Source organism: Calonectris borealis, chromosome 1 (assembly GCF_964195595.1).
Source record: "Calonectris borealis chromosome 1, bCalBor7.hap1.2, whole genome shotgun sequence".
In the NCBI taxonomy this organism is placed as follows: Eukaryota; Metazoa; Chordata; class Aves; order Procellariiformes; family Procellariidae; genus Calonectris; species Calonectris borealis.
Window position 1 is genome coordinate 217463355 of NC_134312.1, and position 71173 is coordinate 217534527.

At 45.0% G+C, this 71173-nt stretch overlaps 1 protein-coding gene and 1 long non-coding RNA gene across 14 annotated transcripts; one reads left to right on the forward strand and one right to left on the reverse strand.

Moving 5' to 3' along the window:
* Positions 1-1473: 1473 nt before the first annotated feature.
* LOC142077943 (uncharacterized) lies at positions 1474-5888 on the reverse strand. Its single transcript, XR_012672088.1, has 3 exons — positions 5531-5888; positions 4823-4932; positions 1474-4053 (listed from the first exon to the last, which is right to left on the reverse strand). It is a non-coding gene; the product is annotated as an uncharacterized LOC142077943 (long non-coding RNA).
* On the forward strand, positions 5258-41564 carry THAP12 (THAP domain containing 12). Of its 13 annotated transcripts, XR_012672084.1 has the most exons (15): positions 5258-5565; positions 12946-13066; positions 14644-14751; positions 15756-15792; positions 16063-18552; positions 20583-20660; positions 21571-23687; positions 23786-24153; positions 24445-24580; positions 26202-28770; positions 29391-29500; positions 29665-30381; positions 37990-39051; positions 39512-40724; positions 40847-41564. XR_012672084.1 is itself a non-coding variant. In XM_075140348.1 (5 exons), exons 1-5 carry the CDS (start codon positions 5477-5479, stop codon positions 18009-18011), a joined length of 2304 nt encoding a protein of 767 aa, XP_074996449.1. In that variant the 5' UTR covers positions 5258-5476; the 3' UTR covers positions 18012-18934. The 13 variants fall into 13 exon arrangements, 1 of the variants encoding a protein (XP_074996449.1); XR_012672078.1 differs by lacking the exons at positions 37990-39051; positions 39512-40724; positions 40847-41564 and adding an exon at positions 31441-31568 and having other exon boundaries at positions 29665-30147; positions 30233-30381; XR_012672079.1 differs by lacking the exons at positions 37990-39051; positions 39512-40724; positions 40847-41564 and adding an exon at positions 31441-31568 and having other exon boundaries at positions 26202-27205; positions 27626-28770.
* Positions 41565-71173: the final 29609 nt, after the last annotated feature.

A 71173-nucleotide genomic window follows, 5' to 3' on the forward strand; every position in this document is an offset into this window, starting at 1 on the left:
CAGCTTGGTCCCTGATAAGAAGCAGGCACAGCTACTGCAGCTGGCTCTTTTCTGCCATAAACGGTGAATTTTCCAAGAGTCTTACGTTGGTAATTTCAAAAGTAAAATTGGAAAATCAAGGAAAAAAAAAATTATTTCTATCGGCCTGCCAGCAATTGAGAAAAGAAGTAAGGAATTCATTACGCTTTTATACTAAGATGAATGCAACATCGCAGGTAATTTAAATTTTTAGGGAATTTAAAGATGGTTTAAAGTATCTTCCGTGTCTTGCATTAGAGAGAAATAGCATAAATTCTAACAGAAGCTAAATTCTCTCTTGATCTTTTTTTGTTTCCGAGTTAAATGGCCTAACCAACAGTTTCCACTTCTCTTAAGAGGTTATTCAGTGACTCGATACGCTTTCCTGACATAAGCACCTCTATTTTAATTTCATTCTATCTCCCTCAGACCGCTCCTAAACTCTCTCTTCCTCCTCAGACGCTTTCCCGTCACATTTTTTCTCCTGGTTAAGAGAAGAGCAGAAGCCTCAGCAACGTTGAGGCGCTGGCAGCTTGCCAGAGGAGCCTTTTATATATACAGCCTCATCAGATACAGTGATTGTCACCCAGGACTATTTGTATTTAAATCCAGAAAGATATCTCAGCTGCTTTCACTGACAATAGCTTTGTGTTGTCAGTTAATAGAGATTTTTTTTCCCCTATTATAAGTAATGCTTACTATATTCAACATATATATTTGTTTTACAAATCGTGAGAGCTTCAGTGCTGAAAGTACCTAAATTCAGCAAGGCTTAAATCCATCAAAACGCCACCGTGCATCGAGCTGAGCACCTATTTAAGCACTTCGCTGCGCTGAGGCAAAAACTTGATTACATAACCTCAGATAATGGGGAAAAAAAAAAAACAACCTTCATTGTGTCATTCTGCGGCATATCAAAGAGCGAATTGAAGTCGGTACCTTCTGCAATCTCGGGAGGCAGATGCAAACCCCCATCCTCTTTGTAGCGTGCCGTATTGGTGAAGAATGTATAAACTTGCTGGGAAGAAAGCAAAGGCGCTTCTCAGAATAGAAAGCGTGGGAATAAGGCAAAGTATTAAAGTTATCGCTACGCCGTGCAAGTTGTGTCCTTATCTATGGTCACATATGCGTATTACAAACCATCGGTAACTCTAGCGTACTTCTGCAGTTCAAAAAACGTATCCCAGATCAGCATTGAGCAGAATTCAGCCGCACTAGGACCTGATTTGTGCTGTATTTTAGGGGAGCTCGCACGCTCTCCCTCGAGTTGCGCTGTTAACCCACGAACAGACTGTGTCGCTTCGCAGTTCAAGACAACTCATCAGTGAATTATCTGCTCCTGATTTTGACTATTTTTACAAGGCTGGATGGGCTATATAAATGCTGGGGAAGCAGGTGAACGTACCAACTGTAAGGGATGTATTCGACCCCTCTAGGCAGACCGGACAACAAAGGCAGCTCCATAGACAACAGGATAAACAGTTAACGATCATGATTACCTAATGGCAAATGAAACTCTGCATTTGCTTATCTGGACAATCACCGACCTTGTTTTTCCTAGCAATATGATCATTTATAAACTCTTTATGCCCAACTATTTTTGAAGGATCCCATTCATTTGCTGTGCCCTGAATTCAAGAAATATTGATCCTGGAACACCTTGCAAATGAAGGTTTACTTAAACATACAGGATTGTTGCAGGGTGAAAACAGCAACGGAAAAGGAAAGTGAGTTGGTGCTGAGTTTGCAAACCACAATCGGTAACATCTCTGTCGCTACGCAGTCTTCACTGGAACTTTGGGAAAAGTTCATGTACTTTTTAAGAGGTTGGTTAACACCGGTGGTTAGCAAGGCTTGTGCAGACGAATAAAGACAACCTGTCACTCCTGGGTTGGGGCAAGCAAATAGGGAAAATAAAAAGATGACTCAGATTCCCTCACTTCCACTCCTTCATGGTGATATAAATGTCTGATTTCCCCTTAGCGTGCGCTGCCCACAGAGCAGCACGGTAGGCTGTGATCATCTGCTTGGGCTGGCTGAACGCTTCAGAAGCTGCAGCAGCTCAGGTGGAAGCGAGGACTGGACTCGGAGCAGTTTCTTGTAATTTAGAAGGCTGCTTTCCTGTGCAGGGAAGGAAATAAGTAGCTGTAGGCCAGAATACAGACCGCTATGAGTAAATCGTGTAGTACAGGTCATTTGGAAAGTTACGCCTATGCACAAAACCACATCATTTGGGCAGACCTGGACACAAACAACACCCTCGCGTGAAAGTACAGTGCTGCAAAGCCAACGAGCCTCTGGATTTCCTCAGATTGAAGACCTGATACCAAGCTTATGAAAATCAGCATTCTTTGAATCCGAATCATAAAAAAAAGCAAAAAAGATCCCAGTGAAATAGGGTAAAATGCAATGGGAATTGGGTCTGATAACCCTTGAATATCATCATAGACATTGCTAACTTTCATTTGCAAAAAGCTAACCACGAGGGAGGAGCCAGGACACTGCATTACTCCGACTTAGGGTTGGAGTTAAGTTGCATATTGGTCACTAGTATTGCATACTCGACGTGCACTCACATCATCTCAGGGTCCTCTCTCATACAGTGTGAAAGACTTAGTTATTCCCCACCTTTGCCTTCCCGTTCTCCAGAACCGTAGGCAAAGCCTGGACGTAAGCAACTTGTTTTTCATCCTGTCATTGCGAATTTCAGCATGTCTCAAAGGGAGCGTGGATACAGATACACAAAAATACCTCTACAGGATTAATCTGATGTCCTTTTAGTTCTTACAGACAGGTTAACCCAACAACAATGCAGCTATAAGACTTGCAAGAGAATATACGAGTCATGAAAGCATTGCAGACTTCAAATATTCTCTTGCAAATAAACTTTTAATATCAGGAAACCTGCAGGAGTACACAATCGTACCTAAACAGTACAATCAGAAAATAAAGGCATACTGACTTCCACCCTGGGAAAGAGATATGCAGTTCATTTCCAGAAGTACATTAAGGAGGTTATTTTACAACCATTATTACGTGATAGAGAAACCTAGATTTAAGATACAGCTGACCTTAAAGACACAGCAGGGGAAAAAAGCAATTAAAAAATCCACACAAAATTCCTTTAAGAATAATTTATCCAGAGAATACAGATCATATGTACAACACTACTAATACAGCATATAATCCCCGTTCAATGTCAATAGACAATAGACAGACACACTTGGAAATATACTGTGAACAATACTTGAATAATCTGGACAATTACTTAAGACACAAAATCACCAGCATCCAAATTATATATGTACACTTCAAAGGCTACTCTGCAGGAAAAAAAAGGTTTCGGTGATTTCTGTACTCTACAACAGAAGCTAATTCTTGGAATTTCAAACTAAGTAGTACTAAGAACTAATTTTCTTTAAAAATAATGGGCTTCTAGTAATAATGTTGGGTTTTGAAAACAATTAAGTTAATTTTCTTTCCATTATATAGCAATCGCTTAAGAATTAGTCTCCGCATAAAAAACATCATCCAGCAGACTTCAGTAAGTTAACTTTATGCAAAGTCATTGCATTCATTTCATTAGGAAAGCTCATATGCAAATATATACACATTTAGAAGATAACAGCCATAACATGCTTGTATAGTGATTCAAATGATGCAATATGAACAGAAGCTTCGGTCAGAGGTAGCCATTTAGAAGTGTGTGCCATGGTTAATTTATTTCTAATACCGCCATTGTAATGTCTGGTTTTGCTTGTTCAGAACCCCAAGAAGGAGTTTCAGCATGCACGCGCTTTTGTTTGGTGAATCAGTTTGGAGGGGAAAAGGCCCTTCAATCTTGAGCAAAAGATAGTAACAATTATTTAAGGGTGAAGAAGTATTTCTTCATACTGAAATGCGTTTTAAAAGTGTTTGAAAATTAAGGTGCTTCACATTAACATTATACAGTCATGCCTCTAAACTATTACTGCAATTGAAGATGATCCTGCTCTCCTCTGCATTCCCTTGCATCAGCATGGACATTTACGCAACCTGCACAGCAAATCAGATGGCAGTTACCTGAATTGAATCTAACTTAAAGGTAAATGACTGTATTTAAAAAAGGTTACTTATCTGATTAACTCCCTTACACAGTTCACTGTATACGAATGTTTGTGATTGCCCAGTGAAGTGAAAGCAGCCAGGTACAGCTAAACGTATCTTTAGCATTGGCTTAAATGGCTACTCAAAACTACTTAAAAGGAATGAACTCAGCTACATGCCCGAGTTAGAACTCTGGCAAAGAATTAACACCAAATAAATTGATTTTATGGAAATTAGTCCAATGAAATATGCTTTGAGAGTCCTATTTTGAAGGGCACTTGATGACAAGGCTTCCTCATGTAAAAGAGCTTTTGTTCTACTCATACTAAACAAAAAAGTTTACAAGTTTTGAAGCCAGCCAAAAGGAATCAAATGAGGGTTTTTTTTGTTTGTTTTTCCCTTTATGCACTTTTTTGAAAAAACACATACTTTAGCTATTTCATGTATTTGGATTATGCTTCCTAAAGCCCAACAAATCTCTATGTCAGGACGCTTTTCACGTGATTTTAAAGATATGTACGAGATGTATCAAAGCTGAATTCTTACACCATAGCACGATGACACCTGAAACAATTATCACTTGCCATTTATACCTTTCACAGCTGCTATACCTACTTCCTCCAACTCCCAGCAGGCCACACTGGGTGAATTTTTCTTCTCCCAACTACCCAGTTTTCTGTTTCCTGTTTCTTTTTCCTAAGCCTTGTTTCTTTTTTACCTATGGCAAAGTGATCACACTAGGCATACTCCCTGTTTGATTACTTTATTTCTTAAAACACTCATGGTTTCTCTCGTTATCCATCCACACTGCCGAGTAACGACGTCTTCCTAAAAAGCAAAACAGAAGAAAATTGACAAGAGGAAAGGATTACGACCTGCATCTCAAGCTCAATTTTAAGGTAAACGTACTCAATGTAGCGCACACACAGACGCTGCTCTCCGCCCCGCACCGACCCAGCGCAAGACAGGCCGGCCCGGCCCAGCACCCAGCGCCTCTACGCATGCGCGGCGCCGCCGGCGGCCGCTCCCCATGCGCAGGCGCGCCCTCGGCCCGCGCGCTCGGCGGGGCGGGGCGGCGCCGGGGACGCATGCGCACCGCTCATCCGGGCCCCCGGCGGCCCGGCGCGGCGCATGGGCACTCTCCCGCGGGCGGCCGGGCGCGGTGCGTTGTGGGAAGGAGGCGGCTCTTGTCCCGGCGGAGGGCGGCGGTGAATCCTCCCGGCCGCTCACAGCAGTGTAGAGCCGCTTCCCCCCCCTACCCCCCCTCCTCCCTCCCTCCCCCCCGTCCTCCTCCTCCACCCCACATACACACACCCCCCGCCTCCCTCCGGCCCGCGGATTTAAAGGGGCAGCGGCGCCAATCCCGGGGACCATGCCGAACTTCTGTGCGGCCCCCAACTGCACCCGCAAGAGCACCCAGTCCGACCTGGCCTTCTTCCGCTTCCCCCGGGACCCGGTCAGGTGAGACCCCAGCCGGGCAGTGCCGGCGCCGCCTCAGGAAGGCAGACCGCGCTGCAGAGGGGCGGGCTGGGGCGGGGGGCGCGCTCGCCTCTCCCCTCAGGCCCCGCCGGCCCGCAGCCCTCCGCTCCGCGGAGACACCGCGGCGGGGAGGCGCCTCCCTCCCTCCCCCTTCCCCCGCGACCCCTCTCCGCGCCTCCTCACCTAGGCGGGCGGGGGGGCCGCCGCGGTACGGGACAGGGAGTGGGGGGTGTGAGGGGCCGGCGGCCGCCCGGAGCTGCCGCCTCTCCTGGCGGAGGCCGCGCGCGCTGTGGCGCCGGGGGGGCGGGGCTCGGCGGGACCCTCCGGCCTGCGGCGTGGAGGCGGGCGAGCAGCTGCGCATGCGCCGGCGCGGCCACCGCCCCCCCCCCCCCCCCCCCCCCCCGGGGAGGGGGGCTCGAGGGAGTGATGGTGGCAGACGGCGGTGCAGCTCCGGGGGGTGGCGAGTGAGGGGCTGCCTGGCTGTGAGGGGAGAGGGGGGGGCTGAGGGAGTGAGAGAGTGCCCGGCTGTGAGGGGAGTGAGGGGCTGCCCGGCTGCGAGGGGCTGAGGGAGTGAGGGGCAGCCTGGCTGTGAGGGGAGTGGGGGGCTGAGGGAGTGAGGGGCTGCCTGGCTGTGAGGGGAATGGGGGGCTGAGGGAGTGAGGGGCTGCCTGGCTGTGAGGGGAGTGGGGGACTGAGGGAGTGAGGGGCTGCCTGGCTGTGAGGGGAGTGGGGGGCTGGGGGAGTGAAGGGCTGCATGACTGTGAGGGGCTGAGGGAGTGAGGGGCAGCCTGGCTGTGAGGGGGGGGGTGGGGGGTGGGGGGCTGAGGGAGTGAGGGGCAGCCTGGCTGTGAGGGGAGTGGGGGGCTGAGGGTATGAGGGGCTGCCTGGCTGTGAGGGGAGTTGGAGGCTGAGGGTGTGAGGGGCTGCCTGGCTGTGAGGGGAGTAGGGGGCTGAGGAAGTGCGGGGCTGCCCCGCTGTGAGGGGAGTGGGGGGCTGCCCCGCTGTGAGGGGAGTGGGGGGCTGCCTGGCTGTGAGGGGAGTGGGGGGCTGAGCAAGTGAGGGGCTGAGGGGAGTTGGGGGCTGAGAGTGTCAGGGGCTGCCTGGCTGTGAGGGGTGTGAAGGAGTGCCTCGCTATGAGGGGCTGCCTGGCTGTGAGGGGTGTGAGGGATGCCTTGGTGTGAGGGGGTGCACCCGTGTTATGGGTGTGGACAGCGATGGGAGGTATGGCTATTAGAGATGTGGGCAGCTGGAGGGGTGGAGAAGCAACGGGATGAGGCAAGGGAGCCCGTGCATTGTGGGGAGCCCGCACAGGGTCAGCACTGGCTCAGGTGATGGAAGTCTGTCAGTCCTACTGTGTGTACTGAGGTGATGTGGCGCTGGACGACGAGGGGGATGTGTGACAAATAGGACACCGGTGTGACAGGCAGCTGTCACAGGATTGCAAGGATGATGGTTGGTGTCGAAGCGTCATGAGCAATAGCAGAAGTGAGGAGATATTCAAGTTCCCAACGGGTGAAAGGCAGGGATGGTACACTGGTAGAGCAAGAAGTGTGCGAGTGAGAGGCCACGGAGAATGCCACGAAAAATAAATCGTGCACTTAGACGTAGAAACCCCCATGTAGAAGTTCACTTCTAAATCTGGTTAATGCTGTTAAAATCGTTTGTATTAACTTGCTCCTCATAATTTTGGAAGGTGCATAGGCGCTAGAGCAATACTAGTTCTCTCTCTCCTAACAGGAGGCAATTAAGGCTGCAATTTTTGACAATTTGTACATGATAGTCGCTTCCTTCTTTCCTGGAAGCTGCTTGACCTGATTTTTTTAAAATTTAAAAACCCATAGGAATTGTGGGTATATAGTTTTTTCTAAGAAAACAGTCCTCTGTAAGTGATTTCAAAAGAAGATACAAAAAGCTCATATAGGTAGTAGCTGCTGCTTAAAGCTGTGTTTTCGGATATGTCATCAAGCTCTCCGGGGTAACTGCAATGCCTCGCGTTAAAGCTAGGATAACCACACCTTTTTCTGATGCCCATACATGCAAAGTTTTCTAGTATGATCCTTATTACATGTGTTTATGCTTTTATTAAAAACTGAAGTCAAAATTGACTGCCTACAAATTGACTGCAAAGTTGATTGCCTACTCTTAACCTTTCGTTTGTGTGGTTCACTCCCAACGTTGTCTCTTTCCACCCTCTGTCCTGTGAGATCTGCAGGTTCTTCCGCAGTCAAAAGAATGACTGCAGTTTGTGTGGAACTGAAGAGATTTGGTGCTGGCTGAACTTCAGTCTTAATTAAGAAGGAGTCCATGCTGTAAAATCCAAGTCATGTCAAGTTGTGCAAAATTGGTCAATACGTGACAGTTTATTGTATGAACGAAATACCCCCTTCAGTTTGTAATTTTTCTATTTAAAGACATTTTGAATGAATGTTTTCCATGGTAGTAATAGAGAGATGTGTCAAAAAATGTGCAGTTAATTAAACAATACTCTAATTTTAAAGAAATTTTTTTTTAAAAACCTGTATTTCAGAATTGGAATACTGCTACTTTTAACCACCATTTGTGGAAGTTTAGAAATGAAAACCTTTTGAAAAAAACAATGTGTGTCAGCTACAATGAGTTGGAATAATATAGATTTACGAATGTTTCTTTTGCAAACGTTGAAGTGGATCGCAGACATGGTTTTAGGAAGCATGTACTGGCTTACATTTCTACAGTGTGTGGATAAGCATGCTTTCTGAGTTCATGACTACTTCATAATCCCTCTGAAGTAGTTCAGGCTAATACGATTAACGTTCCTGTAACAGAACAGTAGAAAATAGAGTTAAAATTGACCCTGAAGGATCATCTATACCTTCCCCCTCTCCAAAGGAAGGATAAACTATACCTAACTGTTTCTAGCATCTTTGTCGTGCTCTTAAAAACATGCAGTGACAAAGATGACACTCTCTTTAAGTTCTCTACAAGATTTTTCCACCCCCTAATATCTTTCACCTTTCTCATTTAAACCTATGTTAAAATGTCCAAGTTGATCATGTATTCTATTTTAACAACAGCGTTTAAAGATCGATAAATCCATGTAACCTTCTGGCTTTGTAGACTGGAGGATGTTAGTGGTTTATTCTCCGGTGTGAACTGCAGCAGTCACCTGCAGTTGTAAATGACAATGTGTTGCTTGTACTGCTTGCTGTCATAGAAACCTCTTACCGTTATAGGTCAAACTGGTCTGGCGAGCAAAGTACTTTATGCCAAAAATGTGTTGTTTGCACTTGGCATCTTACAGTAAGAAAGTTGAGTATAACAGCATCAGAATACATCTTTTAAAAATGAATTTTAATTTTTAAAAAAATCGTTGATGAGAAATACATAGTCCCAGGTAAATTGTCTCTACTACCTTACTGCCCTCAGTTTTTCCACAATAACTGAATATTTGCCTTTATGTTTTCCCAGTTCATTGCTAAGCAGTTCCAGTTAGACATTCCAAGTTGGATCTTTCGAGCATTAGCAGGTCTGTGAGAGCTAACCAGTTAGTTAAGACTAGCTTCTTTTATTGTCACTACCTGAGAAAATGAGAAGGGGTGCACAGATTAGGCTTTGAAAAAGAACCAGCTGCATTTAATGGATGGTACATAGTCTTTTCATATCAAACGTTAATGTAAATAGCCTCTGTTACCCCAATAAGGATGCATATTTTATAGTTTTATACAGTCTAGGCAGTGATCCCCACAGTAAGATCTGTCCATTTAACCCTCATCTGTGTTTCTGACCCTGTTCGTCATGGTGGTTTGAGTTAAGGTGAGGTGTAAGTATTTCGAACAAAATACTTCTTAAGCAAAGGGATGCTCTTCTACTGCAGTTGACCAATATCGAGGTAACATAAATAGGTTACGCTCTATCCACACCGCCATTTGAACTTCTATGAGATGTCAGCAGATCTCTGAAAATGTAAGGTTTGTGACTGAAGAAAACCTTCTTAAAAGCTAATGGGCGATACCTAAGCAGTGGTGTAATATATTGCATTGATATGGCTTTTAATTTGTGCCAAATGTTTTGCAACTAACGCACTTGTGCAACAGTATAGAGTGTGCGTTAGTTGAATACTAAAAAACTGGAGAAATTTTTATACGTAATTTTATTCTAAAATCTTTTTAGTTGCTGCTTGGATAATACCATGCAGAGCTCTGTTAGGTGATTTCGGGGGTCTGACCTCCTTTTTCTTTGTTCTTCCATTCCTCGATCCTCGGAGGGCATTCCTTTTGGAGCCAAACTCGTAGCAAGACTGAAGGGCTGAATTCAGACTCAGATGGAGTTTGCATGTTTGAGTCCAGTTGCATAATCGCCACCATCTCCCTCTAGTCCTGTAGCTACCTGAGAAAATGTCAACGCTCCAGCCTTTGCCCGTAGCGTTTCCTAGATGAATAGAGCTCCGGTTTCCCATCTGCTGCTCCGATGGGGTGAGGAGCTTGGCGCCTGTGTCTGATCAGGATCCGCAAACTGGGGCTCTGCGTGACAAGGGCTTCTTTCGGATCATTGCTCAGACAGCATTGACTTCGGCACAAAAGGCAGTGGCCACAGCCACTTTTATGTAACTGTAGAAGAAGTTGGGAAGGGAGAGGAATATTGGGTGGCTAATTTAATCTTAGTGAGACTCATTTCATGAGTAAGACCCCTCTGAAGAGCTCATGGTATCTTTTGCCATCACTCATTAGTCTGATCTGGTCCCTAGCTATTACTAGTATCTACTTAACTTGTTCTCTGGTTAGCAGCAACATCAGAGGTGAAGGGATTCAGGTCGATTTTTGTCTGTCCTTGACAGCTATGTGCCAGTTCTGGTACCTGTGCTAGATGCGCCATCACTGCCACCGATTTGTCTTTACGTGGTTGCCAGGGGGTGATTCAGAGGAGTTACCATAACGTGAGGAGCTCTGACTTCGCTCCCTGGCAGCCTTCCTCAGCTTCCTTGAATCACTGAGAGAGGCAGGTAAGACCACTAGGGTCAGGCTCTTCCTCTGGATACCCCTCTGCTCTGAAACCCTCCCCACTAACTATAGGGAGGCTCATCAGCCTTTGTGACAGCCCGATGCCATCACCTTTAACGAGTTATCTAGTAATCAGCACCCACTCAGAAAGTATGAGAGCCAGTCTCAATATAATCTGCATGCTGAAGGTCTCCCATGTAAAAGACTCTGTTTATATCATCTGGTTAAATGAAGAATGCTCTCCTGTTCTCTTGTTGGCGTGATTGCACTGTCCAGGCAAGAGTACAAGATCTGTGGTTCCAAAAGACTGAGCAAGAAATGATATTTTTTTCTTATTATCGTTTTAAGTCATTATTAGGAATAGTATGGCTAGATCTATGAGAGCAGTATTAGAAGTGATTCGTGTTTTACGGCACTTGCTGCCACTGTAATTTTGATATTTTGCATGAATGAAAAATTAAGATGCACAAACGGTTCAGCCAGCAGAGATCAGAATCCAAGATTCCTCCCTTTGATCTTCACAGTTGCCCTTTATTGCACTCGGTTAAAGTAGAGGTGATGGTGAATCCACTCAGAGCTGTGGATTTCTTCATTTGGGCTGCCCACCAAAACATCTGGCGAGACAGCCTTCATTCCTAAATTGTTGAATAATCGCTAATTATTTTTCTCCCTCCTTGCTCCTATGAGCAATAATTCTGTGTTTGCAGTAAAAAATAATAATAAAATTGCTTTCTCATAACTTCTAGCTGTTTCTTGGGTCGGGACCCATCTTCTTTTTAATTTAGCAATAAAAAAGAAGATTTAAAGCCTTTTGGTTTTAAATGGACTGAGTAATTTTTTCACTTTCGTGAATTTCAGCAATGATTGGGTTGTGGGGAGATCTCCCCCACTTTGCCCTACTGAAATAGTGGACTCTTCATGTAACTTCTCTGTGTAGGTTCCTGGAACTTTGTGGACATTGCCAACATGTACCAATTAAAAAAAAAAACAAACCCCAACACTTTAAAATATGACTCCATGTTGAAAAGTATGTAGCAAAGTGATGGATTATAAAGTAAAATAAGTCACTGAGACTGTAGTGGAAGTTCCTTCTCCTTTTTGCTGTAGAATTATTGTGATATTACCGTAATTCTTTATAATGTAGTTGTCTCTGGTGTTCTTGAGTTTGTCTGGGAAAGGTTTTACCCTAGGAGGAATGGGAGCGTGTGTAACCACAGTTAGAATAATGAACAAGTCATCAGTCATGTTCATGTGAAGGTTTTTAGTCACTTGTATGTTTTCAACTCTCTGTTTACTTATGTGCTGTTGTAAATTGGTGGCTCTGTGATGCTACGATGTGTAAGCAAGTGCATTAAAATAATGCTGCTTCAGAGGATTATTTTTGCAGGAAGGAAATGTTTTGGGTTTTTTTTTTTTTTGAAACTTTTAAATACAGAGATATCAATAGCCGCTGGAGTCTTGTTAATGAATATATATATATTTTTACTGTACAAATAAAATAGCAGATGAGTTTTACTGGAGTAGCTGTGCAGAATCAGTCTATGCATGTTGTTGCTCAAAAATCCATAGCAGGAAAGTGATTGCATAGACCCCATTGGGGGAAATACAAGCTGACTAATGCATTTGCATTAATTACTGCAAGTGATTTACTCACTAGAGGAAACAGTATCTTGCATATCTAAAAGGAGCCCTTTAGATATGGGGAAATGTTTCTTTAGCTTTGTGTTGTATCTCAGAGAACTAATCCAAAGCAGAAGTAAACGTTGTAAAAATATGCATCTAATGAAAACTTATTTCAGGCATGGGAACGCTGTCTGTAGAATGATTGCTTTTTTATTTTTATTATTTCACTTTTCAAAAAACTACTCTAAACTCCCCAATGACCACAACAAATAAGAAAAATGCTGTATTTTAGCGGGAGGCAGAGAAGATAACTATTTTAATAGCTGCCTTCAAAACTTTATGACTTTAGTATACAAGCACATCTCTTTCTTTTTTAACTTTTCTTTTTAAGATTAAATTCTTAAGAATTAAATGGTCAGGTTTCATGAGCAACTGTGTCACAATCTGTTGCGTGCGTAAGACAAAGGCAAGAATGTATAAATTAAGGGAAAATCCTGATTTTGCTGGGGTGGTGTTAAGCAAGAATATATAAATTAAGGGAGAAGATTCCTGAGTTAGCTGGGGCGGTGTTAAGTGGTGAGCAAAAGGAGAAAAACAAATTTTTAAAAAGGTTTGATGGTACGTTACAACGGAAGGTGTACAGAACTTTCCTTAGCCTTGCATAAAGGGCAGGGTTCACTGCACTCCAGTTCTGAGTACCGTTTGAAATTGCAGGGGATTTTGTTTTATCTTAAAACTAGCTAATTCTTTTGCTTACACGCAGATGTCAAAGATGGGTAGAGAACTGTCGAAGGGCAGATTTAGAAGATAAAACTCCAGATCAACTCAACAAGCATTACAGATTGTGTGCTAAACATTTTGAGACTTCTATGATATGTAGAAGTGTAAGTAAAACCAAGTATTTGTTTATTGCGTCTTGCAAAATGTGACTAATGTTTTTCATCAGAATGCTGCATTTTAATCTTTGATCTCCTGGATAACTGGTCCCTGCGAAAATTAATCTCTTAGTCTTAATTGAGATCATTGTCATGTGCCAGGGCACCGCACAGACTCGCAGATGTTGGCACAAAGGATGAGGTGGAAATGAGCAGTTGAGGAAGAGAAAAGCAGAGCTGCTCCTGATGATTTAATGTGTTCGTGGAGCCCTGGTCTTCACTGCAGTTCTTTACTCATGCAAAGCAATGCTCATTTTGTTTATTGTCACTAGATGTTACAACATTATATAAATTTATTGGGTGTAAGTATGTAATTTTGCATACCTCTAATTATTTAAAGTCATTAATGTGCTGTTGCTGAAGTGTGTACATGGTGTGATTCAGTTAAATTACACTCTGTTGTGGCCAAGAGATTTAAACATTCTTTGCATCTGTCAAGTTTTTGGTTCTTGTTATATTTTATCCAGCTAAAATCACGGCACTGTTTTCTGTTAATGAAAGTTCATTGTTCTTCTTGTTAACACAATAACGCTGATTTTAACAGCTTACATAACAGTAGGAAGTAGTGGATTTGGGGCTTTGTATCGAGTTTTAATTTCCAGGCTGAATTTTACATCGATACATAGGCAAAATCAGTCCTTTAGTTACGAAGGATAATTAAAATATGCAGGTCAGAGTTTGAGCTCCTGGTGGTATTACACGACAGGGTCTCTGATTAGCCAGCATCCCAGAAACAAACGAACAAATGAACGTTGGAAGTAATTCTGAATCTGAAATGAAGCTTTATGAACCTCAGTTTGCTTAAAATGTGTTTCAATCTAATGATAGGTATAAACATAATCAGTTAAAATCCTGTACTTCCTGGAAATTAGCCAGTTTAGACGACATAAGTTTACAATATATCCAAATATAAAATTTTACTTAAAATATTTTTCTTTAACTGCTAGAAACATTTACATGACCATCTAGAAGTCTTTTCTTCCTCCTGCTCATTTGACAGATACATTTTCCGTCAATACGATCTTTCACGATAGTGTTTTGTGGAATTCCTAAGTCTACATAAAGAAGCAGTTGAACATTTTAGTTGTGAAAATGGTTATGTTTCTAGAATTGTGAAATAAGTGATAAAAAGCAAAGCTCAACAGTAACAAAGGGTTTCCTTTCTGATGCATAGATGTCTTTTTATCCAGAAAAAATATATAATCATAATATTACAGTATTAATTATTGCATCTGGGGTCTTTGATGTGAAGTTAACGGGGAAGAAAAAGTGTTTGCGGCTTGGGTTGGGGTGGTGGGGGTTTTTTAAATATCTCTCTTCTAATTTTCAATGTTCTCTTGATACCTCAAAATGTGAATTGCATAGCATAGCTTTCTCTTTGTTTTGAAACATTAGAAAGTGAAAATACTTTTTAAAAAAAGGAAGAAAAGGAAAACAAGGCAGGGCACGGCATCTGAAATTCTGGGGGCTTTTTGTGCACGCACATCCCAAAGATGTCCCTGATCTAGACGTCTTTCTTCTTACAGAGCCCTTACAGAACGGTTTTACGGGATAATGCTGTGCCAACTATATTTGATCTTACAAGTCACTTGAACAATCCCCACAGTAGGCATAGGAAAAGGATAAAAGAGCTGGTAAGTTTTTAATGTAATTTTTTTTTTAATATTAAAACAATAAAGGCAAGTAAGTTCATGTGAAATTTTTTATACAAAGTGTCAAATAATAATATTTAGCACTTCAGTGTTTGCATTTTCTGTACTGCCTATTCTAGTATCTTTTTGTTGATTATAAGTAATATGCCCAAATATTATGCTGATAAAAATTTTACCTGCTAAGGAAGGTTTAATGAGATAATCTGGAAAATGAAATGTCTTGATCCAGAGCTGATTCTGTCTTCCAAAGAAAGTGTATAGCTTCCTTTTTCTTGTTATTACAGCACTAACTGAATACAACTTAGACTTAGTACCCTAGAGTTCTTGCTACATATTGATTGTGATCTTCAGTTCACCCGTTTAACTTTTGAAGTCTGCACCAATTCAGATATGCCTGTTTTAGCTTATTGTTCTGAAAAGATGACCCATGTATAAAACCAAGATCAAGCATTTTTTTGTGGAATTATGTCTTGTGGATACCTCTTTTGTGTCATTTATAGAAAAAGTGTCTCTAGGTCTCTGTGGTTATAAGTATACTGAAATTAAGAAGAATTAAATTCCTAAACTCTGCTTATATATTGGGAAATTACAGACAACTTCTAAATATTTCTTCATGAGTTTGATTGAGTCTGTTTATTGGATGAAAGTAGAGCTAAAGACAGTTCTATCTACTGGCAGTGCATGTTCAGAATTCTTTAATGGAATCTATTTACTAATAATTATAAAATACTTATTGAACAAACTCGTAAGTATGGGAATCTTAGCAGTAGTAGCAAACTATTCTCATGTAGTTAGTAGATATGTGTTGTGGCAGCAATTAACAACGTGAAGAAACCCCTTCTCTTGGACCTTCTAGCACTTTTTGGTGAATACTAACACTCTTAAAATGGTCTCATCTAGAATATTTGTATCTGATCTTGATGTGTTTTAATATTTTAAGGTTATGTGCTAGACATTATCAATATAAGTTCTTTTTTTTTTGTTAGAGTGAAGATGAAATAAGAACACTGAAGCAACAAAAGAGTAAGTGGGCAAAATAATTGGGTTCATAAAAACTTTGTTGAGTAAGGCTGACAAGGTAATGCAGGACATATAACTGTAAGTTTATATGTATCGGGAGGATAACTGAGTTGCTGCTTGATTCAAACAGCCAGTCTAAACTCTTTCTGAAATACTGATTCACTTTTAAACTGGAAACTCCAGTAACTTAAAGGTAATGGGGATAGTAGGGGAAAGCAAATGTTATGTTTTATTTGTGTTATCTTGACACTTACAGTATTTTACATTTTGTAGTTGATGAAGCTTTTGAACGGGAACAGGCAACTCAAGAATTGAACGAAAGCAACGAACAAAATACTGTCTCAGAGGAAGGAGGGGAAGAACAAGAGGAAGAATCTGTCCCCTTAACACTGGAAGAAAGAGAAAACAAAGATTACCTTAAATCTTTGTTTGAAATTTTGATCCTAATGGGTAAACAAAATATTCCTTTGGATGGCCATAGTGTTGATGAGCTTCCAGAAGGTATTTTTACTTCAGATAACTTTCAGGCTCTACTGGAATATAGAATAAACGCTGGAGATGAAGTTCTGAGGAAACGATTTGAGATGACTGCAGTCAATCTTGAGTATTGTTCCAAAACTCAGCAGAAACAAATGCTTGAGATCTGTGAAAGCTGTGTCAGAGAAGAGACACTGAGGGAAGTAAGAGACTCGCACTTCTTTTCTATTGTCACTGATGAAGTAGTAGACATAGCGGGAGAGGAACATTTGCCAGTGTTGGTGCGATTTGTTGATGATTCTCATAATCTAAGAGAGGAATTCATAGGGTTTTTACCTTATGAGGCCGATGCCGAAATTTTAGCTGTAAAGTTCCACACGACTATCACTGAAAAGTGGGGTCTAAACATGGAGTACTGTCGAGGTCAAGCCTACATCGTCTCCAGTGGGTTTGCTTCTAAAATGAAAGTTGTGGCTACAAGACTCTTGGAAAAGTATCCACAAGCTGTGTATACACTGTGTTCCTCTTGTGCCTTAAATGTTTGGCTGGCAAAATCCGTTCCTGTTGTTGGTGTTTCCATTGCATTAGGAACAATCGAAGAAGTTTGCTGTCTTTTTAATCAGTCTCCGCAATTACTAGTAGAACTGGACAACACAATTTCTGTTCTTTTTCAGAACAACGAGGAGAAGGGTAACGAGCTGAAGGAGATCTGCCGTTCTCAGTGGACAGGCAGGCATGATACTTTTGAGGTTTTAGTGGACCTCATGCAAGCACTGGTACTGTGCTTGGATGCGGTAAGCAGTGACTCATCCGTCAGGTGGAACAACTTTATTGCCGGTCGAGCATTTGTACTTTCAAGTGCATTGACAGATTTTGACTTCATTGTCACTATTGTAATTCTGAAAAATGTTCTGTCTTTTACAAGAGCATTCGGAAAAAATCTCCAAGGACAAACATCAGATGTGTTCTTTGCAGCTAGCAGCTTAACAGCAGTGTTGCATTCTCTGAATGAAGTGATGGAGAATATTGAAGTTTACCATGAATTTTGGTTTGAGGAAGCAACAAATTTGGCTACAAAACTGGATGTACAAATTAAACTCCCAGGAAAATTTCGCAGGGCACGACAAGGTAACTTGGACTCTGAGGTAACATCAGAAAATTACTACAAAGAAATCCTTAGTGTCCCCACAGTGGAGCATATTATTCAAGAATTAAAAGACATATTCTCAGAACAACATTTAAAAGCTCTTAAGTGTTTATCGTTGGTGCCCTCAGTCATGGGGCAGCTCAAATTCAATACGTCTGAGGAGCATCATGCTGACATGTACAAAAACGACTTGCCTAACCCAGACACGCTTTCTGCTGAGCTTCATTGTTGGAGAATCAAGTGGAAGCACAGAGGAAAAGATATTGAACTTCCAGCTACTATTTATGAAGCACTTCACTTGCCTGACATAAAGTTTTTCCCTAATGTTTACGCGTTGCTTAAAGTCTTGTGCATACTTCCAGTGATGAAGGTGGAGAATGAAAAATACGAAATAGGACGAAAGCGCTTAAAGGCATACCTGAAAAACACCTTGACAGAGCAAAGGTCAAGCAACCTAGCTTTGCTGAACATAAACTTTGATATAAAACATGACTTAGATTTAATGGTGGACACCTACATTAAACTCTATCCAGATAAAGTGGAGTTTCAAGAAGACTTTATTCCCTCAAACAACTCTGAAGTAACAGAAGATGCTTAATTTTTTAAGCTCTAACCAATCTGTTGAAACAGCTTTTTCTTAATTAAGTTTCAACACTAAGAAAAAAACCTGTGAAATCTATAAAATCACTGCAATTGTATTTCCATTTTAGGTCTCGGACTGAAGAAGCTGTGGTCAGTGACCCAAATTATGTTTTGTTAGTCTGCATTAAATATGTTATGCAAACAAAACCAAGCCTGAAAATAAGCCCATGCTCTTGGCAGAGGTGCTTTCTACATCTGATTGACTTAACTAGGTGCTCGTTTACTTTATTGCATCTTGGAAAAAGTTTGTTGTGATTGTAGATCTGATGAGACTGTTACATATTTGCTCATGAATTAGGATAAGAAAAAATCCTCAAAATGTTAAAAAGAGTATACTGTTTCAGTTCTGTTACTTTGGATTTTATTCTTTTTGAAAACCTTTAAAAAAAAGTCGTTGATGTATATTTAATTGGCATTTTGGAGAGTGGGTGCAGCTATTGCACGATCGTCGTGCTGTGGACTGTTCACGGTGTAAAGTGAATGTTAGTGGTATAGAGGTACGTTTACGGTTTCGTTGGAAGAGTCAACCTCTTTAATCTCTCGATGACTGTTTACATTCCTTTGTGTGAGACACAAAACTTCTTTTCTTTAGGCTTTTAACAGGCATGGCAGGAGTACTGAAATTCCTAAAAGACACTAAAAACTTAAAATTTATTCCACAAACATTTAAATCTGTTTATCCTGACTCTGACACAAACCCGTGCATCTTATTGTCTGTTTATTTGTAAACTCACCCAGGAAAGATTAAAATAAGAGTTTGTTGTTTGTCTAGAAGTAAGATTGAAAATACTGCTGTTATTTTTGGCAAGAATGAAACTTTTTTGTACAGTTTATTGCAATTTAAAATAAAATGTGAATTGCTTTTTACATAGTATTGAATTTCTTAGTAAAGCTGTGCCTCTTTGAGAATGTGTGTTCTTTTGTAAGGTACCTTTTAGTTTTGGCAATTTTTTCTCCGTTGTTTTTGCAATTCTAGTGAGTGGCATTGTCTTAAGATGCAGGAGACTTTGTGTAATAGCACTTCTGATCTGTATGTTCTGCTGAAGGTTTGTTAAAGTATTTTGAGATGGCACTAAATACAGTGCTTTTAATTGTCAAGTTCTGTCTAACTGAAACAGGTGGAAATAGATTAATTTTGAAATGGTTGAAAAGTTAAGTTTTGCGGCTATCCTGATGCATGCCAATTTTATAACTTATTTACAATTGTCCTTTTATGTACTTTCCAGTCGCAGTGGGAAAGACCCCCAGCAACAGAAAATTGACTGATTGTACAGACTGTGACAAATACAGTTCTTAATGTTTTAATGCAGTCAAACAATAAGAATGAATTTGAAAAAAAAAAACCCTTTACTAAGTAAGCTTAGATATTAAAGTGGCTATGTACATCTTAAGAAATGCTTTCAGGAGCTTTTATTTACATTGGAGCAGTAAAAATTACTCTTAAAAAGTATTATCTTTTCTTTCCACTGCTATTTGTATATGCTTTCTGGCATGCTTTCATGTTAATGCAATTGTTGCCTTGATCAGTAGAAAACGTTTTAGCTAATAGCTTGCTCTGTTCCTCTGAATATATGAAAATAGCCCAGATCTATGTTAATGCTATTTAAAAAAAAAAAAAGGGCATTTTTTAATGAGAAGTCAAATGGAAAATTGTCCTTTTTTAAAGAACATCTCAATTACAATTTTAATAAAATAAATAAATAAAAAATCTTTCCCATCCTGGGAATGTCTGTGAGTTCCCCCTCTGAACACAGCAATGCGAGGTGGTCGTGACTTCTGAGATTGGGAGCCCCGATTCAATAAAGTCAGGTTGGATGAGCCCAGGCTTACGGGCATAATCAGAGAAGGAAAATTGATAGCCAGCGCCGTATACTTGGCCAAAAGAGCCGAAGGCTACTTTTGGACTGTGTAAATGAGATCTTTTTGACCGATGTACTGAGACAAATTGAAGAAGGGAAATGCAGTAAAACACTCCTTTAGCTGCTGAAGTGTCTTCAGGAGCTCAGCTGAGACAATCAGTTGTGACTAGTGTTGCTAATTAGCTGGCTCCAAGAGCCTTGATTGCTTGGTGTGCTTGATCCTTGCACAGCCTTTCAGAGAGATGCTAAAATTGTCTGTAATCAATCAGAAGCTCTTTATTTAGCCTATTTGAATTGCTCTGTTGGTGAGGAATGCCTCATTTTGTAGGCACATCAGTGCATCACTTAGGAACCTGTAGCAGGTAGTCTGAATAGCGATGGCTCGGCAGGGTGCGGAGGAGCAGAGGAATAGCAGATTGCAATGGTAGGTGCTCCTTTAACTTGAGATTTGTGTGGAGGAAAACCACTTACTGAAACTACAGTGGCTCCCATCTTATTTCTGGGGTGCAGAGAAAGGATGTGACTGAAATGGAATCCACTGGAATCCAGTGGAATATAATTTTAAAGAGAACACTGTTGCTAGAGCATGTCAGAGACTGGCAGAGAAGTGTCTGAAAATGGGACAAATAATCACTGAAGATGAACTTTGATTCAATTTTTTTTAACAGATTCTTGAAACAGAGGAAATTGTCATCTTAAATATCCTGCCAATTCAGGGCAGTATGTATTTCCAAGGTGCATCTGAGGTATTTACCTTGCTTTGACGTGGCTTTTTGGCACATTCTATGTAATGCAGCAATATGTCTGTTTAAATTATTTTAAGTATCACTGCTGAGAAATTAATGTATTTTAGTGAAAGTGGATTTTCCTTAGCTGCTCAGCTGATTGTGTTTTGTGAAAGCAACGCTTGTCTTAAGAATATACAAACTCTATTTCCTTTTCCCATGCACAGAGTTCCTGTTAGAAATCACTATTACTTCTCTGAAAAGTAGCATGTAGCTTTCTATCTCCTGTAGCGTTATTTCTGTCACTGGCTGCAGAAGTCCTGTAACTGCTTGTTTGGCTGCCAAGGCTCTGCTGTAAAGAAGCAGAGGACCAGAACCACTTAGTGATTCTGGGTGCAGCTATCCTGTTCCCCCCGCGCTCTGTTTATGCGAAACACTGCAAATCTCAGAGTTGCCAGAAACATTCCAATTACTCTAAGAAGATGAAAATAAATATCTTTACTGGATCTGTTTCAAGAAACAGTTGCTAACGTAGAATAACAATAGGTGTTATCCCACAGCAGGCTTAACATTCAGTAATTTCCAGACCCCTAATGCTTCCTACTTTCCCTGAGGAAAACAGTTCTTACGAAGAATAGCAGTCTCCCCAACATTTTGCCTATGTATAAGTAGTGAGGCATCAGCAAAAAAAATGGAGTTGGAAATTGTAGACAGATCTATAGGAATTTCAAAATATGTATGTGTTCATTATAAGTTTTCTTTACTTTGCAAAATAACACTGTTAATCAAATAGAATTCAATGTGCATGTTCCATAATGTACTAATTGTTCATTTTATTATTGCCATAGTTGTCCAATGTTTCTATTAATTTATTTTTGTGTAGCAAGCTTGCTTTTTTCTTAAAACCATGCCTGTTTGTCTTCTGTTTTAGCTGGCAACATAGTTATCCCTGGAAGCCTCCCTGAAGGCCGGGCGGGTACTAGCGAAGTTTATTCAGTGAGACTGAAGAGCAGCGGTGCAGCAGTGACAGAACAGGTGCCCACGTAGTCCCCTCTTCCTCTGTTTTGTGGTGTCCCAGAGTTAAATAAGTCGGTTAAACTGTCTGTGTGACTGCCCGTGTGATCTTACAGTGGATGATGCTCTTGTGTTGCGGTGGCTGCTGCGTAAGTGTTTTGCCTAAGGTTCCCAACGACCCCGGATGCATGTTAATTGACATCAAAACTCTTTAGGAATAAATTAGTTTTCCTAGTTGTAGAACTTGGTGTACAGACTAAAGGGTGGCTTTTACCATCCCCCAAAGCCACCCGTGCTATCGGCAGACCTCCCACAAACCCCTTATGTGTTCATGACCACGTGCTCCACCAACACCAACGCTATAACAAAGCATTTGTGGGCACAACATAGGATCCTTCTTGCTGAGAAGTCATGCTGTGAGCCTGCAAGAATACCATATGGAATCAGACTAGAGCAGTGGCTTCCCTTGCAGCAGTTGGAAGAGGGTCCTGTGACAGCTCTACCTTTACTAAAGGAGACTCAGCAATGCTGATTTACGTTTAAAAATTGAGACCCCCATGAAAGCCAGGGATGGAGGCAGTTCAGCACATCTGCCAATAGTTTCAGGTGTCTCATGGCATCTTGCACTGAGAGGTGACTGCTGAGTCTCTGATCACCTGTGACGGTCTACAGTCAGAGCTGGGACTACACACAGGACTGCTAGAGCCTGAAAATTCAGCTTGTCGCCTCTTCAGCCAGCAAACGACTGAGGATCTTGGGAAAGAACCATCTTTCCTTGCTCCTACCTCTAGAAGGTCTACTCAGCAAGACAACACCTCTGGCATGGCCCACAAGCCTCTGGGATTTTTTAGCAGGTAGATTCTGTCAACCAAGAGACTTCAGCATCCACTGTCAACAGAACATGGTGTTTGAGGGGAAGAACTTATCACCAGCACCTTGCTTTTTTGTCCTCTCTTACTCCCAGGGCAGAACAACTTCAAGCTTCGTGGCTGTTTCCTAGTGAAGAGGTAGGGCACAGTTAGCACTTGCTAACTTGGTGAAGGAAAGATGTTTATGAGCTATTGGGAAGGAGGGATCATGGGTTTGGGTCATGGGGGAAGCAGGAGAGGGGTGAGGAGATCATGAAAGAGCTGGTCAAGGGCATGGGTTGGTTGGTAGTGTGATGCTCCAAGCCTGCGTACTATATAAGCCCAGATGTGGTCCTGGTCTTCTCCTCCATCCCCATCCGCCAGCCTGCAGTGGTGGCAGGCTGAGCAGACACAGGCTGGAGGGCTTTGTGCTGCTGACGGAATGGGTCCCTTGCAGAAAGCATGGAGGCGGCAGGCAGCTGCGAGAAGGCTGACAGTGCTGGGGAGGTTGGACCCGCGTCCATCTCTGCGGGTCCACCATCGTGCAGGCAGCCAACTAAAGGCACACTCGACCTCCTTCCTAAACCGGCGGACTTAACAAGTTGAAGGTGAATCATCTGTTTTGTTAAATCAGAGGCCGCTTCAAGGAGTGCAGCCCAATTATGCCATATGTTGTACATACCCTGAAAAGAGTATTCATGGAGAAATAGGATCCATATGGGCAGATGCTTTCTGGTGAGCACGTCCCGCTGAAGAACAGCCTTGGGTATCTGCCTGCAGAGATCAGGCTTAGTAGGATTCAGGCCTTAACTCTTAATTTATAGTGTTGAACAGCTCTCAAGAAGAGAGAGGGATGTGTAGGAGATATAGTATAAAGCGGACGGCGCTGTGACATGCGTTCCCCCCGCAAGGAGTGAGGCTTGCTGCCTTCGCCTTGGTGTGAGGCTCTGTGCTCCAGGAATGAGCAGGAATACCATGGTCTGGTCCAAATTCCTCCCTGGAGGAAAGAGACAGATGATATCATTGTTGGAGTTGTTTGGACATCATAAAGGTACTTACTGAAATGAGAAAAATATGGTTTTAATTCATTTTTTAATAATGAAAAAGTAACGGAAAGCTACGAGTGCCAGGAACCTCAATGAGAAAAGAGTCTTTGCACCCTGGAGAACTTCTCTTTGCCTAATGAGTAAGCACTTCTAAGCCACTTTTTGGTTCATTTTTTGTGTGTATATGTATGTATATAAAGTATGAAAAGCCAGATGAAGTTACTTGTTTGTCTTGCAGATGTCAACTTTGCTGAGCAATGCTTTGATTAAGAAGAAGCACGCCCACAGTGAAAGGCACATGGCTTATTCCTGGGAGACTTCGTCCACATAGTACACAGCTCCTCCTGAACCCTGTACCCTACCATCCAAGCACACAACTGTTACATGAACAAAATACATGAGCCTAAACACATGCTAATTATCAGATAGTTTCCGCTCCACTCTGAAAAGATTAAGTGGAAGTGTGCAACTGAGCATTGACTTTAAGACTTTTCAAGTTCACCGTACGAAACTACACCTTCTAAATCAATGTTGTGCGTAAGGCAGGGTACCCTGTTCAGTGTCTGCAGAGATGGCAGAAAGCTTGAAAGAATTACTGCCTGGCAGGTGAGCAGACCTCTCTCCCTTTAGCAGTTCTTATAAACTTTAATCCCATAAGTGTATCATCGTTGCTGAAGATGTGTTTATTGAGAAACCTGTGGCTTTGCTGTGGGTTTTGGCATATGTAAAGGCACCCTTCTGCGTTATTATAAAAGCTGGATTTGGAAAGTACTTGTAATACATACAATTTGACATCCGGTATTCCTGCATTTTCCAGAGTATTTCACATTCTCATTCTAACAACGGGGATAATGGAACAGATTCACAACTCTAATCCTGACTCTTTGCACCTTTCAGGCAGGACAATGCAGCTGGAGCCTGGATGCAATTGCCCATCTGGGAGTGCACCATTGCTCCTGGGAAACTCTTCAAGGGAAAAAAAAATGCTGAAAATGCTGATGCAGCCATTTTCTGCACATTTTGCTTCTCCAAGGTATGCTTAAGGTACTGCACACCTTGCTGCTACATGGTCCTTCAGTTCTCGCCACTCTTCTCCCAGCACTGATATGGAAAGAGCTTCGAGGAGGACAGGTCTCCTTCCAGGGCTGGGTGCTATTTTTCTGCCCCTGCATGACCTATAGTTTTCTGCCTAACTTGCTGTCCTCTAAGGTCATGCTTTTTGAAGGTCTGTTCTTGGATGCCTGTATTTTATATTTCTCAGTTGGAGATGCATAGAAAGGCTGTGATTTTTAAAAAGTGTTTAGCATTACTCCTCTCTGTGGAAAGGAGCTTAAAAGCAGTGTCAAGCTGGGCATACACAGTTAAAGGCACTAAAATGCTCAGATTTTGAAAATCTCAGTCTAGGAACAAAATTCAACATCTGAGTAGAGCACTGGGGCTGTATTGTTTAGCTACCTTGGTATTACATTGCCTTCCCCAGGTGGCTTTCAGTAGATCCTGTGACAACGAAATCTTTCTAAACAATTTTAAAATTTGCCTTTTTTGATACATCCTCTCATTTTAATTGTGGTTTGGAGAATAGAAAAACCCACTGTATTCCATTTCTGCTATTAAATATTACATGTGCTATATTTTTTTTCTACTTTACTCCATTTGCTTTCCCCTTTCCAAATTCAGCCCAACAGTCCTTCACTTTTTTTGTCTACAAAGTTGGATTCTCTTCTCAATTCCAGTTCACATGTTAGTCATTGCTCCTGATCTTTGAGACTCTTTTTCTATTCTGACCAGGATGTATTTGCAAGATGTATTGGGTTAGGTTTACTGTTTAAACAAAAAAAATCACTCATTTTTTCACCTAGCCTCCTATTTCTCCCCCATCCTAAAATGCTGCTTTTATGGATCCCAATTGTAGAAAAGCAGCAAGTTCCTCTTCAGTTTTCTTCAAATACCAGTATTCTTCAAATACTAAATAAAGATTTGTGCTTTCCTTCTGTAACCTTGGCTATGCAGGGACCCCAGCCAAGGGAACTACCCTTATAGTCTCTCGGCTTTATGCTGGATACCCTAAGTGAATCCTCAGGTGTGAGTGCAGGAACAGCCCTTATTACAGTATTAATCAGTAATCTGTGATCCTAAATAGCATAACCCCCAAGGGATGCTTTACCCGCTGACTGTAGCAACCTGTACAGTCAGGATGCACGTGGGACAGCTACTTATTTTGCTTACTCTTTCTTGGGTTGACCAGCTTCGTGGTTGGCACAGTCATTACCTGTTGATTAAATTACATTCATAGCAAGCCATCACGGATGGCTGAAAAGTTGCAGCTTTCTACTGTTTCTTTCACCACAGATCGAGAATGTTATGAGATGTGATGGTCACATAGGCAGTCAACTGCTGAGCACGCTTAGCGGAAGGTGTTCTAGTAATGAGGATTTGGGTTAGATACCAGACTGCATGGATCCATACTCTGCCATTGGATCAGGTCATATGGATCCACACACTTTGCTGTTTGCACTTCTTTGTCTTCTCTGCACTGACTCTCAGCTTTTGAAATATTGATTTGTATCATCATGTCCCACTCCCTACTACTCTGCATGAATGATAAATCTTGCTGATCGTGGTCTGCTCTGATGTCAGGTCTCTGGTCTTTACAGGCAGACTTCGCCCTGTGCTCTGCCCATGCTCCAAGCAGATGGAACCAGGAACCTGCAGTTGAAAGCAGGACCAATGCACCCTCCTGCGGATGAGGAGATGGCTCCAGGATTCCTGGTTGGCTAGGGACACAAGTGGATTCACTTTCTTTTGTATGCAAAAGACCATGTAGATATAATCGTGGATATTCATATGACCCCCATTTCTGGAATATTTTCTATGTCGTTGACCTGTTTATTTTCATAAAATCTCTGGGATATAAGGCCCAGTTATCAGATATCTGAAGTGATTATGGCCTCCACCTGGTCACACAAAAACATTTGCAGCGAATCAGGACACTATATCAAGGTCTCCCAAAGCCCTGCCTAGTGCTATAAAACAATGTCTCTAGCCCAGGAGACTTACAGATATGACATGATGAGAGACAGCCGAAACAAGACAAATGATACTTAAAGAGAAGGGGTAGCAGGGGCGAATTAGCTTGGGATAAATGAACGTACGGTTCATGGTATTCATAAAAGGTAAGAAGACAGCCCCTCCTAATATCAGTATCCATTTGGACTCACGCTTTGTCAGCAGTGGACAAGGAAGGATCACCATCAGAGGAAGAATCTTAGAAACTCATTCCATGTGGTTTTAGTTATTTAGGCATCATCATCTCCCATAACAGCACCGTCTCCTCTTGCAGTGACAGCAGTTTATGAAGAGTTCCACTTCACGTGTTCCTCTTCATGCACCCTGAGACTGAGCATCTCTGCAGAAAAGAAAGTGGCAACAGGTTGAGACAGGAGCGTGAGTGTAGGGAAGGAGCTTAGGTTGGTAATGTCCATTTGAAATATTAAATATCCACAGCTGACTTAGAAACCTACCTCCCGTGTTTATCTAATTACAAAAAATTTATATAGTAATTTCTTCATTTCCAGCAAATCAGTATTTCCTGAAGTATTGTGATACTTTCCCTGAGCTGAGCAGAGCCCCACCAGGATTTTCATTTACAGACAATTTGGTAATATCTTATTACATGTAAGACTTGTGCTAGGTCAGGTAAAAATGTGTCTTGCATTCCTTGCTTGTCCCAGAGCTGCTGCACAATAGATATTTCAATGTGCTAAAGGCATAAGGAGTTATGAGTATGCAGTTTCAGAATTTTTTTTAGGGATATTTGAATATATCATAGCCTTTACAGAGTAACCATTTCTCCTGGGCTGGGAAAGAATTTGGGAATAGAGCTATAAAATAATTGGTATTTTTGATTCAACAATAATCTTGAATAATAAAAAAAGATATCTTTTAAAAAACAGTCGTAATCTGGTGTGAGACATAATTTTATAAATTTTTAATCCTCTCAAGATTAAATTGAAGACAAATTAAGACAAACTTGTGTGGTTAGATATCATCGAAATAAAATATTTTATCTTAAAAACAGAGTTTCGTTCATCCTGAATGAACCATGCAAGAAGACGGAGCAATTCCCAGTTTACAGAAAGTTTTGGTTGAAAAACTTGGATGAATACTATATAAAATCATATGTCTGTATCACCCCAATCCACCTCATTTTCATAATAGATAAAGACATTAGAGTGAGCGCAGAGGTGAGCAGTAAGCAAACCTTTTGTCTAGGATTGGGTTTTTTTGCTTACTTTTATAGAGAAGTAACAAGTGTTACTGCAGTAGGGTGCGAGGAAGAACATTTTTGGTATTTGAACAACCGGCATTCCTTTTCCATGTGGAATAAAAATATGTGTTGTATTACAGAGCGGTTACCTTAGACCTGACGTTCTTATGTTTCCTTCCTGTATTAAAAAAAAAGCGAAGAACAAGAAGCAAAATCATATACTAGGAAAAAAGATGGCAGTAACAGTTTCTCACTAGGAATGCAATGTGGCCAAATAAACTTTGGTTTCCACACAGATGAGATCCGAGGTAAATGCAAAATGATTGTGTGTGTGCAAATTTCCTGTAGTCCTTGAGATCAGTGTGTTTCAGAAGAGACTTTCCAGATGCTGCAGTTAAATCTTGAAAAGTTGTTCTGGAAAGTTTTCCCACATTTAAGATTCAGTACAAGCTCAGCAGAACTAAGTGGGAAATTGTGGTTTTTTCTGTGCTCTCAGCACTTCGCTATACTTGTGTCTAATATGTAAAAATGATGTTCATATGTTCGTTGTGTGATATTATTTCGTTGCCACTTCTTAATACACGATTCAGCTCAAGCATTTGGCTAACTGTTCCTGAGCATGCATACTCATGTTGTGATGTAGGGAATTATTAAAATGAAACCCTCGCTTTGTAACGAGGACGTTTTAGTGCTCAAGAACAGTTGTTCCTACAAGTGTTTGAAAAGGACATCTACTTTGCAGCAACCTCGGAAGTAGACCAAGCACTGCACAAGTGTGGTACTTGGAGACCAAAGAGCAGTGATGTGTGTGACAGCTCTAGCTCTTTCTTGGTTTTATTTTCTTTTACTTTTAGGAATAAAGTGTGCCCATATCCCATTGTGGGTGAAAAATGACCGGTGATTCCCTTTGTTCTTTGCAAAGTGTCGCTCTGTCACTGTCGTCACACAGGATCGGAGTAAGAAATTGGAATGGAGATGGGTACAGCTGCTGTGACTTTGGCTGCTCCCTAGAGAGCTGCCAGTAACTTGCAGAGCTTGGCTCCCTTACCCTGTGCAAGCAGAAATGGGGCATGATCTACACATCCATTCCCACGAGCTCCACCCATGCCCAGCATAGTGGTGGAGAAGCAGGAGAGGTGTACCAAGAGGGTACCAGCTTCTTTGTACTGCTGTGGAGACATCTCCCATCCTCCTTGCCTCTCTGTCCCTGGTAGGATGTCCTCCAGGTCTCATAAATGAGTGAAACCCCCTGTCTCCAGCAGCCACTGAAGGACACGTCTTCTGGAAGTGGTTTCCCTCAGCCAGGCAAGATGCCACCACCTGCCTGCACCATCTCAGTGCAGGAGAGTGGACCCAGTGCTGTGCCGCTGGTGTAGGAGAGGATGCACCACAGCAGGAGAGCATGGAAGGACCAAAGGAGTGAATGTCGTATGCTGTTTGAGCTATTCCTTCTAGTTTTTTTCCCCATTGCCTTCTCAACAGCAGTTAGATGTTTCAGTGCAGGATTTTGTTGCAGTAGGAATGGTCACAAGGAACTTCAGCAGAGCCCTTCCCTGTTTTTTTTTTGTCTTCTAAGCCACCAGGATCCCAATTTATGTGTGACTTTTTCCATAATGCACTCCAGCAGTTTCTTTGATCCTGCCCAGTGGAAGGATGGCCCATAGACCTCAAAATCTGTTTGCTCAGGTGTGTGTCCTTTTTTTTTTTTGCACAAACCCCTTCATTTCTTAGTCTTTTTTTTTTTTTAAGGAGAAACATTAGTCAAGTGAATTTCCACAACAGGTTTTTTTTGGCTCCAAGTTTAACTTTATTGTGGTGCTGCTGATGATCCTTTTATTTTCCTTCTACAGGTTGGTTGAGACAGGTTGGAACACCTAATTTGTGCAAGCAGACAGCCCAGAAAATAAGGAAAATGCAACAGCTGGAGAAATGCAGCTCCGAAGGCTGGAATGGTTTCCTCGTGCAGATTTCTCCAAATCACGGCTAAGAAGGGGCACAGCTCGCTGAGAAAATGTGTGCCCTGTAAAATAAAAGGATTAGGAAGCCACTTTATAGCTTGTGAGATTTATGGTTTCAGAACAAATGGCTGTAGTTCACTTGGCCTGCAGCTCTAAAGGAGGCCAAAACAAACTGCTTAAAAGCTTTGATTCAAAAGGAAGGCTCAAATCCCCCCTTACGTGGGTCTTTGTAAATTATGGGAATACTGGAGAGAGTCTTGTGTGTCCTGCAGCACCTCTAAGCTACCACTTTATGTTGCCTGAATGCAGTAATATTGAAAAGTAAATTTGTTCCAAATGTCCCAACGCAGTGGAAATGTCGACCTGGAAACCCAGGTGATGGAGCAGGGATTTTAAAAAAGTATATCTTGGGAAAGAGTGCAGAGGAAATGTGTGATGTGACCTTTTTTCTGTCTCTCAGAGAAATACAAGCACAAGGCATGGCATCACCTCGCTCTGTTGAAGAGAAGAATTGAAGTTGGTTTGGGATTAGCAGAGCCAAAGAAGCTTCATTTCATCTTGATTTGTGTTCCCAAGGGGAGCTCGCCTGTGTGGATTCTCTGATAAAGGGTGAGCCCACATCCATCTATTTCCTATAGTGAGGGGAACTTAAGGGTCTCTGGTAGCTCTGCAGTACCTGTCTTCCTTCCCCATATTTGTATGAAATTGGCCATTTGGTTCAAAGGTACTAGTGGAAGGCTTGATAAGCTCACACAAATACCCCAGCACAATTACAGGGTTTTTAAAATTCTTTTTCTTTCAGAAACTGGGCTAAAAATATCAAGTCAAAGAATAGCATATATAAGAGCATGCAGAACTGTTATCGCCATTTGTGTCTGGCAACTTAGTATATTCTAGCAGACAAACAGGGTAATTGATTTACTTTTTTTAATTGAAAAGCCAGGTATATTAGGATTCTTGTTGCTTTTAAATGCGATACTTATAATAGAATTGGATAACATACTAAACGCTAGATGAATAAACTTGATTATTCTCAATAAGCAGCCTCAAATTGAATTTATTCTGAAGGATTCAGTCTTCCAGCCCAGTCGCATAAGGACTCGCTCTAGCGTGACCAGAACAATTCTGGCGTAGGGGTGTTTGTCCCTGCCTGATTGCTTCAGATTCGTTCTTGACACTGGGAGCCCAAAGGACTCCCGGGCTGCTGACAACATTTATCAAGCCCAGCTGCCGAGGAAGGATGCTGATTGTAGGCAGCACATAGTATGTCATGGAGAAAACATTTCCTTCTGCTATGCTTTCCAAGTCACTGAGGTCCTTCTGTGCAAACAGAGACAACGCTAAATTCCTGCTTGGCAGCCTTCAGCGTGGCCCTACGGGGTCGTCTGCCTACCACAGAGAGCCACCTGCATTTAAATATATTCACCTTCTTTGCATTAATCTAAATGTGCTCAGGAGGAGTAGGGATGTGCGAGGCAAGCCAGGAAGGAGAGCATCTGTCACCAGCAAACGCGTCCAAATTTTCTAATGAGACTGGTGATTGTGGATGCCTCAGGTTTAAGCTGGTTAATTTGCAGCCCCTGCCCAAAAGGCTTTCTAGCAGTATGTTCGTGGCCAGTGCCTTTGAAATCAGGTGCCATTCAAATGTCTTCTTTCATGTAATTTCAGATTTCTGAGTCTTCAGCCATTCTGAGAAATGGTGGCACTGAGGGACCGTCAAAGGGACTTAAAGATTGTGATAATTGGGTTTACTGGATTTAGAAATTAGAATAAGATTCTTGCTTACTCACCTTTCAGTAAGTGATTGTGTGCTTTGGTGCTTATATCTAAATATTTAGACAAATGGCCTGATTTTGAAGGTTCAGAGATTGTCTTGAATCTCCCATGCAGATAGCCTGGCTTTTTGGACTGACTTTTCCTATTATTTAAACAGTTAAAAGCAATAATTTGAGAGCTGGAATTGATGCCAAGGAGCCTTGTAGAACCTATGAGTCTCCCACTCTCTGGCCAAGCATTTCCCTCCACCTTGTGGGTTGACACTGCGAGAGCAAGTCCAATAATGATGAGAGAAGAGAAAGAAGAGGTTTCTGGGAACAGCAGCCAAGTCTGTCCTGAAGAAGTATTTAGAGCTTGGTCTGTTGTGGATTTGAGCTCTTCAGGCTTGCACTGAAATGAAGTATCAAGTGACAAGAGCCACATTCACTGGTTCCTACATTACAGCAATAGTACAGAGAAAAAGAGATCTTCCCAGTTCTGCGAGCTAAATAGTTACTTTTAGTTTATATCTTCCCCATTCCCGAAAGAGAAGACACACTGGACAACTCCTCCATTGTTTTTTTCCTTCTGGGAAACGATGGACATCCTTGGTTCGCAGCATCACCGAAATTACCGTTCTCTCTAAAACTGCAGCTCGGTATCTTGCTGCAGACACTGGCCAGACCCAGCACCACAGGAAAAACTGCAAAAATCTCTTTAGGATGTATTATGAGGTGAGATGCCTGAAGGAAAAGCTTTCTCTGGGCCCCTTCCTTCTCTTTAGTAGCTTGAGGTTCAGCCACACACTAAGCCATAGGTATTTATAGCCTCCCATAAGCTTAATGTTGCTGATTACAGCTCTGGGTAGTGTTTTTATCCTTATACAGCTAGTCTTTCCTTTGAAGGGTATTGGAACTAACCAGGACCAAGGCATGGACCCATCTACTGTCCTGAAATAGTCCAGGTTCTGTAGTTGTGCCTGTTCCCCAGCACGGTTTTGACCATGCTCTCCAACAGTTTCCAGGGAGAGCACAGCCCTTGGGTCACTCTCAGCAGGCTGGGCGGTTGAGGCCACTGAGTTGTGGTGATTATTTGGGTGTATGGAGATGTTGGCTATGCTGTGCAAATGGTCTTCCAGGCCAGAAAACAGTACCTGAATCATCTTATTTACTAGAAGCGATGCAGGACGAGAGGAAATGGCCTCAAGTTGCGCCAAGGGAGGTTTAGACTGGACATTACAAGAAATTTCTTTACTGAAAGAGTGGTCACGCCTTGGAAGAGGCTGTCCAGGGCAGTGGTTGAGTCACCAACCCTGGAAGTATTTAAAAGACGTGTAGATGAGGCGCTTAGGGACATGGTGTAGTGGGCATGGTGATGTTGGGTTGATGGTTGGACTCGATGATCTTAGAGGTCTTTTCCAACCTTAATGATTCTATGATTAACTCTGAACTGCAGAGACACTGGTTGTCCTCCTGTTCTTGGATTACTGCCTTCCTACAGAGAAGGCCTGCTGGAGTTAGCAGGCTTGGAGACAAGGACTTGATGGGGAAGGCAGCAACGTTCAGGCTGGAAGAAGGTTGTTTTCAACAGGGTGAGTAATTAGCACTAGAGCAGGTCACTAGAAGGCATTCTTCATCATGTGAAGGCTTCAGAGTTAAATTAGATATTTTTCTGTAAGATGATGCTCCAGCTGGGTGCAGACGTATTAGAGGAGACAAGGGGGCTGTAGCTCCCTCCAGCAATAGCCCTGCCTCATGGGTGCAAGCATGCGGACCATGGGAGAGTGGGTGCTGTTTGCCACTCTGTGTGCAGGGACCTTGCGGTCTGTGTTGCACAGGAGGTCAGGAGAGGGGACAACAGCAGCCCCTTCCAGAGGTGAACATCCTCCCCAGGTATAATTTTGGGTGATACCCCCTTGTCCCTCTGAGATAAGTGGTCCTCTCTCATCAGCACAGCCAATGCTTGGCAGGCTTTTTTTGTGTTTCCTCTTCTTCAGTTGTGCTTGGAGGTGGAGGAGACTTTCTCTATTGGATGTGATAAGTCAAAAGGAGAGGGGGAGGAATGACAGTGAGGGGAACAAGCAATTCTTTGCAACTTAGAATGTGTTAAAATCACTGCCAAAAGAAACATCACTACCAAAAAAAGTAACTACCAAAAAATCACTACCAAAATTGAAAGGGTAACTCAAAAAAAACCCTTGTATTGCCTTCATTTTCCACTGAATCCTCTATACCTGTTAATGTTTCGCAGCTGGTATGGAATCACATTGAATATCTGATCACAACTGCTTTGGAGATCCCTAACTGTCTCTTTGGCCCAGCCAGCGGATGATGAGGTGTTTCAGTGTTTAACTGTTTCACTTTGCAATGCCTAATTAACTTCAGAGCCTAAATTTGGTTTTCCAAACTGATTTACTCATGTAAAAGCCCGCAGCTTACTGGCTTTCAATAAGCTAAAATATTTAATGCCGCTAGTGGCTTGGGGTAGGACCACACGCATAGTTGGGTACCACAGCCCAGGTGATGAACAGAGATTTGTTAAGTCGCTTGCTTTAGCTCTTGATTGCTTATGGTCATGTCCTCACACTCCAACGTTCCTGCAAGTCCTTTAGGCGTGGCAGTACCGAACATTGCTAAATAACCATTAAAATCTGGGCCACAGTTGCTTGAGCAACTGTCTTGCTGTCACAGCAATGATCTCCTGTCATTGGCCAAATGTCTTTCAGGAGATGTGCATGAACCCTGCAAAGTCATTATAAAAGTAAAAATTTCTAGCTAGACTGGCAGTTCTGCGTTCACATCTTTCGTCTTTCATTTGCAGCGTTATGTTTAACCCATTGTCTGTGACTGTAGAATAAATCCAGAGTAAGAACTAGAGGCTTTGACGAAGATAAGCCAGATTTTCACTGCAGGTAAATTGGCAGTATTACCTGCTTCACTAAAAAATTGAATTTTGCCATTGCTTTGTTACATTCTTAAAGGTTGGTTTTTTTTTTTAAACAACTGCCAAAGCTGAATAGTGGCTGGTTTGTGTCCAGTGAAGAACAGACTTGGACTAAATGGAACAGCTGCACAAAGATGTTCAACATAATAGGTAACGCGAGTCTTTAAACAAAACCTAGTGCCATCAAAGCCAAAATCCGAAAAGCTCTTAACAAAAAACATATTTGTAAGGAACAGATGGAAAAAAAATTGTTCTGAGCTGTATAACAAGATCACATCAATCAGCCCAGCAGCAATGGCATACAGAAACCTTCACACAAGACCAAAAAACATAACCAGAACCAGACACAATACCAATACCTCCAAACTCCTCAAAAAGCTGGAGGGGGTCAGGGTGAACAAGATCCTGGGAGGCTGAGGACAAGCAGGAAGCACAGTAGTTATAGAGGTGTTTTATCTCCATAAAACTGGGGTTTGGGAGATTTAGAAAGCATCATTCCAATACATTTTTCAACAGATCAGTTAAAAATACAGCCTTGAGCTCTCAACCAGTACTTTTTATGTGTAGTAGCAAGCCGATGATAATCGAGCTGTCCGTGAGATGAAGCAAAGCACTCCAGTATATTCCCTTGCGTATTTTTATGTTATTTTTGCCACTAGATGTCTCTGCTGACTTCACAGTGCGCCGGATGAGCCGCTTTCCCTGGCAAACAGGAGAGGCCGAGGTGGAAATCAAGCTGTGACAAAACCAGCCTGTGACTTTAGTTCCTAGGGTTTTGCTTCTGATTAATAATATCTTCTGTTTAACACAAAAATGAGAGTCTGTGAGAGGTTTCTCAGCTACCTCCCTTTTTTCAAGTATCAGAATGGGAATGAGACACTTGCTGTCATCCATCGTTGCTCCTGTTTCAGAGCACTTGTTGCCCACTCTGACATTTTGATTCTCATCCCCTTCCCATCTTCCTGATGGTCTCTTTGCTTGTTTCCAGGGGGTTTGTTCTCCTTGGATCTCATACACACCTACGAATGCTGTGGACTAAGAGCAGCAATGCCTTGAGAACACCGTGTGGCCAGCACAAAGGGCTGTGGGACGTTGTGTAGAGCTCAGGGTGTCTGAGCAAGGCACCGTTTTGATAGGTGCTAATGACAGACACGAGAATGATGGGAGGGAAGTCATAGGGACAACTTGTATCATCAGGTGCAGATGTTGACTCCAAGCTCCGGTACTCCAAGATTTGAGGTGGCTCGAGGTTGGAAACCATGTCAGATGGTACCTAATCTGTGCAGTCCAGGAGCCAGGACTGGATAAAATTATTACAGCAGTGACTGTGTGTCCTCTGGAAGAGAGCTGGTGGTCTTCTGCTGGCTCACAGCAAGGTGGATGGGCTTAGTGCATCCTTTGGCCATGGCTGCAGGATTGCCCCCAGTGACTGACAGCTTATACTGAGAGCAGGGGAACAGTCACAAAGTGGAGGTGCTGGAGAATGTAGCAACTTTGATACTATAGCTCTTAAGATGTAAAGGGTACCCAGCTTAGAGGTTAAGCAACGTGTGCCTGAGGTAGAAGCTATGGCCCCAGCGAGTTACTCAAATTGCCCTTCACGCTACAGCAATGCTGTGCCTGAGGTTTCTGATAGCCCAAGCAAGAGCCAGCCTGGTATTTATGGTGATGTTTTGCACTTGTGACTTTAGCAATCCCAGGGCTGCAGTGGAGGCCACTGCCATTTGCCTGAGATTTGAAACCAGAATGGCTTTTTGCCATTGATGTCACTACAGGGACTAGTCCCTGCCCTGAGAGACCTTCTGCCCTCTTGGATAGACATGAGCATGTCCTTCATAGGCTTTGTGGGGGAACGTGAAGTCTCAGGGTTATAATCTCTTCGCCATTACAATGAATAGATGAACTCAGCAAGACTTCAAAAAATCTTCGCTTTTCCTTTTTGCAGCTCACCACTCTGTGTTTCCATTCATTTCTGACAAAACCGAGGAGTTTTCAACACCAAATGACACCTTCCCAATTTCACCGTGTTCCCACGACAGTTCAGGGCAGTGTCCAAGCGCGAGGAAACTCCAGGGATGCTCAGAGGCATATCTCAGGGGAGGAGCTTGGAAGAAAATATCAGAGAGTTCATGTTTTAACAGGCTACCCTCAAGATAATGGTGAGAATTAGAGAGTTTTCTCCCCTTTCCATTATTTAGCTCTGTATCGCAGTAGCAATTATCAGAAGGGAAGTGCTGCACGGGATAGGTGGGGCTTTGACAAACAACTGTACGATATAAATTCTGGGACTGGCAAATATGGTCAACATATCTTCTGAACTCACATGACAGCACACTCAGTCTGAGTTTAAAACCAGTAACTGCAGGAAGCGAAGGTGGGATCCAGAGCTCGGGCTGGTCCCCGAGTCTGATATGGCATCTCCAAATAACAGACCAAAGAACGGGAGGATATGTGACTCTCTCCTTACCTGCTCCCACTAATGGAAAAGCTGCGCCTAAAACTGATGTGTGTTTGAGTGCAAATCCCTTTTCTCCTTTCCTCATTTATTCTGTTTGCATTCTTTGTTATTATTCGGGTCAGCAGTAAACCTTGGCATAGTACCGAGTGCTGTTCTGAACTGCAAAGGGATGCTTTCCCACCCTGTAGGTAGGTTAACACACTTAACATCTCCGTTCCTCGGTTTGACCGTCTTAAAGCAGAGAATAGCAATATTGACCAAAAGAGGCTGTGACATTTAAATGCTTGGCAAGTCCTGGGGGACAGAGATGACACTGAACTGCATGAGCTCCTGTGGCACACTGGAGAAGAAAACTACTAAGGTCATATGTGCAAATAGTGATCCGGCGTGGAGGCTATTTCCAGGAATCAAATAGTCAAATGTCATGCAAAAAAACCTGCCTTAAACTTGTGGTTGCATCTACTGAAATTAATGGCATTATCTGTGATTTGTCATAGAGAACTGATAATGACCGTAGCACTTAAAAGGAGTTACATGGGGACTTGTTCCTCTGTTTGAAGTCTGGATGAGTCTAGCTTAATTATCTAGTTTGATCTAATTCATCATCCGGGTCATTGACTTTCATTCAGTGGTTCTTACAACAAGCTCCAAAACCTGTGGTGCCTGGACTACTTTGATCATAGATGGAGACAGGATATTACAGCCACAGGTATGAAGAAGCCAAATTGACTCATTACTTGATTAAATTAAGGCAGAGAGAAGAGCTAGAACCCGAATGGGGATGTGACGCTCTCTTTTTCTAGTCCCTGTCAGCTCGTCCATCCAGTAGCTGCCGTCTCTCCCACTGACTCCAGACGGATGTTGGATGGTCTTTGTGCAGGGTAGTTGAATGCCTGGTTTATTGACAGTACCGGTTGCACAGAAAAGGCCATAAGTACAATGTAAAGGGAAAAAGAGGTGGGACTGAGTTTTTTAACTTTTTTAACGTCTTCCTTCTCTTCCTCATAAATAATATAGCTGATTAGGTTTTCATTTCAGTCTTGATCTCTCTTTGCTTCCAGGTGACCTCCTGAGCTGAATCTGAACCCTTGGTCCTCACTCATGGGGTAAGGTTGGACCTCGCTTGGCCAGTGTTCACTGACGAGGCTGTGGCACCATTGCTTTTGCAAGCAAATAAAACTCTCTGACTACATCCATCCTAATAACCAGCACAGGCCATACAGCTAAATTTTATGCATGGTCCCTGGAACAGTTTTGGCCAGTCCTAAACAGTCCTGTAGTTGCACAGGCCAGTTGATAGCCTTCCTGGTGACGAGGATGGATGTGACCAACCTGTTCTGGAAAGCAATAAAGATTAATGATAAAGGTACAGACTCTTCCATCTCATCTGGCCACCGGGCCAGGGAACGGGCCTTGGCAAAGCTCATTTTGCTGGCATAAAGACAACTGAGGTACTTAACTGCCTGCTCTAGAAGATGTTCTGGTAAGATGAGCCGCATAGGTCGCAATGGTTCAGCTTTTTATGGGTTGGTTCAGTTCTCTTCCTTCCTGCATATGAAGTGCATTTGGGAGCTTAATCCTAAAGCTGGCAGGGGAAGAGATGGGGAGGGATAAGAACGGGTTTCATTGGATTGCTTTCACTTGGGGATGATGTCTCCAGCTTTCCAAGGACACCTTGCATCTCACTGCTTTGCTTGAAGCATGAAGTCAAGGAAGTTGGCAGCAGTTGAGCAATCAGTCACTCCTCTCTGCTTTAAAACTTTCCCTAATTCTTTGTTCCAGTAAGAACCACTGAATTCAAAGTGGGAGATCATATCCAGGGTGGATGCTGAAGGCAAGGATGCAGAAAAGTTTTAGAGTAAAGTTTACAAGCACTTCTTAAATGGCTTGAAATAAGTTCCCTTGGCAGTATTTCAGTTGTTTCCCCAACTCATCCCTCCTTGTAAACTGTTTGTACAGAGGGACAGTACTTTATAAGTATTTTGTTCTGGTTCTGTATCACATTTTGGGTCAAACCAGAGGTGAGATTTCCAAACAAGTAACCCACATCTTTTAATAAATTGGCCTGGCATGAAGAACTTCTTGCCTGGTGATTCCTCAGACAGCATTTCCAAGCCAAGCAGGTAAAACCCCTTTCCCTAAGCTGAATCCTCTTTCTCTAAAAGCGGCCTTCACCCCCCGGCAGCTGTAACACCACGTCAGAGCCCAGCACTCGGCTCCCACCGAACAGCGGTGCTCGTTGAAAGCAGGGAAGTACCAGGAGAAAAAGAGATGGGTAAAGGGGCCGGGGAAGACGGGGCAGAATGATAATCAGAATGGCTCTAAGCTCATTGCTGCAAATTGCATCTTCTCCCAAAAGCCTTCTTTTATGAACAGGTGCTGGTGGGGGGGAAGTTTAAAAAATAATAGCTGTATCTAGATTTAGGATACATCAGATCTCCGAAGTATTTCTTATTCTGCTTGCTCTTTACATGTGTTTTACGGTGCCAGGAACTACCCATGCCAAGAGGCAGTGATATGCGGACACGTTCTGTGTGACATTGTCATAAATTAATGGTGATCTTTATCGTTATCTCGCCGCAGACAAGGACTGGTGCTGGATCAATGAGGCAAAGGGAAATAATCCATGGAAATGCAATCTGCATGGCTGAACATGGATAAGGAGGAGACAGCAGGAGTTCTGGACAGGATTGACTGTGCACCACAAATTAGATATGAGGGGAAGAAGCCGGTGAGATTTTCAGACAACGTCTCCTTGTGCAGTTAGGCTGGAGTTAAGCTCAAGGACTCAGCAATGCATTTGGTTGCAGAAACAACAGAAGGATGAAGGCGAGTGGAAAAAGTTGGAGGTGCTCATCGCTGAGGACTGTGGGAGGCAGATAGACCACGTGTACTTCGGGATTCGGGTCAACTTTAGCTATCTAAGGGCTTCAAATAAACATAGTTGACTGGACCCTCGCTGTGGCCCATGGGAAAAAGTGGGGCATTTCCAGAGGGCGGCTGTAGGACTATGTTAGATAGATAGCCAACTTGGGGTGGGCTTGCTTAACCCCGATGATACCCTGCTCTCCCTTTTCACTGTGGGAGAGCACTAGGTGACTATCTTGTGCTGGTGAAAACTCCCCTCCACCTCTTACAGAGGAAAAACCAGGAAAATCCAGGCATGAATGCCCAAGTGACAGCTCGTAAGAGACACGGCCGACAATCAGCTGCAAGTGTGAGAAGGGTGAGAACAGGAGGCTAAAAGAAGGGCTGCGTGGGGTGCCAAATGGGAGAGATTATTTCAAGTGGATCAAAGGAAAGGAAAGCAGGACGTGATAATCTGGGATAGCCCTTCTCCAGGATGGGATCTACTGGGCTGCAAGCTTCTGCAGGGAAGCAGCAGGAGCCACAGGGATCACATCTCTTAAAGCAGGACTGGATGAAGAAATGATGCATGTGCTCTAAGGAGCACTCGCAGAGCAGGCAGGGGATATCTGTATCAAAAGACATCTCCAGCTCTTATTTCATCGTTTTAGAAGGAATAGTAGTTCATTTGGAGACTATTGGGACTATTGTCAGAGTAAGGCAGTAATCCATGGAGCAAATCCCCACCTGGCCTTACTAAAGGAGGTGACTTCACTACAGTGAATAAAGCTGGTGCAGCTTTTCTCAGGGGAGGCTGTGAAGATGCTTTTCAGCGAACGCGAGTCGCACCATGCATCCGACTCCCCCTTCTGAACTCTTTGGCTCTGGGGACCATGAGGTGGCGCAGTTACCCTGGATATCAGATCACAGCTGGCTGCACACTGGCCAGGTATCTTCCCAAAATACGTGTCCGCTCCCCAGCTGCATAACTACAACCATGTGTTAAGGAGCTGCTGCTTTATACACTGTATAGCTACATCACCTAACCCCTTTTTTTTTTTGCCTTCCCAGGGAGTCAGTGAGGTACCGCGGGACAAGAAAGAGCAATCAAGCGTATTGTGCTCTCCTGTTAGCAAGCGTGCCCCTTGCAGGGATCCCTTTCCTCTCCTTTTCTTAAATAAGGCTTTAAAAAAATAAACTAACGGCAAATGCATTTTATGTTTCCCTCCCTGGAAAGCACTACAAGGACATCGCTTGTTTTATTAGCGGGGCAGCAGGATTCAAAATAACAGACACAGACCACATGGCAGAAGGTGTTGGCGGTGGCTTCCCTCCCTCCGCATGCCCCATCTCCAGGAGTGGGAAGAAAAGGTCTGAGAGCTGTGTCCTGTTTGCAGGTAGTGTCCATTGCTGTCTGTCTTTGGGTCCCTTTTGGGCTTGTGAAAGGGTGGTAGCTCCAGTGCCCTGGCTGATTTCCAGGGAGGGGGCCTGTGTTGAATCTCCCTCAGGTTCCCCATTGATTTGAACTGGATCTGGGGTTTTTTCCTGCTCCCCTTTCCCAGCAATTGGGTCGTCTTGCTATGTGCTCACAGATTGCCCCAGAAGTGGTGTGTTTCAGTGGAAAATCTGCATCTGCTCATGAACTGGGACACTCAACCCCATGCACAGAGGACAACCTGAGTCCTGTGTTTCACATGAGCTCCATCCTGGGAATAAAAATACTTTGGGATACAAAGAGCATTTCCTCCCTGGGATGCTGTTTTTGCTCATGCAATGGCTGCAGCTTCTCTCCACCTAGAGTTTGCCTTCAAAAGCTATGGGGAAGCTGAGGCAGGTAGATCTTCTTCAGCTCCTGGCAGTCAGCATGGCCATAACATGCATGCGGTGTTACACGCAGGGGTGCAGTATGGTGCTGCATAAGCACCCTTATGGGAAACACACCCTGTCAGTAGGTTTTGGTATTTGTTCCCTAAAGCGTCGCTGATCCTGAGCGTGATACAGTGCGAACTCACCCTCCTGCTCCACAGGCGCATTTCGCTATACCTATAAATGCCCTCCCAGCACGTCAGGCCCTGATTCTTATCGTCTGTACAGTTGAGAGATCAAAACAGCCGTAGAAAGGCTTCTCCAGATTCTGCTGTGAGCACTCCTGCCGCCTGCCCGCCCCCGGCCACATTCCAGCACAGGAGGGGAGCTCCATGCTCTCCTGTGCAAGCACCACACCGGCTCCGTCTCCTCCCTTGGCCAAAAGTGCAGATCTCCAGCATTTGAGGCAGACCACCGCTGGCCAGAAAGCCCAACGGGTGCAGATGCTGCCTTTGGCTCCAAGGAGAGAGGGGACAAGTGCCCCATGTAGAGCAAGGAGCAGAGGGGCTACTTGTCTGGGCATGCCCACTTCTTCTGAAATGCTTTTGCAATTGCCTTCCAACCTCAGTGCAGTGTCCACCATATCCCACCTCAAGCAGGACCAGCGTTTTGGCAAGGGTTAGCACAGAAAAGGCCTTTTGTGGCATGGCTTCACCCTACAAGCACAGCACTGAAGTGGCCAAGCCATGAGCCTGGCTTTCCTCTGGACACCTCAGAAGCCCAACTAAAACCCCATGAGATCTGAATCTCCCTTCAGGAGTGCCCTCCTCCACCCATCGGGTGCCCAGGGCTCCTGAATGAACACCCTTCAGAGTGCAATTAATTATATTTAATGTTTTCTTCACCTTCCAAAATTGCCTCCCACCTTTCCTCGGCAGTTCGTGTGATGCTGGTTCCTGGACCAGCTACCCAAAACCTGCCGGGTCTCCCACTTGGTGGGCTGAGATGTAGAGATGTGATGCCTCCAGTCCCCCATTTCACCTCTGGTCTTGGGGCAGTGCGTTGGGATCTGGGATGGGGGCAGCTGCTACAGCAGGGACCTGGCCACCCTTGACATCTCCGGTTGGGTTGGACTTGAGCTTTCCCCCATGCTCCTCCGATCTCTGACCCAGGCACCGCATCCGCTTTTGCTGTCGGCTCCTGGTTGCGAGCCGAGCCCTGCAAACCTACGCATTCTTCCTTGCTTACACACCGCAAGCTTTATTTGTTTTAATCAAAGGGGCCCCTAATAATTATTAACATATTTAATTATTTTTACTCTGAGTCACTCGGCTTGGGCGTGGAGTGATCACAAGGGTTGCTTTACTACAAAGACCTGGCCCTGGAGCATTTGCACCACCGAGTAATTGCCCTTCACAGATGAAGCTCCCATTGATGCCTGCCTCGCAACGTGCCTTTCCTCCCAGTTTGAGCTGCTTTTTGCTTCACTGGGAAGTACTGGCCTCAAAAGGAGCAAAACTGGGCACATTTAGACAATTTGCAGGGCTAAGGCTTTGCACGCTGAGGTTGCTAGCTCCAGGACAGAGCTGGCAGGGAATGATGTTCATCTGAGCTGTGCTCCAACCTCATGGGGAGGTGTTAGTCTGCCTGCCCCCCCTCCAAAATTGCACCACCCCATCCAGCACCCCCTGCCCCAGGCTCACCGGCATTTTACGTGGCCTCGCACCAGCAATCAGAGCACACTGCAATTAGCGGTGTTTGTCTGAGGAAACTCATAACTCTGCACTTCCACATGATTTATGAGGTTCCCCAGCTCGGGCTGGCCCGTGAGCTGCGATCGTTCCCAGCCCCGACGGTTCACGGCGAGGCTACCCGGGGCGGTCTGGGTATTTTTCCTCACCCTGTGTCCACCGGGGCTTTGCAGGGAAGTGTTGTCCTTGGAAAATGCCCCCCGTGAGCCCCTGAGGTCCGGGGGTTTGGCTGGGGACCCAACCCATGTGTCCAGAGTGCCTTTGCATTGGGGTGCATCTGCACCATCTTGGGTGAACTTGGTTCCTGCTCCCTTCTTAGTGCCCTGAGACTTTCTCCCCAAAATAAGACAGGACCCTGCAGTCGTGGTTCCCACAGGACTGCCTTGGTCCTGAGGATCCAACATCCAGGAGAATCCATGTGGCTGGCAAGCAAGAATTACTTCAATTCTCTGTCCCACCAGTGACGCGGGATTGCATTAGCCAAATCTGTAGATGCAAGAAAACTGAGGGAGGGACTCAAGGATACACAAAGGAGGGGGGAATTGAGCAAAAATAGTGGGGCTGGGAATTGAGCAAAAATCTTCAGACACCTTAAAGAAGATGTTGGCCCTTGTTGAAATCTGTATTTAAGAATAAGTTTTTGGTTAAATACATATATATATATTTATACAGAAAGAGAGAGAGAGAGAGGTGGAAAGAAATAAGTTTCACAAACCAAAACCTGCACAATTTTAAACAAATAAAATCTTTTAATAAAAACCAGAACACTGATGCTACTTTAAAAGGACCTAAGATAAGGGCTGGTCTCTGCTTCCCCTGGAGGGAAAAGATTGGAAAATAGTGATCAGGCGGTTCCTACTAAGGTTGGACTCTCGCTCAGAAAGCTTTTTTTTTTTTTTTTTCCTCCGAAGCATTTTATCAGCATTTTGACTCTAATAATAGCAGCACTTCTTTTGTCTTGGCTGTTTTCACTGAAGACTCCAGGGAACAAAACTAGTGTCCTGGCATGTAAAGGCTTGTCCCCACCAAAGCCCATTTCTAGTCTTGATCAAGCCTTTGGATGGGCAGCGATCGCCCCAAAATCCTTATATTTTTGGTGTTGTCTTGTCCCTCTGAAGCCTTTGCGTGTGTCTCCAAGCAGCCCCCAAAAACCGCGTCCTGGCAAGCTGCCTGCGAGACCCCGTAGGCAGGAGGTGCATGGGGAGGGGTCAGAAGAAGGTGTGTTTGGAGCTGATTTTTGCTCCTGTGCCTAAAGCACAGCCTGGACCCTGTGATGACCATCCAGCACCTCTCGCCAAGCACCATCCCAGCCCCACACCCGCTTTCCTGGGGGCGTTTAGCAGCTACAGTCCTGCTTGCTTTGGACACAGCGGAGAAAAAGCAAATGCCTAAGCGTGGGGTGAATTCCTGAGCTTGGCTCCATCTTTACCCAGTGCAGGGAATAGTGGGATTTGGGAACATAAAATAATTGCAAAATAAGAGGGACTCCTCTTGTTTAGAGATGCTACAAGCTGAGGGATAAATGGGAGAGCGGCACCCAGCTCCACTTGCAGATGTTGCCACGGAGGAAGAGGGACTTCCCCGAAGCGGCAGATGACAGCAGCTGGAAGGAGCCACGGGAGGCTGGAGAGGACCATGGGGAGAAGCACCCAAAAGTGCAGGAGGTGGGAAGAAGCATTAGGAAGAGCCATCTCTCCTGTTTGCTCCAGTTGCAGCGCCTGAGCATCATCTCGAGACATGTCAGGATCTCAAAATCTTTACATTACTTGAGCCTGGGTTATTTTTGATCCAGATGGTCTGCCTGAGCTAATTCCCAGCTTGCACGAGTGACCGTCCTGGCAAAACGGAATGAAAGACCGTGAGTGGTGACTCTCTCATTGCTGCTGCTGCTGAGAACAGAACCTGTGCCCTTGCAGCATCCTCCGCTCCCCATCCCCTCTGCAAACCACCAGACAAAGCTCCTTTATTGCAAGGCCAGGGCAGGAAGGGGAAAAAACAGGGCCATTAAAGCCGAGACTATATTAAGACACGGAAAACCACAAAAATAAGTGCCTGCAATCCCAGCAGCGCTAAACCTGTCCACTGACTTCCCCTCCGAAACCAATCTCGACCTGACCGGGGTGGGAAAACGCCTGTAGTCGTAACCACCCCGTCATGAAAACACAAAGCGAGGCATTTATCTGAGCGTTTGATTGCACAGCTCGGCGCTGCGATTTGCTCCGCTCTGCAAAATAACAAAGCCAAGACGCTGCAGGTAACAGTCAGGCCAAGAAGTCTGTGAGTTTCATTCCCTACAAGTGAGTTTTGGCACAGTAGCTACTTCACACCCAATTAATTACTTCAGCACCAGATTATACTTGCAGGCTCCAATAGAAGTGATAATAGGAACCAATTAAATTAATTTATATTTACTTTGTAAGCATATTTTCCTTTGGTAAATCTTTGCTTTAATTTGACAGATTGGACTCCAGCATTTTGTTTTTGTTAAGAGATACAGCCTTAAATCCAGAGGAACAAATCCAAACCTGTAAAACCAAGAAGTCCTTCCCTTTCAGGTTCAAAAACATGTAGGACATGAAGTTAGAAAAAAAAAAAAAAAGAAAAAAGAAGAATGTATGCACGTGCCTGGACTAATAAAAACATACCGTGAAATGTGCGGGCAGGTGCCAGTGCGTCTTGCTGGAAGAACGTGAGCGTGAGCTGGGTTGGAGGCGGGGGTTGGCGAGATGTCCATGCCAGAGCTGGAAACTGAGATAAGTTTTCCTGTCGCAGCGGGCAGGCTCACAAAACAGCTTGCATGGGAGAGAGCCACGTTCTGCTCTCACCTGCTGTCGGGGAACTGGCTTGCTAAGCGCAACTGGTTAAAATGGGACCTTCCCAGTTTAAGCCATTATCTTTTGACATAAACCTTAGATGGCTGAATACTTCTGTGTCGCAGTAGCGTATGAATGCCTGCTCCTTTTGCACCCAGTTTGGATATCTCCACAGCACATTCATCCAGGAATAGCTTAAGCCCTTTGTGTCTTTCCTGAACTCCATATAGGACGACTCAGAAGTGAATGATTTATAAACCATTGCATTATCTCATCCACGTCTCGGGGAACAACCCTAATAGAGGACAGTACCAGTCAGCTAAAGAGTGGCCTGCCAGAGACAGAAAAAGCCACAAAACCAGACCTGTGCCCCAGCGTGTGATGCTGTATGTTTATATCCCTCTTAGCCTTCCCTACCCCTCCGGCAGCCCTCCCTTCCTCTCTGTTGCCCCTCTGGCACTGTCCCCACCAGCCTCCGAGGGTTCATGAAGTGGAGACCTTCTTGTCAGCCTGGTGAAACCGTTCCTGAAATGTTTGAGGCACCCTCTATCCTTTCTTCTCCTCTCTCGAGCATCTGTCACAGGGAAGTGCAACTCTAGCAAAACCATCCTTGAAAACCAAACCTGGGGACCTACCAGAGCCCTCCACTGCTGCAGGACAGGCTGGTCTGGTGTTTTCCCACAAGCTTCAAGCAACAGTCTGGGAATTGCAGTGTGAACCACGTTGTCCCTTCTTAAATACCTCCACTGAAGTTGGTAGAGTCTTTAAGGTGGCTTCCACTGATGGCATCAAATCATGGACCCCATTAAAGGCAGCAGAGCTAGGGACACCCAAGGTGACAGCGTGGCCCTGTGACTAAGAGATCAGGAGAGAAATTTCTTTGTGCTGATGATGGTGGGCTGGACACGTGCAGGATGGGAGCAAATACACGTCCTCATGGACCCTCACTTTGTCTACACGGAGAGGAGCTGGGCTGAAGCCTCTGCCTTCCTCTGAGCTGGCAGGAATGGGGACACAATGGGGAAAACCTGCCCTTCTTTCCCTGCTGGGTGAAAGTTAGGCGGCTCACCAAAGTTGCAAAAGGGGCTTTGGGGACACTTTAATGTCTTTGGAAAGCCGTTGAGCTCCTTTTGGGCTCTGGAAATTTGCTACTTCCAATGTTGCTGTTTTCTCAGCCTAGCATAGCGTGTGGATTTTACAGCCGTAGAGTTGCTACTCATTTTTCACCCTCTGGATGGTGATTTATGGCTTCTGGAACAAAGGTTAAACCCTCTTCCTTTCCTTGTTAGTGCTGTTTCACACGCTTCATACAGACCGGTGCCGTTGTGCTCGGAAGAGTTTGTTGGCCAAGGTCCCATAAAATCCAATTTTCTCTTCATTTTGGATCTCCCATTCTTTAAGTCTGGGCGATATGTGGGTATCTCATCTCAGCAGACCTATGAACAAGAAGTCTCCAGTGCAATGCAATGGAGAAGGATTAAAAAAAAAAAAAGCATCTGCAGGACAACACAAGTCCTCCCATCTCCTCTGGCATATGCTGGTGAGGCAGTAACATCAGGCTGCCACGAAGTGCTGGGTAGGTCCCTGTTTTCTTTGCACATGCGAAGGTACGTTGCCCACTCAACAGCATGCTTGTGAAGATAGACATGCATTCGGCAGGTCAGCAACCTTGTTTTCTTCCCTCCGATTCTTCTGCAAAAAATAAAAACATTGTGTTAACTGAAGGACATGCCGCATCCTTGCAGTCTAGACTTCCCAAAACCTATTTTAGCTAATTTCCCTTTTCTGACTCACCATTTTCCCTTTTAAGGCTCAGCTTGCTTTCTGCTGGTGACTGCGATAGAGAACTGCACGTGGACGGTCTCTGTGGCATTAGCTGCTGCATTCCTACGGGGCTGGGCTGTAGATGGGGTCATCGCTGAAAACCAGAGGTTGGTCCTGAGCTGAAGGCACCAATACTGATTTGTGCATCCCATGACCCATCTGCCGATGACCCGTGATGGATGAAGCTGCTGCGGGTGGTCAGCGTCCTGAAGCTAGAGGAAGGCTCCAACGCGTGGTGCTTCGTCTGCAGTGAGACACTTAACTGCTTTACCACCACACCCCATGAGCCATTGTTATACTTGGCTTATTCTTCCACCAGATGCAGGTTTTCTGTTTTAAAGGAGAACTTAAAAATGAAAACTATGCGAGGAGAGATTTACAGGCTGTGTTACCACTGGGCCAGGCAGTGAGGGCCTTAAGAACTGAAGTCAGTCTGCACAAATATTCCAGTTCTGCTTTTCACCCTCCGTGAACTCCATCAGATTGACTGAGAATAGCCTCTCCGCTCTCCTGTCTACTGCAGTTAAATTTAGACATCCTTTAGAGCAAGAGATGAGACCTAGCCAGGCTGTGCCAGAAGAACCCCAGAAGGGAAACTGTATGAGCCACCATTTCTGGGACATGCTCAGCAAGCCATGAGGATATCACATTATCATTTCTGTGTCTTCTCCAGCCCTTCCCCACCCTTAGTGGAAGCCTCTCGTGAGCCCTGAATATGTCACTGCTTCTTCCCCTGGCTCCCTCTGAAAAGCTAGTTTCTGCCTTAATAATTTTAGGAGAGGAGATGATGTTATCAAACAACATGAACATTTTAACACCGTCAAAGGCCCACAGCAGACTGAGAAACGAGACTCTTGGGTTGTTTGAATTTTTGCCTCTTCACCCCTCACCCTTCTCTCTGCTTAGGTCCCTCATGTGCATTGACTGCATCAATAAAAATCTAGTTTGTAAGTTGTCCAAGCTATTGCTATGTCAACCTATTTTGAAAGGCCCCCCCAAAAAGTGAAAAGTCACAAAAATTTTCAAAAGCCTAGGAAAAACAAGTCTCATGCTAGATCTCCACCTGCTCCACTTACTGAGGGAAGGTCAAGAGGAGGCTCGAGAAGGGTAGAAGTTCATCCTCAAGAGAAAACACCCAGAGGCAACAGAGCCTTGCAGTCTATCAGAGGTCTAAGGCCGGAACCTAAAAGCAGACATATTTCATTTCAAAATGAGGCCCAGTGCTTTAACAGTGGGAATGATTAAGTGTTGAGACAAAATACCAATGAAAGTAGTAGATTCTTCCTCTTCAGATATTTTCAAATTGTGAGCAGATGACTGCTGGAACAGAGGTTTTAGCCAAGCACAAGTTATTGGGTTCCTTATTGGAGTATGCAATTTTATGGTCCATATTATATGGAGCTCAGAATAGATGATCTTCTGGCCCACTGTGACTTTAAAATCTAAGAAACAGGTAGTTCTGGATCGAAAGGAGCCAGGTTTCCTGTGGATTTGTGTCTTGAGGCTGACTGACTTCGCTGCCTAAGAAGACACAAAATCCGATTGAAGCTTTTCTCATTTAATAGCCATGCTGTTAAAAACGCAGACTCTATTTCCAAGTTGAATTTGTCTGGCTTCGGTGTGGTTATGGGTCTGCCTCTCTCTGCTTGAGTGGCTAGAAAGCCTTGCTCTCTGAGGGATACCAAGCAAAGCCTCTTTGGCCTCTAATCTCCTTCAAGTGTGGTTGAACTTGGCCAACGGAGTCGGATGCTGTTCTAGCGGAGCGGACAGACATGAGCATGCACACACGCTCACAGTCTGACAGAGAGAAGATTGCAAGAGCTTCATTTCTCCAGGCTAAAAATAAGAGAATAATGAAGGTTAACTTTAAATTAAAAGAAAATTTATCTCTTCAGTTGGAGATTGATACGTTTGAGAACATCCTCAGTCAAAGCGGTTGCCCCTGAAGATCTTGTCATGCCTTCTGGGGTTATAGACTAAATATTCACATCAGCCTGACTTTATTTATTCTTGGATTTGTAAAATGTGAGAGTCATTCAGTACAGAAATCTGGTCCCTACTCAGTTTTCACGAGAGGTTGGCAGCTCACCCTCCAAAAATAAAAGCTCAAGCGGTATTCACCGTCCACCATCCGAGCCAGTTAGGATTCAATTAAGAGCATTTCTGGGCTGTATTTTAGGAGTTAGTGTCTGTCAAGATTTTACCTTGGGGTTCTTGGGTTAAACCTTCCTGTCTCAGTGTCGTGCTGTGTGGAATAGCTTTGCTCTTTGAAGGAATCCATCTCCCTGTCTTTCCCCCCCACACCCTCCCACAGATACGAGGGTGAGCTGATTTTTGGTATGTAGTAATAACAATTTGTCAGGATGCCAAGTTCAAAGCCTCTAACCTACTGCCAATGCGAAGCCCAAGAGTGAGGTCATGACTAATCTCAGACTTCTGACCTCTCAGTCACATCCACCATCACTGGATCAGAGGAGAGAAGTGGAAAGGCTTATTTTGAAAGGTTTTAGATTTCAGGTGAGGTCAACAAAAGATTTGCCCAGATGGAAGAAATCAAGAGGATAATATGGAGCATATTAGGGAAGATGAAAGGCGTCATGTAAAGCAATCTCCTCCTTAGCCTAGAAAGGAAAGTCTAACTACCAGGGTAACCTTCCGGTAATGGCAAATAAGCCCGAGCCATCAGAAAACGTAGCAGAAACCAGGCATTGTCCTGGAGAAAGCAATGCGAGCTTAGAGATTCAGAGTGACGCTGCTGGGATTTTCAAAAGCTCCTAAACAGGGTAGGCTTCAACCTCTTAAGCCAGTGGGATTTAGGTGCCTAGACACCTTTGAAAATCCCATGAGGCATCTTTCTGCGTTTTGAGGAGCTTGGTAACGCCAGCCTGGGGGCTCGATTCGCTGCAACTCTGTAACCGAACATTTTGAAAAATATGGGCCACGTGGAAAATAAAAATATTTGGGGACTCTGCCTACAAGAACCAGAGCATTCATGCAGCATCCAGCCCCATTTCAGCCCATTAGCCACCTAACAGGCCTGGTATCGCCAAGTCATTCTATGGAGATGTGTTCCCAGCCATTCTGGGAGCCTGACTTGGGAAAAAAAAAACAGATTTCCTGACTGCCAGCTCTGAGCCATCGATAAAATGGAAAAAGGACCAACAAAATAGATTTCCATTTCTGGAACCAGTTTTTGGACCAATGACAGGATTTCTGGTGAATTGATCTTTTCTCTAGTAGGAGGTAAGGAAACCCCATAGAAATGTGGCTGAGGTCGTGGGACATGGGCAGAGTCCTCCTCTCCCCCAGGTTTCTCCCTGCTGTAGTACTCTTTGCCCCTATGTGCTATCTTACAGCTTCTCTTCTACCCAGATTTGCCACAGTCCTGATGCACTGGAGGAGTTGGAGCACTAGTGAGTTCATTGCTCACTACACCACTTGGATTGGAAGTGGGTTGTGTTGGCATTCAAGTCTATATTTCATAGAATCATAGAATCATAGAATCATAGAATCATACAGGTTGGAAAAGACCTATAAGATCATCATGTCCAACCGTCAACCCAACACACCATGCCCACTACACCATGTCCCTAAGGGCCTCATCTACACGTCTTTTAAATACCTCCAGGGATGGTGACTCCACCACTTCCCTGGGCAGCCTGTTCCAAGGCCTGACCACTCTTTCAGTAAAGAAATTTTTCCTAATGTTCAATCTAAACCTCCCTTGGCGCAACTTGAGGCCATTTCCTCTCGTCCTATCGCTTGTTACTTGGGAGAAGAGACCAACCCCCACCTCACTACAACCTCCTTTCAGGTAGTTGTAGAGTGCGATGAGGTCTCCCCTCAGCCTCCTCTTCTCCAGACTAAACAACCCCAGTTCCCTCAGCCGCTCCCCATCAGACTTGTGCTCCAGGCCCTTCACCAGCTTCGTTGCCCTCCTCTGGACACGCTCCAGCACCTCCATGTCCTTCTTGTAGTGAGGGGCCCAAAACTGAACACAGGATTCGAGGTGCGGCCTCACCAGTGCCCAGTACAGGGGCACGATCACCTCCCTGCTCCTGCTGGCCACACTATTTCTGATACAGGCCAGGATGCTGTTGGCCTTCTTGGCCACCTGAGCACACTGCCGGCTCATGTTCAGCCGGCTGTCAACCAGCACCCCCAGGTCCTTTTCCTCTGGGCAGCTTTCCAGCCACTCTTCCCCAAGCCTGTAGGGTTGCCTGGGGTTGTTGTGACCCAAGTGCAGGACCCGGCACTTGGCCTTGTTGAACCTCATACAGTTGGCCTCGGCCCATCGATCCAGCCTGTCCAGGTCCCTCTGCAGAGCCTTCCTACCCTCCAGCAGATCAACACTCCCGCCCAACTTGGTGTCGTCTGCAAACTTACTGAGGGAGCACTCGATCCCCTCATCCAGATCGTTGATAAAGATATTGAACAGGACTGGCCCCAGTACTGAGCCCTGGGGAACACCGCTCGTGACCGGCCGCCAACTGGATTTAACTCCGTTCACCACAACTCTCTGGGCTCGGCCGTCCAGCCAGTTTTTTACCCAGCGAAGAGTGGACCTTTCTAGGCCGTGAGCCGCCAGCTTCTCCAGGAGAATGCTGTGGGAGACAGTGTCAAAGGCCTTACTGAAGTCCAAGTAGACCACATCCACTGCCTTTCCCTCATCCACTAGGCGGGTCACCTGGTCATAGAAGGAGATCAGGTTGGTCAAGCAGGACCTGCCTTCCATGAACCCGTGCTGGCTGGGCCTGATCCCCTGGTTGTCCCGGACATGGCTCGTGAGCGCCCTCAAAATGAACCGCTCCATGATCTTCCCTGGCACCGAGGTCAGGCTGACCGGTCTGTAGTTCCCCGGATCCTCCCTCCGGCCCTTCTTGTAGATGGGAGTCACATTGGCGAGCCTCCAGTCGTCCGGGACCTCCTCCCCAGTTAACCAGGACTGCTGGTAAATGATGGAGAGCGGCTCGGCAAGCTCCTCCGCCAGCTCCCTCAGTACCCTCAGGTGGATCCCATCCGGCCCCATAGACTTGTGAACGTCCAGGTGGCATAGCAGGTCATTTCATCTAATAGCAAGATTACATCGATGGAAGATTATGTCCTGGGCTAAAAGGATAAATTAAACAGAAAAGAAGCCAACATACCAATTATAAGAATAAGACAGAAATGTTGTTAATCCAAGGTAACTGAGATGTGGTCATTGATGGACAATCAGATCTTGGGGCCATTGGAAGGGGATCTCAGCCCCACAGGGCATTTGTTGTTCTATCCAATGCACGCTGAAAGGATTTGCACAAGAGATCCTATTTTCCATTCCTTGGACACTTTTGTTAGTGTTTTAGACACAGAGAAGTAAGGGGACATGATCCTGTCAGCCTTTGTGCACATGGCCTTATCTTGGGTTAGCAGGGCCATTTTCAGCTCAGAGCATATAACTGCACTTTATGGGATTACCGTATACGTGTTGCATTTATTAGTATCAGCACAACTGTTATTACAGGTATAAATCAAATTAAAGTTTAAACATTTCCATACAAGTTCAAATGTGTATCATAGCCAGCATCGTAGTTAATTCAATTGTTTCCTGGAGTTTTTGCAGGCCCAGGCTAGCAAATAAATCAAATTTTGTTATAGACAAAATGGGACACGCGAAGGCTGCAGACGTCTCCCAGCTCATCCCTGTGAAATCTGCTTTTAGCACCTCTTCCCCTGACTTCTTGTGGAGCAGCCCCCAGACAGGAGAAGGGTGTGCTGCCTCTTGCATAAAAAATAATCATCCGTCAGCAAGGAGCATGGCAGGTGGTTTGTATATAACTCCTACGCTGACCAAGGCGCTCTCCCGAATAGATGAGCCTACCACGTCTTAGGCAGATGACCACTGGACCTACACCAGCAAGATAAGCAACATGTTTTCTATTGCAATCCAAAGAACCTTCAACTCGCTGTAGAAATAGGACTATAAATTATAGTGGAAACGAGTCTTAGCAGGAAATGTGGGTTGCTGTGTCCAAAAATAACAGCAATAGCACTGTGAAAACAGAGCAGTTGATAGGAGGGGAGTGCTACTCGAGATGTGGATTTTTGACTCCCGTTTTACTCATCTTACTGTTTTTCAGTGGGAATATTGGCAGGACTCATCCTGTCATCGGGAGCAGCCTGAAGTCCTGAATCATCAGGGGATAGATGCACGCTCCATCAAGGCATCGCTCACTGGGCTCGTCGGATAGAGCTAGTTACCAAAGAAGTGAACCCAAATCACTTAAAGTTCATCCTTTATATAACCCAGAGATATTTTTTTTTTCACCTTACAACCCATTGCATTTCACTCCGTTTCACTCCAAATGCATGGGGACCCATTTTCTGTGGCTTGTTTTGCCTTGTTGTTCATAGAATCACAGAATCATTTAGGTTGGAAAAGACCTTTAAGATCATCGAGTCCAATCACTAACCTGGCACTGCCAAGTCCACCACTCAACCATGTCCCTAAGCACCACATCTACACATCTTTTAAATACCTCCAGGGGTGGTGACTCAACCACTTCCCTGGGCAGCCTGTTCCAAGGCTTGACAACCCTTTTGGCGAAGACATTTTTCCTAATGTCCAATCTAAACCTCCCCTGGCGCAACTTGAGGCCATTTCCTCTCGTGCTATCGCTGTTACTTGGGAGAAGAGACCAACCCCCACCTCGCTACAACCTCCCTTAAGGTAGTTGTAGAGCGTGGTATCTCAAAGCTTTTCCCAGTGGTGGCACACAGTCATCCTTATTACAGATCTGATAGTAGCAATGAAAAGGGCACATATTTTTATATGGCAAAGTTCAAGTGCTTTATCTGAATATCTGATCATTTTTTAGGAAGAAATTATGCTCTGCGCTTGCATGGAGTGCAGTAAAAGGACAGTCGCTCCCATCACTGACTCGTGGCATCCTATTGCATTCAAATTCACATCACCATTAAATAATAAGCAACTGGTCTTTGCTCTCTCCCTGTTGCCAAGTTGTTGTTTGCTAAAATATTGTCTGCCCTTGAAATGATAATCATAACATAATCATGAGAGGGGTGGGGAAGAAGTCCACTTACAGATCATTAGTATAAGGACATATTCTAATGAAAATCCTCGCCCAGGGGAAAAGCAGTAGGTGATGTTCCTCTGAAGTTATGACCCAAATCTTCAGTCTTAAGTTGTCCTCCTTTCCCACCTGCTTTGGTCAGTGAAACCATTTACAATATTAATATTTAATTTATCATTTTCCTTCATACCTACTCAGATGAAGAGGAAAAGGTACGATCTCCTCCATTACAACTGGCTATTCCTGGATTGATTTTGCTTGGGAAATAATTTGAACTGTTTTTAGAAAGGCAAGCAGAGAGGGATTTAGATTTTCCCATTAAGAAAAGAAATGTGAATTACTGAGTTGTATAAATTAGCCTAATTTGATTTAAACAGAACAGAGTGGAAATCAGGACCTGTCAATTTGCTTCTTCCTCAGCTGTAACAGAAGATGGAAATGACAAAATAAATATAAAAAAGATCTGGTATGATAAAACAGAGATGCTGACAGAATTAATCCTCAGTCATGCTGGTTATTATGCAAACGGCTTTAACTCTATGGAAAAAAAAAGACTCCAACTTGTTCTACTAATTTTTCAAGTTCCAAAAATGTTAAGAAAAAAAAGTGAACCATAACTGCCCTTATTCAACCAATTTCTCTCCGTGGGAAACCTTGAGCACTTCAATCAACTTCCTCGAACAGCAGTTTTTGAATCTGCAAAATCACATTTCTCCACCTCAGAGCAAAGAGCTGGACTTAAGAAAGGCCACCTCCCCAGCTCCTAAAAGCTCAATTTGGGGATTTTTTTTGGAACCCAGGTTGATGTTTAAAACGAAAGTGCTTTAAGCAATGTCACTAAACCCAGATCGCTCCAGAGATATCAGAGCGGGAAGGACTGGGAGAAGTATGCGCAATTGTGTGTTACCGTCTGCCTACACCCAGTGACGGCTCAATTTATAAAGGCAAAATTACTCATCCCATAGCAATATGTTTGGCACGAGCGAGAGGAACTCACGCTTCTGTAACCAAATGCCCTGGCGAGCAGCAGAGGCATTGGGAAGGCTCGGCTGAATGATTTTTGCTTGGCTTCACTTTGGCACCCATCTCCAGCTCCCGCTGAGCCCACATTAAATGGAGCAAAAAATTAAACTGTTTCATACTCATTTCAAAGGAGGCGAGTTTTCACAGCTCCCGGGTCATTTCTAACAAGCTGTGCCTACAGCTAGGTCCCTTCTGGTTCTGGCACAACCGCCTGTCAGCTCTTCTACCAAAAACCAGTAGCCCATGACTGATGGTGTATAAAATGAAAGGTTGCTCGCTCTTTTTCTTGGTTTTCCTTGCTGAATGCAAAGCCCGCTGTAGGTCCCTTTGTTCTCGGCAAGAATGGAGATTAATCATTTTTAAAATGAAAGGCAGGATTTGAAAGACCCCCCTTTGAGATGAGCTAAGGTGATTGCAGAGTGGGCTGCAGGAGCGGTGGCAAGCAGTCTGATTTTTTTCTCCTGGCTATTTGCTTTTATTGTATGAAGCAGACACTAGGGACTGTGCAGGGCGAATCTCAGCCAGGCTGAAATTAGTGTTTTCACCAACTGAATATCAAGTTGCGTCTGCTGAGGATCAGCATTCAGCCCTGCCACCGTGCATTTCACAGCACATTAATTAATCTGGAGATCCCATCAATACATCTCGTGATCCTGAAGGTACTGCAATACCATGCTTTGGCCATCTGAACCTGAATGCAGTCTGACATTTCATGCCGATGCACCCAGGACCCAGACCTCCTGCACCGCTGATGGTTCTGAAAATGTCACGTTGATAATGCAGGTCCTGGTGGAGCCTGTCATGACCAACACAGCTCCAAGGAACCTCAAAAGGTCTTTTGTAACTGTGATCCACAGCTCCTGCTAGACTTCTTGCTATTGCCTGGTTGGCCTTAGCTGCAACCCAGGGGCAGAGCATCTGGCACCAGCTTGTCCCTGAGTAGTTGAAGGTTCCTGCTGTGCGTCTGCATTACTTAGGATCAATACCACCAGATCTAATCCTTCCTTTCTTTTTGCATAGTCCCTGCAAGGAGTGGATAGACTGATGTAGATGACCTGTTTGGTGATGATACGAATAGAATAGAATAGAACAGAGCAGAACAGAACAGAATAGGCTATTTCAGTTGGAAGGGACCTACAATGATCATCTAGTCCAACTGCCTGACCAATTCAGGGCTGACCGAAAGTTAAAGCATGTTGTTAAGGGCATTATCCAAATGCCTGTTAAACACTGTCAGGGTTGGGCATTGTCTTTTATTTCTTAGCCTGGAGTTTGTGGAAGGAAAAAGCTATAATAAACCCACTTCAATTCTCCTCCTGCTCATCTTTGGGCTTTTTCATACAATGTCAAGCTCCATCCCCAGCTGGGATGGGACCAGTTCGTGGGAAGTTTTGGACTTCAACCCAAAGAATGATTCAGCCTTTCCAGTCCCAGACCAAGCAGCTGCAGCCTTCCGTGCCAGCAGCATTAGCTCCCCGAAACCAACCTCCCGCCCCCAACAACCAGCAACACAAAGCAAAGGAAGTCCCTGATGCAAACATAGCATTAAAAAAACCTCTCAGAACTATAAAGTACTTCATTATCATCCTTTAAAAACAGGGACAGGAGTTGCAAACTTTTTAAACACTTTCCCATCCACAAAGGTCAAAATCTTTTACAGCCTACAGCTATTATGAAAGCCAAATACTGGGAAGTTAAGCTATACAAGTGGTGCCATTTAACTCATAGTTTAAGATGTTCCCAGCCCTCAGTATTTTGGTGGTGATACCAAGGTATCCAGGTTGGCCAGGTGGCTTAGCTCTTGAGCTGTATTTGTCCCAAACATGGGTGTTTTGGTCATAGAGAGTTCAGAGGTTAATGGCGCAGATATAGGGCATAGGCTTGTGTAGGAATACAATGAAATCTGAAAACTATTACACATATTTGGGCTCCACATCTTGCCTGGCCACACACAGGTCTATTTAATGCCTTCATGGACCAGAGTCTGCTGTGAGACAACTGGCATCACTCAAGGTTTGCAGCTGGGTAATCGAGATCCAAGCCTGGAGGCAGTGATCTAATCTTTCACATTTTGGGTGTCAATGACCTTGAGAAATGTGAAGTTGCAGCAGATAGCGGCCATTGGAAGTTTTTATGTTAACACATGGAAAATAAAAAAGGTGCAGTAGGAGCAAAATTATTGCTCCAAAATGGGCTACCTCCATTAAGGTGCTGGCTGATGGCATACATCCGTACTCTGCAGTGCCAACTCCTTCCCCTCACGCAGTTGTATTTCCCTTTGGCTTTGTTCCCCAGTAAATCAGCCAGAGTCTGGCTCACTGCTGGTGTCAGGTATCAGCCTGGTGCTGGGTTTCAGCCCAGCTCCTCAAAGTTTACCATAAATAAAGACAGAGTGGTGTAGGGAAGCAGCAGGTGGACGGCATTTCTTCCCCAGACCCTTGGCAGCCAGTTGGGACTCTTGTGATAGGGTCTTCAAACAGCGTTGAAAAAAAACCCCTTCTAACTACAGTAATTAAAATATTAAGTAACTAGCTTGGAGAATATCAGAAGACACACAGTTGAGATAGCGGTGCTTAAAGATAATTTAAAACCCAATTAAAATGTGTTAGAGTTCCTGTGTTTTGGCTGTTGTTTTGTTCTGCACTGGTTTGAGATTGGATGGGAAGCTTCTTCCATAGAGGAGACCCAGGGTATGACTCAGGTCTGGGAGGGCAGAAGGCATTTGATGAGTTTCTCTTTTCTGCTCTCTCTTCTTCACAAAGTTTTTTCACTAAGAAATAAAAGTGCCTGAGGGCCCAACACTCTCTCCCTTCCCCATCAAACCATCACACTCTCCATGTACCACAGGTGATAAACTCCCTGTTTCCCATGGGAAGTAACCATTTTACCAGCCTCTTCCTTTAATTACTGAACAGCTTGCACTTAACTTTTTTTTTCCTTTCAGTCAATTAACACATCTAGTTAAACTCCAAGCACTTGCTAGCGAAGCGTAACCACCACAGAATTTTGTTGCTTCTATTTCAGACCTGCAGAAGGCCTGGCGTGATGGAAACCTTGTCTACTAATCAGTAGCAGATTGGTGTGATAAGAAATGTTCTCCCTACCACAAACCTTGCCTAGCAGGAGACATCCTTACAGCAGAGCTGGGTGTGAAGACTTCTGTCCTGCTTTGTGCCTCAAATGGGGTAGCAGATGTGGAGAGCATCTGTGGTCCATCACTACAGAGATGCCACCTGCAGGGTTATCGTGACTGCCCATGTCTGGGGGGCAGTTTATCGTCTCTGCCCCATCACCCTGTCTGTCCTGTCCAAGGGAAGTCCTGTAACCCTGCCAGCTCTGCTGCTGCAATTCAATAGCCCATGAGCTACTGAAGGAGGATTTATCTGGGAGCTGGCACCTAACCTGTATGGGGTCCGCCACAGGAAGGAAGAGAGTTGAGGCTTGGGTGATATCATCCAAAATTATCTTCAGTTGCTTTCTGGGACTGGGATCTTTGATAATCACAGAGTGCAGAGGAAAATCTACAGCTTTAAGAAGGTGAGAATGTGGAAGAGATGACCAAAACCAGTAACAGACATATCTAGGACCAGGGGAGTTGCTGTGCTACTTTGACCCACATTTGACATACTGTCTTCAGTAGTGGTCACCACCAATTACTCCCAAGGAAAGTGTAAGAAACCCCATAGATATGGGAGTCACTGACTCCACAAAGACCCAACAAGTCTGAGATGGAATGTAGCTTCCAGACAAGAAAAGCTCTATTTGTTTCAAAACCTTGACGATCTCTTTGAGGAGACAACCACTCACCTCTGAACTTTGCTGAGATCTTGGAATTAGACAACTAAAAGGGAAAAAAAAGAGGCAGAATTTAAATGTTTGAAATATCTGCGGCAAATTCCTGCCCCCAGGCTCATGCTCAGAGACAGGTCTCTGCTGCTACTTGTCAATTAAATTCTTACTCGAATTGTTTAGTATATTGTTAGCGAAGTTCATTTCCACAGGTTAAATCCTCTGGAGGCCTTTTGTGGTTAGAGATGGATTGGGGAAGAGGGTCCCACAGAAGTGGCCTGTGCTGATAAAGAAGAGCATGAGGCAGCAGACCGTGAGAAAGGGGTGAGGAGGAGCTGATAAGAGGAGAGCAGGGAAGGAGAAGGAGTAGCTGCCCTGAGCGGGAGGAGGTTGGGATGTCGGACATTCACAAACAGCCCATGTAGGCTTGTTTAAAAGCTCCCAAGTCTTGACACGGAGGCACCTGAGAAAGCCCAGGGCCATTAGACTGTGACTGGTGGACATTTAATAGGAGAAAGTGACCCTCTGCAGAGGTGAGGGTCAGGAGCTGCTTCTCCACAGGGATTATCTGGGATTGAAGTCCCTCGGTAAAATTTATCGTTGGATCCAGGCAACCGTGGCAGCCGTTCACAGCACAGCCTGACAGACCGGAGGCTGCTGTGAGGATGGCATGGGCCATCACCACCGTTGCAAACCATGCATGAGAGGTGCATGGTTTAGAAGAAGACATACACCTGCTTCTGTGCATTTAGCACCAGTAGCCCTGGAGCCTTTCTCCACCCAGGACCAGCAGCACCCAGTAACCCAGTAACTTCATCTACCCAGTAACCCACCAGACACCCAGAGACCTCCTGCCTGCTGGAGATGGAGGGATGAGTTGCAGGGAAAGGGAGCGATGCTATCGCCATCTCCCTGGGATCCCAGTGCCTCTTCAGGGAACAGTGCTAAGGGAAGGCTGGTGGTGGCAGTGGTTTTCTGACCCACCAGAAAGTGGATTGGAGATGTGTTTCCCACCAAACAGCACTGTGATCTTGTAGTCATTTTGGGTTCAGATACGCAGGTCAATAGTCTTTAATTTACGCCGCAGGACTGACACTCGCATGCCAACATCCTGCAGAAGGTAATTTATTTAAAGGGGAAAAGAAGCATCTTGCGGAGCAAGGGACGGGGGAGAAGACGATGTCCCTGCCTGGCATTGAAAGCCAACGGTGGATGCAGGGAAGTGAAAGAAGAGGCTAAAGTCATTTCCTAGCAATAGCCCAGGGATAGGAAAACGGAATAACCATGAGATGATGGCTTTGCCAGCCACAGGTTTGTATCATTATAACTCTTCTGCAGTTGAACATTCTGGTGTTACAGGTAGTTGACACAGATGTAAAAGCTATTGGTTGAACCCCCCCAGCCCCTCTCTCTATTTCAACCTTTTTTGTGTTGCACTTCGAGGGTTTTTTTGCCTTGTTCTGTTTATTCAGCCAGCTTCGGTGTTGGATGTATTTGAGTTTCTTGCCACAAATACCTCCCTGTTTAAACGTCAAGACTGACTATTTAGGAGATTATCAACCTCAGGAAGAAATTAAACATGCTGTAATAATGTGCCATGACCCTGGCACATTCTCGCCACGGTAGTGGATGTTTATGCAGATAACAAGAGCATCAGGAATTAAAATAATTAGTTTTCACATTACAAAGAAAATCAGAGATTCTGAAGGGAGGTAAATCTTCATTTTTCAGTACAAACCTGTTGTAAAACTCCAATTGCTTTTTTACAAAGATTGTTGTTTTCTTTTTAATGTGTCATGGTGTTTTTTCTTTGAGGTTGGCAGGAGGATTTCTGAACACAGAGACCAAAAATTAAAATACTTGAGCTTTCTTTTCAGAAGAAAAAAAAGCAGAACATTTGAATAGAAGCAAACAAAAATAGCGTGGATTTTCTTTTTCCATTGAAAAGACATTTTTAACCCCTCCAAAAGGTCTGATGAGGCAATATTTGTCCATGTCTGCTCTGGGGGTTTAAGTCAATATTTGCTGGAAGTTAGAAAGAGATTCCTGCTATTGATCCACGTTTGCTTATTCTGGATTTTCTTGCAGTTTCCTGACGCATTTGTTTCTTGCTAGAGTCTGAGACAGGACATGGGATTGCTCAGGGGTCTGGTCCAAACTTGGCAGCCCCCCTCACTTAAGCACACTTTGCACGGCACAGTCAGGAGGCCAAAACAGGGTCCTGCTAGGGTAAGGTGATTTGAAATGTGAAGGAGAGCTCTGGACGTGCCCAGCTGAGAGCAGAGCCCAGTCCACGCAGCTCTTGGCTGGAGGGTAAAGTCTTGTCCCCACTTGCTTCATGGCAGACCTCCTGCCTGGTCCTGATGGCTGGACTGGGCACCGCATCACCCCATCTGCGTGCTCTCGGGTCTGCAAACCATAACGTCAAGGCAATCATTTATAAACGCTTGCCAGGAAGGAGTTCAACATTTCTAACACCCTCATCCATGGACTATTTCTTTCACCCGCCACGTCTTTTGGCACCATCCTCTTCCATCTTGTTGGCGCTTAGAGGCTCCGGAGCAGAAACGCAAGTGCAATCACAAGAGTTGGAAAAGAAACAGACTGAGCCCACTTTGCTGAGCTCACTGCAGAGGACGGACGTGAGACACCCGCCTGGAAAGTCTTTTGAGAAAAGTGTTCAGTGACTATGCCCCTTGCTTAATACTCTTCATCTGGATAAAGTTAAAGAAATCCCCACCCTCTCCCAAACACAAGAATGTATTTAGCAGTTAGCAGAAAGTCAAAATTAATTTCTCTGCGAGGAAATAATATGTCCCACGCATATAAGCCATTTACTTCCCATAATTTGTGTGTTAGTTGGACTGCGCTGAATTGTGGGCTGCAGCTCGTTTCTGTGTTTGCACGTAGCAAATATGGACAGACCCACACTGAAACACGTCCATGGAACACGTTTTGTTTCCTTTGACCAGACCCAAGAGAAAGCCCCTACTCCCCAAACCAAGAGGAAATACAATTGGTAAGAAGCAGTTGTGGGAGGTGGAATCTGCCCTTGGTATGGAGAGATGAATGTAGGCCAAGTTTTGAGCCCAAATATACAAGGCAACGTGTCCACCACGTTGAGACATGCAGAATTAAACAGGGTCCTACTGTTCAATGCTTGTAACTTTTAGCATTCCCATACCCTGTGGTAATGAAGTACACAGTTTAACCTGGTGATCCAGAGAAGGCCTTAGACTTGGGGACCTTGATAAGAAATGATGGCTCAATCTGGCATGGGTAGGGCAGGTGAGTCTAGTGCAGAAGTCAGGGAGCTCCTCAGGTTGGGGTCAAATAAAAGTGTAAACGCATGATGAGCCCCTTTTCTTTCTCTGGCTGCATTCAGGACAGTTCAGTGGCATCCAAATCAGACCAAGTGCTGCTTTGGTACAACCACTATAAATTTTTGATTGATTTAGGCTGTCAAGCTCTGGCCTATTTCAGAAGATGATCTTCATTTCGGTGCCTCTCAACATCCCCCATATAAAGCAAGACTTGTCTCCTTTGAGATTTCCAAGAAGGAGGACGAGCCCTGCTGGCAAAGCTGCTGGGCTGAGACAGAAATCAGGGAGACTCTATGCAAAGATGGGTGTGAAGAAAGGTAGCTGGGAGTTAAGGTGAAGGAGGCCAACCAGAGCACCTCATCTGATGATGCACCTCTGGAATACGTCCAGTTTGGCAAGCCGGGGGGAATGTCCTTCATTGTTGTCACTGTCTTGAAGCATGACTTGAGTCTTGCTTCAGTGACTACTTTTGGGGACAACATTTAGGGTTTGCCCATGGGATGAGTGATGTTGGGGTGTGAGGGGCTGGCAGTGCCCACCTGGTCCTACAGCAGACACAGTCACACTCACAGGACTGGGGAAATGTTTAGGGGGGCAATGCCTGGCCACAGAAAGAATCAGGAGCAGAGGTAGGAAGAGCAAGAAGCACATGCATCACATTTGCTGCACCCCATGCAGCTTTTTTTGTTGGTGAGGATCTCAAAAACTCCACTTTGTTCAATTTCCTTATAAAAAGGAGGATTGCAGCACACATTTATGCAATAGATTTTCACAGCTCGCATCACAAAATTATGGGGTGGCCAGATTGCCAAGAGTGTCTCCCTACATGTTGCTTTTCACATTCAGCGAGCCCGTCTCTTCCACTTTGGAGATAGCCAGGGAAATTCCCACTGCAGGCGACTGCACAAGGTGCAGTATCCTTCCTGCTCCTGTGTCTGGTGGGGCTGATACATGCATCATCAACGCTTATCCCAGGAAAAAAAATAAGACTCAGAAAGGTTCAGAAATATTTTACTGGGCATTGTAAAATGGGGCATCCCGAAGGCAAGGGCTGCCCTTGACCCCATGACTGTGTCCCACTCACTTGTGATGACACCAACAAGATATGAGGTGCTTTAGAGGGCACACTTGCTCCTCAACCGGCTCTAACACGAGGGCCAAATCTTCAGCCAGGGTAAATCTATATGACTGCATAGCATAGGAGACATGGAGAGCTATAAAGCATCTGGGGTCTAGGCTCAAGTTTCCCAGCAGTGAGAGCTGGAAAAGACCTAGGAGAATTTTGATCCATTTGTCTTGCTGAGGCAGAATCGCTCCTCACAGTGTATTTTCTCTTGCTCTGCCCTGTCTTATTTTAAAAGCAGCGGGATGTTCCCCAAGGTGCTTTTGGGGGGATTTTTTTCAGCTTGCCTTGTCAAGGCTTTTGAAACAGATGAACACGGCGGAGTCAATGGCCGGGAAACCAATCAAGCTCTTTAGGTGTGGAAACACAAGGTCAGACCCCCCGTAAATGGGTCCTTTCAGGGAGCAGCAGTTTGCTCTAGAAGCAAATCCCATTCCCTCCCCACAGCCCTGCTGGGTTTGAAACTAGTGATTTTCCCCAGGTTTTTGGGCATGGTCCAGCTGTCCCATGTCCCCTTCTCTGTTTCCTCCCATTACAGCTTGGCGTTGAGTGCTCCAGGGTCAAGGCTGCAGAAGGAAAGACAGACTTTATTGTTTTTTAGCATTATAAAGATAAATGTGCCCATCAACATGGTTCCACCCACCACTGCTAACCCTTCTGAGGGCATGCAGTGCTGCCCGTGAAAAGGCCCTGCAGTCAATGGAGAAAGAAGCCTCCTTTTCTTCTCTGTGTGAAAACCTATGCCACAGATTTATGGCATTCATGTCAAAATCTGTGCCAAGCTGTGCTGGCTTTGGGGCAATGGGGGTTTCAGCCTTCAGTCCTTGTTTTTTTGTGCTGTGTTAGACCCCGGGCAGCTGGATCCAGCTCTTATTGGGATGGAGGAGGAGGGACTTGTGGTGGTTCACATTGACTGAAGGAGCATTGAAAGAGATATGGGAATGCCAACCAAAAAAAAAACCCAACCCAAAATTGTCTTAGGAGGTCTGCAAATGAAAGCATGATGGGGAAAAATTGACCATGCTGTGGGTATGCCGAGGAACGTAAGGGAAAACCAGAGGGATATGGAAGGAGCCTGGGTTTGGCTCCGTCATATTAATCAATAGTCAATTTTAGCCTCCTGTAGCCTCCTCGACCCTGAAACAACCTGCAGTGTTTCCTTCTCATGCACAAATGTCACTTTGTTCACCAGTCAAAGGCAACTTTCTTGTGACCCCGCTGTATAGTGCGCAGCAATTCTGGAGAGCAGACTGAAATACGAAACAAAGAAAACTTGACAGCAGGAATTGGAGGAGGCAAAAAATGTATCTCCACCTGGAAATGGTCTGAAGGACAAGTCTGAGACCAACTTTTCAAAGGGCCACAGGAGCTGACAGTCTGCATTGGGGGTACTTTTCAAACGTTACGAGAGGAGGCTTCGAAACCGTCAGAAGGCAAATCTTGAGTTTGTGCCGAAATAGAGGTGGGAAATCGTGGCACAACTGTTGCTGAAATACCCTGATTTTTTTCTTCAGACTAAGCAGGGCGGATCATTTGGAGAAGCAGACACATTTTTGGATACTTGTCAGCTCTTGAAAGGCTTATGACAGTTCTCTGCAGCCCAATTTTCTTTCGAAGGCTTGCGTGGGAAAGTTATGAAGGAAGGCATAATTCTAAATCAATGAGTTTCTGCTGCTCATGTAAATATATTACTTTGTGTGTCCTCTACTTGTGTGGATATATGACTGCTTTTTTTATGTTGCTTTGGAACCAGTTTCTGCTGAAATTGTGTGAGTGTGTCTGAAAAGATCTTTCGGGGCCAGAAGATCTGGGGATAAAAGCCCTCCCTGCAGGAACAGCAAGCAGTTGTGCTGGTGACGGAATGCATAGCACATGGGCACGCTCATTTTTAGCCTGGGGTCGTCGCTGCATCAGCTAAATGCTGGCTTGTTGGCGTGATTCAGAGCTGAAGTCTTGGCCACTGCCAGGGACCTCAGCAGGGTCCTGGTGAAATCCAAAACTGGGTAATGAGACTTTTGTAAGCCACAAAATATCGCTCCTGCAGATCCAGCTGAGCCTGGCCCAAGCTAATGGAGGATGCACCATGGCTGCACCCCACCAGAGCATCTGTGGCTTTCCGAACCCTGATGTGCAGGTACATACCAGCGATGTACCAAATGATCCCCCGCACCGTGTACGTGCCAGGCTGTTAGACCCGTGCTTGGTGTCCCACCAGTAGCGCATATCGGCTGGTTGGGATGGCACATCAACCCAATCAGGGTCTCCTGCCCATATACTGATTTATGTAGAGGTTTGGAAAGGGGATCTATCCCATCCCCTTTCACAGTCTCAAGTCATTCAGCTCCTCTTTGCTGCCCTGATCCCCTCCATGCTCCATCGCCTCTCCAGATCGCTCTTCCGGAGCCCGGGGAGGCATCACCTCCTGGTGAGCCCGTGGTGCATCCCCTGGGGCTTTCCTGGCACTTTCTGATGGTTAAATGGTTTCCTCTATTCCCTTTGTTTCCAACTGAGAGATTAACTGGGTTTCAGGACACGGTTTTAATGTGGTGCGTGAAGTAGCCGGAGGTCAGTGTTTGTGGCTTGCATGTTTTAGCAATCTTATTTGATGATCAAAGCACAAGGAGGCAGGCATGGCGGGGTTTATATACAGGAGGTTCATTGCTGACTTCTCCAAACTATACCATACTGAGCATTACTACCTTCCAGCTTTATTATACCTTTACTAACCTTGAGTGCATGTTTTTCTTTGGTTTGCCTTGCCTTTCCCCTCCCCTTCCCCCTCCCCTTCCCCCTCCCCTTCCCCTTCCCCTTCCCCTTCCCCTTCCCCTTCCCCTTCCCCTTCCCCTTCCCCTTCCCCTTCGCCTTCCCGTTTCCCTTCCCCTTCCCCTTCCCCTTCCCCCTCCCCTTCCCCCTCCCCTTCCCCTTCCCCTTCCCCTTCCCCTTCCCCTTCCCCTTCCCCTTCGCCTTCCCGTTTCCCTTCCCCTTCCCCTTCCCCTTCCCCTCCCCCTCCCCCTTCCCCTTCCCCTTCCTTTTCCCTCTCTTCCCTCTTCTCCCCTCCCTCTCTCCCTCTCCTTCCCCCTTCCCACCAGTGGCAAAAATGCAAGGCAAAAGGGAGCCATGGAGCAGAGGCAGGGCTTTGTTCTCAAAACCACGCTTTAAAGCAGATGACTGTTGTCACCTGTGGGTAAATCAGGGTTTTCCATCGCCATCACTGGGGCTGTACAGGTTTGCACTGGCTGACCATCTTCCCTGTTTCAATGCTCAGGAGATGCGATGCCTCTAAGTATTGCAAACGTGAGGATGGAGATGGTGGGATGAACCTTTCTGGCTCTGAAGCTGACCAAGCCATGAAGGTGGCTTTGCCTGGGGAGGACACACTGGGGTTCCTGTTCAGGGCACTTAAAGCAAGGGTAGATCAATAAATGGCAATTCTTGAGGCTTGGACAGACAAGCTTTGCTTAACTTCAGCCTCTGGATGGAAGTACTGCCCTGGTTGGAGGAAGCCCCTATGTGCTCCAGGGCCAGGCTGGACACCTCTCACATATCCTAGCACGAGCCCTGGCTGGGGATGCTCCAGCCTCATCATGAGCTAAATAAAGCTAAATAAAGTCGTGGGGAAGCCTTGAGGCATGGATAATCTGATGCTGGGGCAGGAGAGAAGGTGGGTAGGGCTCCATCCACCCGGGTGTTTTGCGTGTGTGCCCCACAGCTCCTTCAGCTTTCCAAAAATTGGTGTCGTGGGTGGGGGAGGCAGGTCCAGAGCCCCAAGTACCTGGCATCCATGCTGGGAGGAGGGTTTTCTGGCTCCTGTGGCTGTTCAAGTGGAAGAGCGTGGCATCGGAGAGAAGATGCTTCAAGCCATGGGGACTCATTTTGTGGCTGGGGTGGAAAGGGGAAGGTGGACTCCCAGCCTTCCCCAGCCCTTTGCCCATTTCTTAGCTCTCTTACCCAAGCAACGCCGATCGGCTCTGAATCAAGAGAAACAAAGGGTGATGGGGCCAGTTTTAAAATTAGACCTGTAAGGAGCCCTTATCTCCAGCAAGGCTTTATCAGACAGGCAGGCAAGCCTTATCCCACCCCGTAATCCCCTCTTCTGGAGGCTCTTGAACGCCAGCGACAACAAAAATGCGCTGTGTTGAAATCATCGCCTGAGGAAACGTGAAATATCACACAAGGGCTCTCCCCAGTCCCCCATCCTCGGCCGTGGTCACGTTTCGTCAGCAGATAATTGCTCACTTTGCAGCAGTTGTTTTGGAGAAACCAAAGCATCTTCCTTCTTCGCCCGGCTCACCGTCTGCAGGGCACGGGGAGATTATCTTGCTGGTAGCCCCCTTCAAAGAGCTCATTAATGTCACCAGGGAGGTTTTCTGCTATAATAATGCTGGTGTTGTTTCAAGTCCGGCTGTATCCGATTCTTAATGTTTTACATCAGATCAGGTGCTGGAAGTGTTTGATGTGGTGCCAGCCACAAACCAAAATGTATTCTGCAGAGGGAAGGGCCGGAAAGGATAAATCCTACCTTGAGACGAAGGTCCTGAATGGAAACCTCAGACCCAAATGGTCTGGAAAAAATGGATTTATAGTATTCTGCTTGGCCCTGAGGCATCTAAATAAAATCCTGAAACCAAACAACTCCTCCCCCTTACTCCATCCTCCTTCTCTTGGGGTACCTCTAGTTTTGCATCATGAACCCTTGCACTATTTCTCCTAGCTGGGGTGTCACATACATCCCGTGGGCTTTCTCCAGCCTGAAGTTGGTGGTTGAAGGTGAAAATCAGCCCGTTCACGAGCTTGGCTGAGGTTTTTTAATTTAACTTTCTTTGGCATCTCCTCTTTCAGATGCTCAGTCTGGGTCAGCAGCCCAGCCCCAGGTGAGGTCTCAGAGCTGCCAGACTTGACGATGTGAAGGTTTCCACCTCCCTCCGCTGAAACACGGGTTATGGAGCAGTTGTTTGCTTACCGAGCAGCTCTAGGATTCAGTAACGTGAACTAACAAGCTTCCTACAGGCTCTTTGCATTCACACTCCCTCTGCTTCTATATTTTTAATGAGCTCTTGACATTTTTACTCCTTCCCTCTCTGCTGTGGGGATGAGTCTGCGATCCGCAGCCCGCACACTCTGCAGCTAGTGGGACCAATTTCCAGGTGTCCCACAGATAAAGTGGTGTAGGAGTGATAGGATCCGCATCCATATAGACCCTCCCCTGGCCCAGAGCCTTCAGCACGTGTCTCTTGTAAAGCATGTTGGACATTTCCAGGGCTTCATAAACAGCAGCCGGTGGCTGCCAGAGAAGCCGAGATGAGAAATCTTTCTCCCCTCCTGCTGCCTTCCCCTCCGTGTTGCGATCTGATTGATAAACCAGCAATATACAAGGATACGCATTTACTCCACAATTTCTCTTAATCACCTCGGATAACGGGTGGTGTCGGCTTGCACTTTTTTTTTTTCCTTTTTTTTTTAAGAGGGTGTTATTATGTTCTGCTTCTCCCCCACTGTTTACAACTTGTTTTTTGCCAAGAAGGCTCAGAAATGCCTCCTCCAGGCTTCACGGGTAATCGTCTAATCAAAACCCCAAGGAGGAGAGGGAGAAAGAAGGAGAGGGAACAAGGCCATTTTGGCTACTGTAAACAGCTCCATCAGCATCCAGTGTTCAAAGACCTACTGCAGTCTCATCCAGCATCTGAAGACCTAACGCAGTCTCCTCAAGCTCCCTCTGCAGTCAGGAGGCTCCTCCAGCAGCTGAAAGCACAGCCTCAGCAGTGCAGATATACGCCTTTACCAGCAGACAGTATTTTGGGATATTCTGCCAGACAGGGACCAGAAAGCTGGGCTTGCATCTGTGGTCCACGGTCCTGCCAACAAGTCCATCCCTGGGGTCTCTGCTTGGCCGTTCATTTACCCAGGGTGAAATCCCTTTTCACCCCCCTGCTCCCCTGTGCCACGGAGGAAGAGTAGAAGGAAGGGGGTCAGCGAAATACTATGTGCAACATAACCAGTATGGTTTTAACGGGGCATGTGGAAAGGGTCCTTGATGTCCTGTTGGTACAGGTCCAGCTGAGGTGAGAGGGCTGCTGCCAGCTCCTGAGAGCCTTCTGCCTCCACCTCTGGAGGACAGGCAGCGATACTGGAGGGTCCAGAGCTGCAAAGAAGAGGTTAGCTCCTTTGCAGGGGCTTTTGGTGGTGGAAGAAACCCCGGCAAATACCTAGATGTTGGAATTTCAAGCTTTTCTAAGTGTATTCAGAAGGGATGGGACCTGAGCTGAGGTGTGCTGGCAGCAGGGAGAGGAGGGACGTTCTTGTGCACAAACATGCAAAGGGAAGGTGTCCTTGCTTGACCCACCCGGGGGCTGGGGAGGGTGCTCTGCACCCACGACCTGCTCTACTCTAATATATATGTATCTGCAGTTATGCCAGCTGCAATATTTATGCGACGCGGATGGACGCCTGGAGTCTGAGTTACTCCAGCAGTGGGAAGCCACAAGTCACAACGCTTGGCACGGCGGGTACATACTTGCGGCACAGAAGTCCCCGCAGGGAGAGAAATAAGCTGCCAGCTGCCGTTGCAGTCTCTTCGCTGCTAGGAGCCCTGTGTAATTTGAATGCAAATTCCCCGCAGATGAGGTGACACTTTGCTTTTCACCCGGAGGCAGATGAAAGATCTACTTGAGCATGCAGACGGAGACGGGGAGCCTGGCCCACCCAGCTCAGTGGGAGCTGCAGGACGGGCTGGCTTTGTGGCTGAGGGCAGGCTGTTTGCAGAGGGGAGTGATGCTGGCATCTCCTTCAAACGGATTCCACTCGCTCCAGCCTTTTCTTAATACCCGCTTTGAGCTCTAAATAAGTTAAAAATCTTTGGGCGCTCTTTCTGAAATG

Coding starts and splice junctions, on each gene's coding strand:
- THAP12 (XM_075140348.1), top strand. CDS start 5,477: ATGCCGAACTTCTGTGCGGCCCCCAACTGCACCCGCAAGAGCACCCAG. Junction 14,752..15,755: donor GGAAAAGGATAAAAGAGCTG/GTAAGTTTTTAA, acceptor TTTTTTTGTTAG/AGTGAAGATGAAATAAGAAC. Junction 15,793..16,062: donor AACACTGAAGCAACAAAAGA/GTAAGTGGGCAA, acceptor TACATTTTGTAG/TTGATGAAGCTTTTGAACGG.